This window comes from Gastrolobium bilobum, unplaced genomic scaffold (genome assembly GCF_033153095.1).
Source record: "Gastrolobium bilobum isolate Gb01-03AN ecotype WA unplaced genomic scaffold, APGP_CSIRO_Gbil_v1 utg3201, whole genome shotgun sequence".
Classification (NCBI taxonomy): domain Eukaryota; kingdom Viridiplantae; phylum Streptophyta; class Magnoliopsida; order Fabales; family Fabaceae; genus Gastrolobium; species Gastrolobium bilobum.
This window is the reverse complement of record NW_026899181.1, coordinates 8,516-77,331: the sequence shown is the minus strand read 5'-3', so window position 1 is coordinate 77,331 and position 68,816 is coordinate 8,516. Positions and strand designations below refer to the sequence as shown.

The following is a 68,816-nucleotide window of genomic DNA, read 5'->3' as shown; positions in this document are numbered from 1 at the left end:
TGCTCTCCATTAAAAGCTATCAAGGTTGTTTTGCAAGGTTTGAGGTCCTCCTCATCCAGATTCATCTTTTTGAAAGCATCCCACAGTATGATGTCGGCACTGCTCCCTGTATCAACGACAATCTTCTTAAACCGGTAATTTACCAAGGTTCCAGCAATGACTAATCCATCTACGTGTCCCGGTAACACACCATGCATGTCTTCTTTTGTGAAATACAAGAGATGAGGGTCTGGTTTGCTTAGGTCTTCCTTGAATTTAGGACGGTCCCGAATAGAGAGGAACTCATTCAAATACTTTCTTCTGGCACTTACAGTGTCTCCTCCTCCTCCAAGGGTTCCACTTATTACATTGCAATCAAATTCCGCTTCTGGAAACTCGTCATGGTTGGAATCATTTTTTTGATTCCTTTCATCCTTGTTTTTCTTTTTAGGAACCGGGCTTTTACTTTTATTTCTGTTTTTCGACTTCCTTTTTTTTATTTTTGGAACCCTGGATTTTGATCACGTACTGGCGTAATCTTCAATCTCTAACAAATTTCTCCACTGCATCTCGGAGATCCCAACATTGATCGGTAGTGTGACCCGGACCATCGTGGATAGCACAGTACTTAGACTTGTCCAGACCTCCTCTGTCAAATATGGGCCGGGGTCTTTCTACTTTCTTCATCTCCGTCATTGCCACTTCCCTCCAGATTTGAGAGCGTGGTGCGTTCAACGGTGTGTACTTCTCATATCTTCCAACTTTATCTCGGCCATCCGGGATTCTGGCTCTTGAGTCTTTTTTCTTATTGTCATCTCTTTCTTTTCCTTTCGGGGCCAGGCTTCTCTTTCTCAGGCTCATTCTTTTACCCTCTTCAAATTGCGCATTTGCAATCTCCATTTGCTCGAGTTCGAGGTACTTCTTAGAACGGGTTCTGAATTCTTCCAACGTCCTCATCGGGTCCTTATAAACCGACTTGGCTAGCCTGGATGCACCATCCAAACTAGCCATAATGAGATGTACGTGAACATTCTCTTGTAAACCCGGCACCTGCAATGCAGCGTCCTTGAACCGATTGAGGTATCTTTGGAGGGTTTCTCCAGGTTGTTGTCGTATCTTTCCAAGTGAGAACTCAGAGTTCGGATGTTTCTTTCTTGTCGCAAAATTTAAGAGGAATTTCTCCCCAAATTCCTCAAAAGACCCAATGGAGTTGGCAGGTAAGGTAGAGAACCAAGCCTGCGCAGCCCCAGTCAGGGTTATGGCAAATATCCGAGATATAAGAGGCTCATCTGTCCCTCGGATGTACATGTCTGTATCAAAAGCGTCGATATGGACTTGTGGGTCTTGACTTCCATCATATTTCGGTAGTTGCGCCGAATCAAAGTCTTATGGGAAGGGTGCATTTAAAATCTCCCCAGTGAAAGGTCTGTTATTATACTGCCCCCTGCTGTATTTCCTCCTGTAGGCACCAGATTCCACCTGTCCTCTAATGATCTGTACATCCCGGTTGGGGCGGGTTTCATCTTGGTGTCTCTGCCCATTTGCTTCTATTGAAGTGTTTTGATTCATGGCTTGTGCCGCAGTGTTTTGGCCATCTGCTATCTGGTTTTCCAGGTTCGGGTTCGTTGCGTTCACCGGATTGAGCCTTTCACGGTTTTCCACTTCAGCAACCTGGTTATGAAGAACCAAGTTGCGACTTCCTTCCCGACCATTGGCATGCTGGCCTTCATTTTCTGTTGCCCCTGGTCCAGTTAGCTCCGTTAAGCGTTGTTCCAGGTCTCGCATTCCCTTTTTATTTTCCTCTCGTATTGCCTGGAAATCTTGTTGCCGTTGAAGGTTATTACGAGTTTCCATCTCTGTAATTCGCTGCATAATCGCAACAAATGCATTTTGAGCCAACCGAGTATCTGGATCGGCTGATTGGGCAATACGCGCAGCAAGATCGCCAGGATGCTGGGGAGGGTTGTTTCTTACTGGAGCCATAATTAGAGTCGCGCCCCTATCATGACGCGCTGGAGTGGAAGCGGTGTCCGAGACATCCTCACTGACATGTGCATGATCATAGTCCACATCGTTTCCTAGCTTGTGTTGAGGCTGCTTTACCTTTTCCAGAACTGGATCCAGCGGTTGATTCTGGTTTTGGGGTGGCTGCTGGCTACTGCTCCTTGTTTGGATTGCCATCCTTCGTCAGATTGGTGGGAACTTCAAATTCAGAGAAGAATGTCCCCACAGATGACGCCAATGTTCTGTCCTTGGGACAGAGATGTCTAGCCCAATAGGCTGGTATGTTTCTCTTGGATCTAGTGCCCTCTCCAAGGTATCTATGAAGGAGATACCCTTGAGACAAGCAGATCACTGTGCACAAAATACTATAACAGCGTTAGCCAATGGGGTGTGTGTGCGCGTCTAGTGATAGCATAACAGTAAGAGAAAGAGCGTAACGTACCTTTAGGATTAGTGTGAATGGGTAACATACCTTGTATTTATAGAGGTTACCTGTGGGTAGTGTGAATGGGCCTCTAGTGCCTCTGATAAGGGCCCAGGCCTACTTGCTATGCTGTCGTATTAGGATTAGTATCCTTGATGGATATCTATCCATGATCATTACTGATTCATATCTTGGATTGCCCCTTGTTGGGCCTATCACTTAATGGGCCCCTTATGTGGGTCCATAACACCGTACAAAGATGGAGCAATGGTGATAAAAGAAGAGATAGAAAAAGAGAATCATAACCATTCAAAGGTGAATCAATTAATATAAGGAAATAAATAAATAAAATGACATTAGTTTGGGATGACCGAAGATAAACTTATCTTGCCGGAGAAATGTTTTTCTCATATATATATATATATATATATATATATATATATATATATATATATATATATAGATGCATGATCCTTTGAAACTAGTGTCAAATTTGAAATTTGACATCTCATCTGAGAGCCATTAGATCAAAGAAGATCAACGACTCTGATTTATAAATATATGACACTATTGATCTTTTTTGATCTAATGACTCTCAGATGATGTGTCAAATTTTAAATTTGATACTGTTGTCAAAGGATCATACCTCATATATATATGAGAATGGCTCTACTTACCACCAAAAAAGTTTACCACTCTTACAACTAATTTAATCACCGTTGATTTCCGTCATTCTAACAGTTATAATCTATTAAAAATTAATAACATTTATTGTGTCACATTTATTAATTAATTATTAATTTTCAATAAATTATAATCATTAGATTGACGAAAATTATCGGTAATTAAATTAGTCGTAAGAATGATAAATTTTTTTAGTGGTAAGTATATCCTATCCCTATATATATATATATATATAAGAAAATACTTTTATGTGGTGTGACCGTAAAAGGTGCAATAATTTAATATGAAAGTTGATTTTAAATTTTTTTAAAAAACTCATTAATAAATAATAAAATAGAACGAAAAACTGAAAGGAAGTGACGAGAGTGACATAAATTTTTTTTAAACAATATTATATATGGCATTAGTGTAAAGCGTCATTTCACTTGGGCACATTATTTTTTTCAAAAAGCCTTCAGTTTGGCTCACAGTTCGTGTGATCATCGCCTAACTGAAAAACAGCTCACCCTGAGTTTGGAGGGGTAATCTGGTCATTTCAAAAAGTGGACCCCGTGTTTGGTGGCAACCGGGGTTTATCGGTTCACACAACGGATCATACAAAGCGCCAACACGTAATAAATCGACGCGCTCCTCGAAGGCGAGGGAAGGGCACGCTCTGTCCGCAGCTCGCGAAATTCACGCGCCCTCCTCAACCTCCTTCTCCCGTGTGTTTGTCAAATTGGGAATTCGACGCATGTGATTGAGATTGCCAACGTCAGTAAAATCAACGGCCCTTGTTCGATGACTTACCAATCATTACCTAGTCTTACTTTTTATTATTATATTATTATGAAAATTAAAATTAAAAAAAAATCATTTGTATATTACAGGATATAATATTATATTTATATTTTTCATACTTACTCTACTAACTTATTTTTTGGACTAATAAATTAAAATTTTAATTAATATTTATTATATTTTTCTTCTCGAAATTCTAATATAATGGTACGGAAAATGAGTAACTAGAGTAAGTTTAAAAAAATATAAGTATAATACCTTATCCTTTATATACATCCGATTTATATTAGTTTTTTTCCATTAATTTTTTTATTAACTATCCCTTCAAACACATTTTTTGAGATATAAAAGATAAAAAACAATAAATAATATTTTAAAAAAATTGTACTAAACATTTTTTTCTCATTGAATATTTTTATTTTTGATTTATTTTTTGGTACTACAAATTGTTTAATATTTTTTGTGGGGTTGATTTCTATCACTGATATCTTAGGTGGGAAATGGGAATGGACTTACGTGGAACTTAGTGAGAGGGAATATTGACCTAAAAAGGTTCGCCACGTACAAGCATGCAACAAAAATTTAAAGCTGGCCAATAGTTGGAGTCGTAAACGTCAAAAATTATAAGAAACTTACAGTTTTATACAAAATAATTAAGATAATAATCTTGTGTATATATGCCACGATGTTTTTTTTAAACATTTAACAATATTCAAAGTTAGCATAATGTAAATTTGATGACCCTAATTATTCATTTCAGCAGTCAGATTTTCGAAATTTTCATAATTTGGGCCGAAAAAGGATTTGTATATGTATAAAATTAATCTTGAGTAGAGCGATATGACAATGTTTTAGCTCTATTTTCAAAAAAAAATTTGATTGATTTGAGTTTGCAACTAATGCTAGATAATTGTTATATCGCTCGACTTGAAATAAATTCTATACTTGTACAGATATCTTTTCTTGTCCGGAGTATAAGAATATCTAAAAAATCTGATTCGTCTTAAATAAATAATTAGAATTATGAAATAAAAAAAATGTAATTCGTATGGGATGTGGGAAAAACAAACTTAAAAGTATGGAATATGAGTAGGGTATATCTATAAATTAATTAGTGATGGGTCAATTGTAAAAGTTAAAATAAAAGTTAATTTTGGGCAGGATCCTTTGACACCGATGTCAAACTTTAAAAATTTGACATCAAATCCTAACTGTTGATTTTCGTCAATCAACGGTTATTATTTATTAGGAATTAATAGTTAATTAATAAGTTTGATTCTCAATAAATGATAACCATTGATTGACGAAAATCAACGATTATGATTTGGTGTTAAATTTTAAAGTTTGACACCGGTGTCAAAGGAACCTATCTCAATTTAAAAATATAATTAATGTTATTTTAATCCTTTTTTAATAAAAATGTCAAATTGATCCTAATGTCACAAGTTTCGTGATTGTCTATTGAAAATTAATTTTGTGTTTATATATAAAGTTTACAAAATTAATTTTGAATAGATTTCATTTTAACAAAATAAATTTTGGTTAAAAGCGATTTGACTGGATTAACTAATGTTCGAAAATATTTATTTTAAAAAATAATTTTGACATATGAATGTTAATCAGATATTATTAATAAAAATATTTTATGATCCATGATTATACAAAAGGATATGATTTTTTGTATATAAATATTATTAGAATAGTGATATAATATTAAGTTAAAAGGATATTTTATCAAACCACACACAAATTGATTTTGCCTCAATAATACCAGAAAAGTTCATGTATCAATTAATATTTTAGATTCACGAACCTCAAACAAAATAGAGCATAAATGGATCACGATCACTTAGAATGGTTTTCACTTTTCATTCGCAGTGAAGGGTCTTTTGTTTCTCTCCTCAATCCGTTTTATTTTATTTTATTGGTTAAACATATTTTTTTGAATGATTTCGTTCTATATTATACTGTTTGGATATATATTGAATTTATGAATATTATAGAATTACTAGTGTTGTTGATTGTTCATTCTGTTTGGATAAATTTTTATTGTCTTATTTTTTTAAACAGGCCAAATCAGCCTTTCATTTTTTGTAAATAAGCCAGACCACATGTCGATAATTATATTCATAACAGGTAACAAGTTTGATTAGGCCAACACATTTAAACACAAATTTAATCTTTTAAGACCAAAACTTGACTCGGCTCAACCTGTTAACACTCCTGTAGAGAATCAAAGTGATGCAAGTATATATTTGAAAGAGCAAAATATTATTTATTTTAAAAATTAAGATAATTAAATAAACATTTTGTATTTATAAATTAAATGTGTGAAAAGTATTTGTCATTTTAAATGACATAAAGAGATAGACACAAAATAATATTTTTTATTTAAAATTTAAATAAAAAAATCACCCACTTTTTTCCCATGATTTTCATTCTTTGTGTCTATCTCTCTCCTAAAATAACATAACTTATGTCATTTAAAATGACAAACATCAAACCGTTAAATCGATACATATATCAAATTTGAATATAATGTCCTTGATTTGTGTGTCTCTTTCAATAAAAACTTATTTTATTGATTTGTTTATTGTGTTAGCGAACCAAATAGCGTAGAAAACACATAATTATTAACTTAATGACTATTTTGAGTTTTTAAATATAAAGGAGGGTCTATTACAACTTGGCACAAGAACCTATTACGTGTGATTAGTAGTGAAAGTGATTTTTTTTGGAGGAGGCTCGGGCACTTGCTTTTCTATGAATCCGTATTTATATGTGAAAATGGTCTTCAGTTTTTCAACAATTTTTATTTTTATAATGTGAGAATTTTTAGAAATAACTGAATTGGAAGATAAATGTTTTAATTTTTTTTTGGTTACTTTTTTTTTTTTGGATAACAATTTTTTTTTTTTATTTGAGGTAATATTTACTTATCAAATTATTGGTTTCTATTTTTATAAAATTATTGACGTCTTGTTTAAAAAAAATTGTATTTCATAATCAAAATAAAATTGGAAGTTGGATTCTTCAAAAGAAAATCAGCCATAAAACACGCCCGGGAAAATACACTTCAAAAAGCAGAATTTTGTTCCTTAAGTTATATACAATGATAGACCTAGACATAGGTCGGTCCAAATTTAGACCTAACTTAACCAAGACGTACGGTAGTTAAAACAAGAGTAAATATTTTTTTTTTCCTAACAAAAAAACATGGTCTCCACTTTAGTCCCTTATAAAAATAAAAAAATAAATTAGTCAGTTAGTCCCTAACAAATTCAAAGTAGACCTATTTAGTCGAAATCATGGTCCCTCACAATTCAAAAAAAACCCATATTAGTCCCTCAAAATGACTAAAATGGGTCCACTTTGAATTTGTTAGAGACTAATTGACTAATTTATTTTTGTAAGGGACTAAAGTGGGGACCGTATTTTTTGTTAGGGACCCAAAAGAGTATTTACTCTTAAAACAATGCCAATGGATAACCCCTAAAAAACTTAATTATATTTTTAATTTAACTTTGTATCAAATCATTTACATATAATATTTAACTATGAAATTAGTCATTTAACCGGCTGAAAGAGTCAAACGCTTGTGAGGATACAGAAGCAACTCACTTCAAAGAGATAATTAGGATCACTATAAAAAAAAGTACAAATATATCTTGTCATCATATTATAAATAAACAATCCAAATATTCCGGACACACTCTAACATATGTATAAACAAGAAGCATTATCGTTGATTTTTATAGTTAACAATTGAGTGTTTCTTATAAATAAAGCTACGTCTACAAAATGCATGTAACTTAAGTAGTAAAGTAAAATCACTAATAAAAGGAGGAGTTTTTATTAGATGAGTCTTCCACTTATGTACCAAAGAGCAAAGAGAGAAAACTGAAAGAAAATTACTGGAAGGAGAAAAACGCTTTGAGAATTTAAAAAGGAGTGCGGCTTTAAAAAGGTACTTGGTTTTGTTCATGTTAAAAAAGCTCATTTGACTTAGGGAAGAAGAGAAAAGTTAGTGGGATTTGAGAAGATTCTTGCATATCCTCGTTTGGTCTTATGCATGGTGTAAGAGCCACACTCAAGATTTATAGACTAATTTCTTAATCAACCATCTTGATAATTATTGAATAAATGCATGGTTGGCAAGCAATGTTAAATATCCATTACTATTGACTAAGGCTAGCTTCAAGTTTATTTTTCTGTTGTTGCAAAAAGGGTTTTTTATAGTCAATAAAGATAATTTATAAAGTGCAATTCCACGACCAAACCCTTTCTTTGGCCAATGGTTTGGCCCAAGAAGAATGCATTTTCCACTCAACCATTCTGCTAGGTTCCACCACATGTATACCCGTGAAATAAATAAATAAATTTCTGAGTGTTTGTACTCGCACTTTATCCGCACAATATATACAATAAGATATTCTTACACTATTATAAAAATAAGAAGTTTTATATTTATTTTTAATTATTAATTCACTTGTAAGAGCAATTACACATTAATAAGATTAATAGTTGATCCGACCAAATACAGTATAGGCTGACCAATGTGTACTGGTCCAAATTACACACGGTTGATGAAGAATGCCTTTGGGATGATCTGCTTTCTGGGCTTGAGGTAGTAGTTGATGATGTGAAGACCCTAATTTTCCTTTGGTGCGATGATTCAAACTGGGGATACCTGCGATGATACTCTGACGCTCAAGTCAGTATCAATTGCAGGAGTATGTGTATTCTTCATGAATTAGATAGTCATACCTGGGCATATACCCCCTGTTTATATAATGGTTGTGATGTCGCCTTGTGAAGGCGGTATGGCCTCTGATTGGCCGTTTTTGGGCTACAGGTTCTGCCAGTGCCGTAATAGCCCTATCTCTTAATGCCAGGCTACTTTGATAGAGTAGTGGCAAGCTGGTGTTATCCTTCGTCTATTTGTTCGATAGCGCGGTGGACCTTTGTTAGTTCCTGTGTTGGCTTCCTTATTTCTGAAGTTATGTTAAAGGGCAGTTTTGTGTATGATGGTGTCATCGCGCCATGCCTAGGCGCGATGTGTGTCATCGCGCCTCATACTGGGTTTTAAGGATTTTGGGTCTTGTCCTTATGTACGTGGGCTTTTAATGGGCCTATCATACTTTATCCAGATCAATAGCTAAGATTAATAGTATAACTTATACAACCAAAATTATATTCATAAATAATTAAAAAACGAATTTAAAATATCAGAAGACAAGTTAAGAATGACATGTATCATTTTACAAAGGAAAATATATTAAGAGAATTAACTATTTTCAAAATAAGATATTCTAATTTAATATATATTGAGATAAATAATTAGTTACAAGTTGATTCACATAGACCCCGGCCAATCAAAATATTCTTTTGCGATGTTAATATGGTCCCATTCCTTTTCATATGGGGTTTGTATGAGACAACACAGACATAATGTTTCTAAGGTAGCGTTTGATACAAGTATTAGAACGGGATCATATAATATAACATACGAGTTTTATTCTAATTTCATGTATTTCAAAAATAGAATAGAACATGACATGAAAATATAAAAATAGGGTTCATTTATTCTGCAGTCAATGTAGATAAGTTATCTACACTGAGCCTAAAATGACGTCGTTTTAGGACGAAAATAAATGTATTTTTGTAATTATAATTTATTTTAGGGTTATAATAGTTTTCTCAATATAATTTTTTAATTTTTCAACCTAAAACGACTTCGTTTTGGGAGTGAATGTAGATAACTTATCTACATTTACTGTAGAAATATTAAAGCCATAAAAATAATACATTTTGGTTCCATTACAAGAGATGGAACCAAAGAGAACATAACAAAATGTTCTATTTTCGTTCTATCTGCGCAGCTAAAGAAACTTAATTTTTTTTTTTTTTTTTTTAAAGAGAGGCAAGTGAAGGGGGTGCTTGTTTACTAGTAAATTAATGGCAATGTGCTTGAGAAGATATTGCTTCACAAAAGTTATAATCTTTTTAGACCCAAAAATATAGAACTGAACGGTACTATGATAAATATGAAGTACAATATGTTTGGTCCAGGCAGATCGTGAATGTTCATCCGATGGGTGATGAGTTATTGTGAGATTTGTATGTTCACGAGTATCTATGAGAGATACACCGTAAGGGTATATTGATCACTGTGCACTAAAGGGTAAACGACATAGCCAAGATGTGGGTGTTTGCACGATGGAGACAGAAGTAAAGATGAGCCTAAAGGGTAAACGACATAGCCAAGATGTGGGTGTTTGCACGATGGAGACAGAAGTAAAGATGAGCCAAAAGTGTGTACCTGTTGATATTGACCCTTATTTATAGCAAGTTACCTGGTTGGGCCTCCACCTTGTATGTTATGAGGTTGTTATGTGGCTTTATCTTATTGTTGGGATTAGATCCCTGATATCTCTGTCCATATTTGATATACTCCTTATCTATGTTATTTTGTTAGTATATGGGCATAATATCTAGGTCCATAACAGTTGCCCCCAGCACTGTAGTTTGAGGGTTCAGGTTGCTACGGTGTAAAGGTTTATTGTGAACCTTGGCCAGGTCGGGTTATGCCTTGAGAGCCGTGTTTTCCATTCGTCTTGCGATGAGCTCGACTTGTGAAGAGGGAACCCGAGTTGATAAATCGGCAGTTCAGAACCTCAGACCACTAAGGTGTGATGCTCTTTACAGACCTCGGTTGGGCCATCTTGTTCTCTGAATTTTGTACTCGCGATATATTTTTCTCTTGAAAGTGGCATGCACATTGGATGACTGAGTTATGGGTTTGGATACTACAAGTCAGTTTTGACACTTGAGGGGTTTGTCTGACCCGGGTTCTAGCATATCTCGTTTGCAACACAGCTTCATCGTTCTAGTCGAGCTTCCCCATAGCTTGGGGTGATTTGGTGAATTCCTGTCATAGGCTGACATCAAAGCATACCAAATTGTTGCGTCAATCTCACTTTTTGTCTCCCTATTGGCTGCTCCGGCAGTTATACTTTCCACATGCCATGCTTTGATTGACGGTTCTTGTATTGAGGGTGCAAGTCGTCTTCCTGTTTTGCATACAATCATGATTAACTTCTCTGCAATAAATGCCTCGTACCGCATGAAGTTATGTCTTCGTCCTTGGCTTTTCGTCTTCACGCACAAACGACGGTTACCTATTGCGCACTTTTTCGTGTTCTCATTTAACTTCTTTTATTCCAAAGTGACTTTGGTTCTGCAAGTGTTCTGCTTCCTCAAGGTTTCTTGCATTTCAACCCTCAAGATTTCACGAGAGTGTTCTTGCTCCACCTTCTTCGTTCATTTCTTACCTCTTCCACCAAACAGATAGCCTAAACACTTTTCCTTCTATCTTTTATTTTAGTATTTTCAGTTCTATGTTCTTCTTTTCGCATTAGCTTTCGTGGTTTCCTGCATGTGGGTGAGCATTGTTGGTCTCTTCTAACATTTCCTTAGAGGATTTTATCCCTTATGTTTCCTTAGGGGGTTTTATCCCTTAGTGAATCCTTCCCTTTGAATGAAAAATCTTTCGATAAATTGCTTAGGAGGTAGTTCTGGTGGGTAAAGTAGATGAGTAACAATCGTCGGGGTTTCGGTGTGACCCTTGGCCGATACAACGACGACCAAAAACCAGCTAGGAAAGACGACTGAGTCAAGAGATTTCCCCAAAGAGCTCGTTTTTGGTTATTTAACATTGATTGTACGGAGGAAGAGAAGCGACAAGTACTTCTTCAAGGTTATCGCAGTGGGGGAAGCAAGAGGCTGTTGGTTTCTTTCGTATATGGACAAAGGTGCACCGTAGCCTCAATTCAGGGCCGGGTTATGCATGGCTCTAACCCTAAAGTGATTGAATCCTCTGGCTAAGATCAAGCCTTGTCTTCTACCCATTCTGACCTGGTAACCCAGAAGGGGTCAGATCCCTTTTTTTGCGGTGAAAAAAGAGGATGTTGAGATTAGGGACTGTCCTTTGGCTGATTCATCGCAGGCTACTTCGTCCTCCTCCCCTGGTGATGAGAGACATGCATGGAGGCTAGGTTCTTGGGAGATTCTGATTCCTGGATCCCATTTAATTGGGGACTCGACTCACCCTATTGAGATTTTAGACGATTCCTCTTCCTCGTCCGATCCCAACTTTGATCCTTTAGAGCTCGACTTGGATTCAAGGGGCTAAGACGCATCTAGTTCTTGTGCTAACTCCGAGTCTTTTTGTTCCGAGTTGTTGATGGCTGAGCCCTTGGCTCAAGTTCAAGATGAATACTCTTAGGTATTGTTAGAGGTTCTCAATCTCAGGTCTTGTATGTCAACATAAAAAATTGTTGAACTTCTTGTAAGAAATACAGTTGGGGTGGGTTTTATCCCTACCAGAGATGACGAGCTGCTGTATGTGGGCCCAGTCGAGGACAAGCCTCACTTTTTATTTTTCTATCGAGATTTATAACCAAGGTGGAAATTCAGTTCCCCTTTATCGAGTTCTAGATGGCGGTGTTGAAGCATCTCCAAATCCGGCTTCGACCCAACTGCGTCCCAATTCCTGGACTTTTGTTCGAGGTTTCGAGCTGGTGTGCACATATCTCGGCATATCAAGCACCTTATCCCTCTTCTTTTTTTATCTATTCGAGTTGTACACATCTCGGACAGGGTCAAAGGCAAAGAAAAGGAAATGATGGGTCACCATCGGTGATGTGGTTTCCCTTAAGATCTTTCGTGTGTTTTTGCAATCCTTCAAGAAGTTTAAAGATCAATATTATAAAATGTCAATTCATCTGGGTTGTTATAACACCTCACAATTTTAAATTAAATATTAAAATATTAAATGAGAATTAAAAGGAAGGATTAGTGAAAATCCTGAAAGTTAGGCCAAAATACAAAGAAAGGGCAAAACGGTAATTAGCTAACACATAACCCTAGGAAGATAAAAATTGAGTAGAAGGTCTCAGATGATAAAAATAACCCTGGAAATGGATTCAGAACGAAAAATTGAGTGGTTAGGCGAGTTTCAAAAAATTCAGTAAATAGTGTTTTTACCAGGTAAAAATATCGCGATACCGTTGCACCGTAAAGCGTGCCGATTGAGTTTTGAGCTCTAGGTTTTAAATATGGGTTATAAATGGTTTATAGAACTAGGGAATATGATTTCTGATAAAATTTGGTGGAAATAAGTAAGTTTGGGAAAGCGTACCAACGGCGCGCGCAACAGCTTAAATTTTAAGTAGGGGTGTAAATGGGCCAGGCTGGCCCAGCCCAGCCTACGGCCCAGCCTACATTAAGCCCAGCCTAGGCCCAGCCTTTCAGAAAAGTAGAGTAGGCTTAAGCTTATAAAAAGGCTTTTTTAATAAATAGGCCATAGGCCAATTTTGTCAAGCCCGGCCTACGGCCTTGTAGGCTGGCCTATTTAATTTATTAAAATAAAATAATAAAATAATATTTATTTTATGTGACAAAGACACAAAGTACCAAATACCAATATCTCTTACTTTTTGTGCTATTTTATTTTACGAAAGGAAAACTTGTCTAATGTCTCCAAATTTTACATGCTGTTGCAGCTTAATACCATGGAGCAATGGGTACCTTGCTGGATTATGATGTTACTGATGAAGATCTTTCAATAATGCTCTTCTTTCCCTAGTCTTGATGGTGGTTTAAAGATTTTTAGATGAATGACATTCTCTTGTAGACTTTGTTTCAGCATCCAGTAATTGTATTTTTTTTATTTTTCCCATTTCTTTGACTCTATTCCTCTATGATATATATTCTAGAGCTGAGGTATTATGTTGACTCTTTCTTGTTTGTCATTTTTTTCTTATGAGAAGTACTAGTGCATGCATGAATGGAACTTTCTTTGCTCTATACAATTATTTTTTTTTGCTTAGTATATATAGTGGGAGGCCTACAAGGCCTGTAGGCCATGTCAGGCTTTCTTATTTTTGAAAATGGGCCGGGCTTGACCTACAAATAAAGCCTTTAATAGGCCAGTAGGCCAGATAGGCTGAATTTTTTTTGACGTAGGCTTGGGCCAGAATGGCCAAAGCCCAGCCCAGCCCATTTACACCCCTAGCTTAAAATAACATTTTCTCCGAATGACCGGAAAACTCCGGATTCATCTGATCAAGGGTAACTAAAGGGCAATGGTTAATGTTAAAAATTATAGTTTCTAAGTAGGTTGTGAATTTATGGACGTTTAGTGAAATCGGAGGAAAATTCAAGTGAATTTGAAATCGCGTAAGGTGGCGGTGGGGCCCACGTCACTTAAGCCAACTAAAGCCACATGTGCATGACTATTCATCACCATCTTCACACTCTCTTCTCTCTCCAAAAAACCGTGAACCCCCTTTGTGCCATTCCACCTTCATTTTTCAATCTTTCCTAACTTGATCATTTCTTCACCAAATCCATTCATTCTTGTCTTGAAACTTGATGGGAATCACCTTCTAAAGCCATTGGTATTACTTTTAAGCCTTGAAACCCTCTCATTGGTGAGTTCTAGGAAAAAATCAGCCACGAATTGCTTGAGAAATTTTGTGTTCTTGGAGTTGTTTGGAGCTCCAATGGTTGGGTATGTTTAGGAGGAGCCTTGTTCCAAGATTTTGAGTAAGTTTCCTTGTATTTCAATGGTTTATTCTTGTGATTGAAATTATGAACCCTAAAGAGGGCTTGGTTGATTGATGGGTTTAGAGAGCTCAAATGGAAAATGTTTGTACATGAATGTATCTTAGAATGATGTGTAGTAACCATAAATGCAATAAAAATTATTGATTAAAAATGTGAATTTTTAACTTAGGAAAATTTGATGGGGTCATGACTTTGAGTTTTCAAAATGTGTTAGGATTGGATTAGTGAGTTGTTGTATGATTGTATGATGATATAATAGGATTGTATGAGGTGTGGAATAGTTAGAATCGATTGGAAATTCCTTGGAGTGCACCATGTTGAATTTCGGCCATTGGACAAAAAGAGGGGAAATGATGTTATGGAAATTGCTTGATGATGTATGAGGTGTGGAATAGTTGGTAGTGTTGAGTGTTTAATTGGACATAGAGCGAAATATTAGGCAAAACGACATTTAAAAGGCGTAAAATGAAAAGTGGCACTTGAATTGGCCTTTTGGTAACCTAAGGATGCCTAATAAAATGAGAAAGAAAATTTAGAAAAATAAAATGCAAAATTGCACATGTTTGGCCGAACCTACAAGGGTGTAGGGGAGGTTTTTGACGTTTTTCGTATTCTGCTAGAATTGACGTGTACTGATGATTCGTACATAGTTGTTGTAGGTTGTCGTATGTTGATTTGAACCCCGAACTGTGAGTCGGTGGATTGCCCTTGGTCCTGGACCAAGTGGGATTGAGGTAAGTGATTAGAACAATGCTTGAATACTTGGTAACTTGGATGTGTTCGTATGAGTTTTAAGTAATTGAGAATGTCCTCTGTGTAGGCATTTCTGTTGAGTAACGAGCTCAGAGAATATACTGCTTTGGAGCTAAGTGGAGAGGCTTATTAAGATAACCTCTTGGTACTGGGGCTTGATCCCCTTGTGTGTTCCACCATGCCCGTTGAGGGTGATGGTAGGAAATGTATGTAAGTAATGTAGAACAGCATGATCATGCATTTAGTATGTATGTGGTACATAGGTACCGAATCTCTGGCTAGTAGACAGTTTTGCCTTCGGGCGTTTCGGACTTCCGCTGGATAGGTCTCCGAGAGGGAGTTTCAGTTGACCTAGGGTCGTGGTGTGTGTTCCGGATAAGAGCACACTAGGAAGTCTCAGGTGTATGTGGATGGGAAGGGTGCCTTGGTTGGATGTTCTAGGAACACGCCTTGGTTAGACCCATAGGCTTATATGCCAAGCCATTAGGCAAGACGTTGCGTGGAATTGGTAGCTACAATTCCAGCCTCGTCGTATTTTGTATCCCTATGTTCCCCAGTTTCTCTAAATCTCTTGCTATATCCCATTTTTCAAGATGTTGTTTTATATTATTTATATGCATCGAAGTGAGCCATTGGGCGGAGTTTTCTCCGGAACCTTTGGGTTACTGAGATATATTCGTATATCTCACCCCGTCTTGGGGGCTTTATTTCAGGAGGTAGCAGTGGTACAGGAGCGGCGGACAAGAAGCCCGTAGGATGAGTCGTTGGAGGACTTTATGCTTTTTGCATTTTGATGGCCATTGGGCCTAGGCTAGACTTAGGGCATGAACATTGTATATGTTGTTAGGATGAGTTTTATGTCATATTTGTTCATGCTATTTTTGCCTAAGTCTAGGTATATGTAGTTTATGGCATTTGGAGATTTATGAATTATGTTGTAATTTGGATAATTGTAAGTATTGTAAATTGGATCTTGTGTAATTGAAGCATATATAATATGTTGAAAGGGCAATAGGCCTATTTTAGGATTGTGATTATTTGTATGATTAGTAAATGCATGAAAATGGACTTTGATGATTGAAACGTATTGAGTATTAATAAAGTAAGCAATGTGATACATATTATATAAGTAAAATAAACTGTGATGGGTTGTAAGTTCCCCAAGGTATTATTGGTCCTTGTGTGTGCCACCCAATGATTATTAGGTACATTTGAGGTCCTAGATCACATTAGCAAACTTGGGGATTTTTGGTAAAAACAAAGGAAACTTTGGCGAAATTTCTAGAAATTGGCATAATTTAGGCGAACTTCGGGAGAGCATATCTCCCTCCACAGAGGTCCGATAGGAACGTGCCATATGCCATTTTAAAGCTTGAGATGTCCTCTATCTTTTGGTAGCTCACTGCACATGTGGCAGTTCCGGACCGGTTTTGAGAAATTAATTCCTGCTTCTTTTATTAGTCAAATGAAGTGTATGATATTTCATATTGAATATTGAGGTGTATAGTTTGTTGTATAAAAATTTGAGAGCAATTGGTTGAGTGAATTTTCTGCAGTAATTCGTGAAGTGAGGGATGTTGGAGCTGTTTTGGGGTTGGTTGGCAGTTTTGCTTGTCCAACTTCAAACGGCGATATCCGGAGAAAACGAGCTCTAAATAACTGTGTGATAGCTTCCTAGAAAGCTAATTGAGTGTAGAATAACATATCAAAAGATGGGAGGCTTGTAGAATGCGGTTTGTCCGCAGAAAAATAAAGACTGAACCATGTTCGGATAGGTAGAAAACGTAAAATTGAGAAATTAGCTAAGTGGGTTTATGGGAACCCCTTAGTGACTTGTAGTAACTAAAATAAGTTATGAAAGTAGTCTAAATAAGTATTCCGCAAATAGTTACAGTTACGGTCACAGCTTTTAATTATTACGCTTTTTATTGTTTTAAATGCTCGCGTAATAAACGGAAAAAGTTTACTCGTATTTTATAAATGAATTGCTGTGATTGTAACTGCGCTTAATATCATAATTATTGTTAAAAATACCAGTGTACAACGGGCTGTTACAGTTGTCAACCCTAGTTTGTGGCTGGGGAGAATGAGGAGGGTAGGTTATTGACCAGGTTCCCTCTATATTGGTCCTGGAAACATTATCTTAAGAGGCCAAAGAAGTATCGAACCTTTGAAGAGTCGTTCTTTGATAGAGAGCGGATATTTTCAGTACTTTAACGAAATATGTAGAAAATCATACAATTTTTGACTTGAGTCGGATTGTAAACAAATTTGGGACTGATTTGGATGTTGAGTTCGGTATGTTGCCTCTGCTTGAGCCAGGTTTACTAATATTTATATATCATGATTTTCTCTTTTTGCGGTATACATGACGGGCCCTGCACACTTAAGGTTCTTCAAGAAGGACTCTGACAAGGGGAAATCGACTACGACCGACCCTCTTGAGGAGAAACAGAAGAAGTGGAGGCTTGAAATTCAAGGGGGCTTATCCATCGGGGTCATGATTGCTCAATATATTTCTCCACCTCTGTCTTTTAGTAAAAAATTTGGGGATGTCGTATTCCTTGAACCCAGAGAACTCTGGAAGAAAATAGTTTTAGTCGATCTTCACGTCGTAGTGATCCCACCTCTCCAGTTGATCGAGAGCTCCCCACTTAAAGCTGACATGTTAGCTACGTTAGACTAAATGGAGGAGGAGCCCCTGAAATTAGCCTATTTGATCCAATGATTTTAGAAGCTTAATTTGAGTTATGAGTCATCCAATTCTTCAAGCTCAGAACTTTCTCTCAGAGTGGACTAGCTTTCTACATCTCTGAGCTCCCTTGGAAAGAAGAAGACTAAGTTGGAGGTGAAAACTAAGGATCTCAGTGACAAACTTTCCAAAGCTGAAGAAGACTTGAGGTCTTCGGTTACCTCGTCTGAAGCCGCTTTGAAGGGGAAAAAAGATTAGCCTAAGCAGCTTTAGGCTGATTTTGAAGAAGATAAGGCTTAATTCGAGAGAGTGACTGGCGAATCATTTGCCAAGTCTATTAATCAAGCTTGGGTGCTCAATCCGGGCCTTATTACTGATGGGATGGATGTTAGTTATTTTGCAAAGAACAGTTCCATTGTTCTCGGAACTCAATCGCTGGCGGAGATCCCAGTCGAAGCCAAGGTAGATACCCATGGAGAGCATATTCTAATAGTAATTACGACTTGAAAAGTCGGAATGCTAACTTCCATTGTAATTTTCTTGAACATTTGGGGACTTCGGTCCCCTTTTGATTTTGCAAAGACATTGCCGGAATTGAATTTGGACTTTAGATTTTCTGGTTGTACTTTTGTTAACTTGTGTTGTTTGTTATTTTATCTCGTTTATCATTGTTTAATTTGATTAGTTATTTTTGTAACATTGGATTCAACTTTTGTGTCGAAATCTATATTTTCCCTCTATGAAAGTCAAGGTATTAGCTAGGCCTTTGTTGAGATCCGTCGAATATGGGGGCTTGACTTTTTTTTGAAGTCCCTACACTTGCTTAGTTCTTTATGGACCCAATTTTGCGCTTCGAGGTCTTTTTCACAAATCGAATGAAATTTATAAATTCATCCTTCACTAATAATGATAGAAATTACATAAAGAGTTGCGTCCTAGTGAAGGACTTATAATTATATCCCAATATACGCTAAGAGAACAAGAAAATAATGACTAGGCTTTCAATGCATTTATGGGCCTGTCTTATTTGCAAGAAAACAAAACTCCTAACTACGAAGGTCGTCATCGAGCTTTGAATCTCGGCCACCTTTTCCTAACTATAGTAAGTCTTCAACTTGTCCGCATTCCAAGTCTTCTTGATGGGATTTTTCAAGAGTGTCTCCAAAGTGTAAACGCCCTTGCCCAGTCTTTCCTTGACTCAGTATGGACCTTCCTAGTTTTCGGCGAGCTTTCTATCTTTGGCATTCTTGTTACTGACATCAACTCTTCTTAACACTAGGTCACATACCTCGAAAGACCTCGGCATGACCTTCTTGTCGAAGCATGCCGCGACGAAGCATTTGGCTGTCAGATCTCTTTACTTAGCGTTCTTTCGCTGTTCATCTAACAAGTCGAGCTCTACAGACAACACCTCGCTATTCTCCTCTTCGCTCCTTTCCAACCTTTGCATCCTTCGTCAAGATGGTTTGCCAATCTCGGTCGGTATCATGGATTCACATCCATACGTGAGTTTGAAAGGGGGTCTCCCCTGTAGCGGTTTGAGTGCTTGTCATGTATCCCTAAAGGACAAGGTGAAGTTTTTGCACCTAATTTCCTTTTGTATCGAAAAGCTATTTCTTGAGACCATCCACTATCACTTTGTTTACGGCCTCGGCCTATCATTAGACTGCGGATGCTGCACGGAGGCAAAATGATGCTTTACCTTGAAGTCAGCCATAAGTTCTTAGACCTTTTTATCGACAAATCGCGCGTCGTTAACAATGGTAATTGACCCTCTACCGAGGTGAAGGGTCCTAGAATTTCCATGCCCCACTTATAGAATGGCCAGGATACCGTGATAGTATTCAGCTCCTTAGGAGAAGCGTGGTAGACATGTGTGTGTCTTTGGCATTGATGAACCTCTTAACATGCTCTTTTGAGTCGGCCTCTATAGTTGGCCAGTAATATCCAGCTCTCAATGCCTTTTGAGCTAAAGACTTATCCCCTATATGGTGGCTATTAAATCCTTCGTGGATCTCGGTCAAGACATACTCTGCTTCAATTGGGCTCAAACATTTGAGCGTTGGCTTTTTTCCTGGTACTTCCCTTCTACTTGTGAAGTGATGAGCTGGGAATCATTGAGTATCTTCACCTTTTTTCCTTCATGCTCTTTCACCTGCAACAACCCAGCAATAAAGGCTTCATACTCAGCCTGATTTTTAGATGTCGAGAATCGGAGGTGGAGAGAATGCTTCCTCTGGACTTTCGATTATAACTCCTACACCATTGCCCTTGGTGTTGGAGGATCCATCCACATAGATTGTCCACATGTTTTCTATGGGCTTTGAATCACCATTAAGGGGAGTTAATTCCCTTATGAAGTCGTCCAAAGCCTGTGACTTGATTACATGTCGAGGTTTCTAGGATATGTCAAACTTTGATAGCTCTATGGCCCAATTTATCATTCTTTCAGCCAAATCTGGCTTATATAAAACTTGTCTAATCAGTTGGTGCATTCTTAAAACTACAGGGTGCCCGTAAAAATAAGGACAAAACCTTCTTGTCGTGGGGAGCAAAGCAAAAACAACCTTCTCCAACTTCTGGTATCTTAGCTCTGATCCTTGAAGAATGTGGCCCAATAAATATACCGATGAGCTTCCAACTTGCTATCTTTTAAGAGCCAAAATGAGCATGAAACTGATATAAAAATAACCAAAAGATATGAGAATTTTATTTAAAGTGGTATTTTACCCTCAGTAATATTCTCACAATAAACTCTCGTGTTTTGTAGAAATTTTTCTGATTGGAGAGCTCAATAAAGTTACAAGAAGCAACAAGCCGCACACCATAACACTACAAGCGCCAAGTCTTCAACAAATATAGCGCTTTAAGCGCCAACTTTCCTAGTATGAGGCGGTGCCAAAGGCGCTATGGTCATTATATTAAATAACGCTACAAGCACTAATGCTTCCTGTATGAAGGCTCCATAAGAACCAATATTTCCTATATCATGGTGCCACTAGCACCAGATCCACTGTGATGTCCGCACCAAAAGCGCCATGGTCACGACCCAATTAAAATTTTGAGCCTTGCTGATAAGTACCTGTTTTAAGATTTGATTGGGATTTTACAAAGGAAAGTTTCCCTTCAATATAAAAAGGAAGATTTTGGTAAACAAATGAGGATTATTCAGCGCATTACAAAGAAACCAGTGAATTCGAAGAAAGAGTAGGAGGGATCGAAAAAGGGATTGGCGGGAGATCAAAATTATGGAGATCGATCATCAGTCCTTCCTCAATGATTTATTCTATGTTTTTCTTCTCTTTCATTGCTTCATTTAAGCCAGCTATGTCTAGTTAACCAACTAATTCTTAGATGATGAATTATTTAAAACAATAGATATAGAGATTTATTGAATTGAATTTAATCAGTTAAGATGGATCAGAGGTGAAATTAACCCTAACTACGTTTTTCATTATTGATTTTAAATCCACATTTTTAATTATTTGAACTTTTTTCTTTGCTTTTGGTTATTCCTTGGAATTTGTTCTTTGTTTTATTTAATTGGATTTTCATTAATTAAAAATTGCTCGCCCCCTCCTATCTTTGATTTGTCCAAATTAAGTGAAATAGTAAAAATATGTTTAGAGTCCCTAATCCTCGTGAGAACTATAACATTTCTCATCATTTTATTATTTGTACGATCGGTATACTTGTCGTGTCCATAATATATACCGATGATTGACCTTTGTTTGTCTCTCTTATGAGGGCGGCATTTATAGATTTTTCCCCCACGGAGAGGTTGAGTACTAAGTCTCTCTGGGTTTTGGTTTTGACAGAATGGGTAGAGTTATTGGACACTTCTTTATCTCCTCAAAGCTATCTTGCAATCCTCTCCCCATCCGAACTCAGCTTCTTTTTTCAAGAGTTTGAAGAAGGGGAGTGATCTCTCGACAGACCTCGGTAGGAATCTTGTTAAAGCGGCTAGACACCTTGTGAGTTGCTATATCTTCTTCTTGTTTTGAGGTTCCTTCATTTCCAACACGGACTTCCATTTGTCAGGGTTGACTTCCATTCCCGTATTCGTGAGCACAAAACCAAGAAATCTACTTGTTGGTATTATAAAATCGCACTTGGCGGGATTCAACTTAATGCATCGTGCTCTCAGTTACTCAAACCTTTCCTTAAGGTCGGCCATATGGCCATCTGGCCGCAGTTATTTCACTATCATATCATCAATATAGACTTCCACGTTTATGCCAATTTGCTTTTTGAAAACTCAGTTCATCATCCTCTGATAAGTTGCTCCTGCGTTCTTGAGTTCAAAAGGCATTACATTGTAACAGTAATTTCTCTTCTCAGAGATGAAGGCGGTCTTCTCATGATCACTGGGGTGTAACAGAACTTGGTTGTAGCCAGAGTACGCATCCATAAATGAAAGGAGCTAGAAACCCGAGGATTTGTCTACCAGTTGATCTGTGTTGGGCATGGGGTACAGATCCTTCGGGAAGATCTTATTGAGGTCGGTATAGTCAACACAGATCCCCCACTTTCTGCTGCGCTTCTTGACCATCTCCACTTTTCGCTGTTTATAGTTGTCTACAACCTGGTATAATGTATTTCTCTTATGAAACCATCTTTTGACAGCTCGTAAGTAAGATCATTGAGCGCCTGACATCGGTCAGGCCCAATCTTCCTTTTCTTCTTGGAGACCGGCTTCTCCCCTAGGAACATGAGACCTTGTGGCAACAAAAATTTAGGTCTATTCCTGGTATTTCAGACGCCTTCCATGAAAAGAAATCTCAATTCTCTTTTAAAAAGGATAAAATACGGTCATTCGTGCTGGGGTCCATGTTCTTATTGATCTTGATCAAGTTTTCAGTTTTTTCTTTGATGACTATGTTTTCCAATCCTCCTTCGGGTTTCGACTTGAGAGTTTTTTCCTATTCTCTCATACTCAGCTTGACTATGTTGACCTGGTTGTGAAAAGAAAAGATGGCTATACACTCACGCAAGAGGGGGTGAATTATGTGTTACTTCTTCTTCAAGAAATAATTAAAAATATAACCCTTTTATACCAATTTCAACTACAAATGAAATTCACAGAATATTAAACTTTTCCTAACCCAAAAACAGAATTAAAACATCTTAAATAACATCCAATTCAGAGATTAAAACATCGAAATCAAAATTAAATGGGAAAGGAGAAGAAATCAATGTTTATGGCAACATTATTCAAGAAATCATGCAAAAATGAAATCAAACTGAAAACTATCAATACATATCTCTTAAACAAATTCACAACAACATATACAATGAATCAAAACGAAATCAATTGATCAATATCCTGGTTTACTCTCTAACCACTTGAGAGCTACATCCAGACTGAGGTCGATCCATTCACTATATTCTAGCTTCCAACTAATGACAGAAAAGTTGTTTTCTTTACAAGTCTATGAGCTATCACCTATAGGGTCTCTCCAATTCACCAAAATAAATTACAACAATTCATTCTTGCCAAATAGATGTAGAGCAGTCTCTCTACGTCCAATACAATAAAAAAGAACAGAAAAATATTGAGAAATGAGATAGTAATTGAGATTTTCCTCTAGAATATGCAAAAGTAGGACATTTGGGATTCAATTCTGAATTCTATGTGATATTGTGTTTTCCAAAAAACAATGTATTTATAGGTTCCCATATGAGTTAATAGCCTTTGGACATCTAAAATTTTGAATTACTTAAGCTTTACGTCACTTATGACATCAAGTAATCGATTACCTTTCGGGGAGTATTCAATTATTTCTTCAAGTTAAGCAATTATTCGATTACTGTCCATCAGGTATTCGAATACTTCTTTAAACCTAGAAAATATTTGATTACTTTGCAAAAAGTATTCGATTACTTTTATGCAGGTGATAGTTTCCTACTGTCTTTTCGAAATTTAATGCATCTAAGAGGTATCCAGTAACTTCTAAATGATTCCCAAAGACATCTAACTTATGTATGATCATGTTTCACACTGATATAACAACTCTTGATATGTGTGATCTTGTATACATGATCAAAGTGAATATGTGTAACAAGTGCATGTAGTGCATGGGTTTATGATCTAATTATGCATTCTCCAGGATAAAGCTCAATAAACTCATTCTTATAAGTTGTATGGCTCTATATCGACATTACAAAACAATAAGTACACAAGTCTTCATTTGTCTTAAATAGTCTTCATAGTTTGAGCCTTCTAGTACTTCTTTTAACTTGAAAAACTTTGACTTCAAGGTTGACTTTGCATATTTGATTATTCTCTTCAAGTTTACACTATCTGAAACTAGTTGTCATGCCTTTAATTTAGAGCATCCATGTTGAGGTATGTTGGTCTATTATAGGTACTTTGTTATCATCAAAACTTCACAAATATAGTCTTCATGACCTATGGTTCAACAGGTTGCCGCAAGGGCATATAATCTTCGTTTTGGCTGGGATCTTCTCTCCTTCTCGACTTCTTGGGGGTGAGGATGTGCCGCCCTCACTAATTTTTAGTGTTTCATTATAACACTCTCTGGACTTTTTTTATCTCCTATGATTGTGACGATCTCATTTTTGGCCCCGACCATCTTCAACGTATTATGTTTGGTGGAAACCAGCATGTCTCACTCATGTGTTGTAGGTCGACCTATGATGACATTTTAAGATGATGTAGCATCTACGACAATGAAATGGACTCGTCCATCCTGAAATGCTTCTTTTGCTCCCAGTGTGAGTTTCAAATCGATGTAACCTTTGGGAGGCGACAGCTCTCCATTAAATCCTATCAACTTGGTTACACAAGGTTTCAGGTTTTGCTCATCAAGATTCATCCTTTCAATTTTACACTTTGCTTTAGTCTTCTAGCACTATTTGAAACTAGTTGGCATGCCTTCCATTTAGAGCATCCATGTTGAGGTATGTTAGTCCATTGTAGGTGCTTTGTTATCATCAAAACTTCTCAAATGTAGTCTTCATGACCTATGGTTCAACAATCTTTCCCTTTTTGATGATGATAAACTTTTAATTGAGAAATGGGGTTAGTAACATAAGAAATCAAAATCAAACTCCCCTTACTTATATGCTCCCTCTCTCTAGGTTAGAAAAAGTCAACAATTCCTATAAAAGTCAAAATTTTCTTATTCTTTGACACATAATTAGGAAACATAAAGTAATCAAAATTTCTCAATTCCAACATATTTCTCCCCCTTTTGACAACATTAAAAAGTACAAAAGTATACCATATAGTAACAAAAATTCAACTTATAGTCAAACTAGGCTCATATGTTCAAAAGTATGAATCAAAATCATAAAAGATATGCCAAAATGACTAAAAAAATGAAATTTTTAGAATTTTCAGTATTTAAAAAATGCCACTTAATTACAAATATGACTACAATAGCATTTCAAAATTATTTTGTTCATTAATGGCATTAAGGTAGTAACTAATAATCATCAAAACTTTGTATAAATGGTATCAAAGCAACAAAATAATTTATCATAGCAATGAAGTTCATGAATTATTTCAACCATTTATAAGTGCTTAGCATCAAATCTTATGAATCAAGATATTGGATTCAACAATCCTAGTTCTACTTTTAATTTCTCAAATTGATCTCTAGAAAATGATTTAGTAAATATATCTGCTAATCAAGAATATGATTCAACAAATTCCATATTGACTTCGCCTTTAAGAACATGGTCTTCAATAAAATGATGCCTAATATTAATATGTTTTGTTCTAGAGCGCATAATAGCATTTTTTGTCAAATTAATTGCACTAGTGTTATCATATTTCATTGGAATGTGAGTGAGGGATAAACCATAGTCTTGAAGTTGTTGTTTCATCCACAAAGCTTGAGCAACACAACTTCCAGCGGCTACATATTTCGCTTCGGCGGTTGATAAAGCAACACTCACTTGTTTTTTACTATCCCAAGAGACTAGAGCATTCTCAAACAAATGACAAGTACCACTTGTACTTTTCCTATCCAACATGCAACCGGCGAAATCGAAATTGAAATAAACAATTAAAGTAGGTAGGAATCTTTTAGGATACCACAAACAATGTGTAGTGCCTCTTAAATATCTCATAATCCTTTAAACGACATTTAAATGAGATTCTCTAAGACAAGATTGATATCTAGCACATAAGCAAACACAAAACATAATATCCAGTCTACTCGTGATCAAATCTAATAAAGAGCCAATCATGCCTCGATACTTTTTACCTCAACCGACTTACCATCTTCATCCTTGTGAATTGAGATTGAAGTGCTCATTGGAGTGTCTATCGGTTTGGCTTGATCCATCCCAAAGCGCTTGGGTAACTCTTTGTAATACTTCCCTTGTTTGATGAATATGCCTTCTTTCTCTTGTTTTATTTGCAATCCAAGAAAATAGTTGAGCTCTCCCATCATAGACATCTCAAACTCATTTTTCATCATTTTTGCAAACTCTTCACAAAGAAACTCATTAATAAAAACCAAAAATAATATCATCAATATAAATTTGCACAAGTAAAGTATGAACATTCTTTCTTTTAATGAACAATGTAGTATCTATTTTATCTCTACAAAAATTATTATCAAGTAGAAATTTGCTAAATCTTTCATACTAAGCTTTTGGAGCTTATTTTAAACCATATAAAGCTTTTTTCAATCAAAAAACATGATTAGGAAAGTCAAACCTCTCAAAATTATGTGGTTGATGAACAACATATACCTCCTCTTGAATAAAATAATTTAATAATTCAGATTTGACATCCATTTGATATAGCTTGAAATCATATATAGTAGCATATGCAAGTTGCAATCTAATAACTTCAAGTCTTGTAACGGCTAAATAGGTTTCATCATAGCCAATTCCTTCTTCTTGATTGTAACCTTTAGCTACTAGTCTTGCCTTTGTAAGTTGCCTTTTGGAGGCTATGAACATAAAAGAGGGGAAATTAAAATTTTTGTGCGGAAGAAGCAAACTTTTCCCACCCTCAATCATGTTCAACTCATGAATCATGCAATAGACATGCTAGGGGTTTAAAGTTGATACCTTTATTCGGATAATAATTCCTTATCAGATGTGTTCTTGATCAATTCTTTAGACTTGAAGAACATAAGTCATTCGATGGAAATCCGCACCACCTTGTTTCTTGTAAGAGAAGAACACTTCTTCGAATGCCCAATATCCTTCAATGGAGGTTGCTAGACTCAAGAGAAGAATAGAGATTGGGTGGTGCCTTTGGTTTTTCCAAGAGAGAGATAGCCGCCATACTGATGTGTGTGCTGGCTAAGGTTTCAATGGATAAAATTAGAGAAGAAAAGATACAAAACTAAGGAAGAAGAGGGGCTATATAGATATATGGCGCATCATTAACCTAAGACTAGGTTAAATCAGCTCCATCATCAAATCCCAATCTTATTGGGTAATTTCTTTAATTTTATCCAATCAATCTAATTGATTGGTTTCCCCAATCTCAGTCAGATAATTTAATTAATTGGTTTCCTTAATTTTATCCAATCAATCCAATTGATTCGTTTCCCAAATTTCAGCAAATTAATTTAATTAATTGGTTTTCTTAATTTTGGTCAATCAATCCAATTGATTTGTTTCCCCAATTTCAGCCAATTAATTTAAATAATTGGTTTCCTTAATTTTGGTCAATCAATTCAATTAATTTGTTTATAATCAATCTAATCCTACCCTTTAATACGTATTTACTATATTAATACATGTTTTAGAAATACGAGGTGTTATAAAAATCAATTACAACAATTCACTTTTGCCAAACAGATGTAGAGTAGTCTCTCCACATCTAGTACAATCAAAAAGATCAGAAAAAGATTGAGAAATAAGAGAGTAATTAAGCTTTTCCTCTAGGATATGCAAAAGTAGGCCAATTGAGTTTCAATTCTGAATTCAATGTGATTTCATGTTTTCCAGTGTTCATTCATATTCAGAAACCCTAAAACAATGTATTTATAGGTTCCCAGATGAGTTAAAAGTCGTTGGACATCTAAAATTTCGAATTACTTAAGCTTTAAGTCACTTATGACAACAAATAATCGATTACTTTTCGGGGAGTATTGGATTACTTCTTCAAGTTAATCAAGTATTTGATTATTGTTCATCAGGTATTGGAATACTTCTTCAAACCCAGTAAGTATTTGATTACTTTGCAAAAAGTATTTGACTACTTTTATGAAAATGACAGTTTCTTGTTGTCTTTTCAAAATTTAATGCATCTAAGTAATTTTCAGTGACTTCTAAGTGATTCCTAGTGATATCTAACACATGTATGGTCATGTTCCACACTCATATAACAACTCTTGATGTGTGTGTGATCTTGTATGGATAATCAAAGTGAATATGTGTCACTGGTGCATGAGTTTATGGTATAATTAGGCATTTTCCAAGATAAAGCTCAATAAATACATTCCCACAATTTCTAAGACTCTATAAAGACATTACGGTAAGTACATGAGTCTTCATTGTCTTAAATAGTCTTCATAGTTTGAGCCTTCTAGTACTTCTTTAAACTTGAAAACTTTGACTTCAAGGTTGACTTTGCATATTTGAGTATTCCTTTCAAGTTTACACTTCGCTTTAGTCTTCTAGTACTATTTGAAACTAGTTGCCATGCCTTCCATTTAGAGCATCCATGTTGAGGTATGTTGGTCTATTATAGGCACTTTGTTCTCATCAAAACTTCACAAATATAGTCTTCATGACCTATGGTTCAACAGGTTGCCGTAAGGGCATATAATCTTCGTTTTGGCTGGGATCTTTTCTCCTTTTCAACTTCTTGGGGGTGAGGATGTGCTGCCCTTAATAACAATCTGGACTTTTTTTATCTCCTCTGATTGTGACGACCTTATTTTTGGCCCCGGCCATCTTCAACATACGATGTTTGGTGGAAACCAGCATGTCTTACTCATGTATTGTAGGTCGACCTATGATGACATTATAAGATGAGGTAGCATCTACGATAATGAAATGGACTCGTCCAGCCCAAAATGCTTCCTTTGTTCCCAGTGTGAGTTTCAAGTTGATGTAACTTTTGGGAGGTGATAGCTCTCCATTAAATCCTAGCAGCTTGGTTACATAAGGTTTTGGGTTTTACTCATCAAGATTCATTCTCTAGAAAGCACTCCAGAATAATGTGTCGGCTGAACTCCCTGGGTCAAAGAATATCCTCTTAACTTGGCAGTTAACCATCACCCTGGTGACTACGAGCCCATTAGTGTGAATGGGGACCACGTTCTCTAAATCTCTCACCGATATGACTTCTTGAACACACTCATCACATTGCAAACAAATTCAGGCTCTCGAAATTCATCATCTTTGGCCTCGATTTTCTTCCCTTTTCCTTTGTAGTCTCGATCGTTATCCCTTCTCATGTTGTCCTTATTAGGGCTTGCACTCCTGCTATGGCTTCGATGTTTGCGGCTTCCATTCCTTCTGCCTCAAGTATGGATATGGTACTGTTTTAACTTTCCTTTCTTGATGTGCTTTTCTGTGGCATCTCAAAGGTCCAAGCACTCATTCGTGGTGTGCCCGTGGCTATCATGTAATACACAGTACTTCAAACGATCTAGCCGGCCTTTAATCCTGATAATCCTCGATCTTTCGACATTCCTGAGCTCTTTTTGAGCAATCTCTCTCCATATCCAAGCTCTAGAAACATTCAAGGGAGTGTAACTATCAAACTTGGCTCTTGAGAAGCGCTCCTCTAGCGCTCTAAAGCGAGATTCAATCGCCTTCATGGACCCTTGCCGATCCCTATCTTTGTTTCTTTTATCTTGGTTCTGACGACGAGGGCTCCGGCCCCTTGCCTCCCTTCTAGTAACTGTATAAGCTATTGCCATTTCTTCCACGTCCAAGTATTTGTCTGACCTCCTTCTAAATTCCTCCAAGTCATTGATCGGATTTTTGTATATGGATTTGGCCAGAAGAGATTCTTCATCCAACTCGACAATAATCAAGTGTAGATGTACGCTCTCAGATAAGTTTCGTACCTTAAGAGCAGCTTTTTTGAAGTGATCCAAATAACTACACAACATTTCTCCTTCCTTTTAAGGGATTGCACCCACTGTGTATGCTGGCATGTGATGAGCCTTACTTATGGCAAAGTTAAGCCTAAAGGTTCGAGTAAAGTCCTCAAACAAATAGATTGAGACCCTAGGCAACCTGGTGAACTAGGTCATGGCCGGCCCATGAGAGTGAAAGCAAAAATTCGGGCAACGATGGGTATATCCACTCCTTTAACAAACATCTTGGTTTTGAAAGCCTCTAAGTGAGCTTCTGGGTCCTGAATGTCATCATACTTTGACATATCTGACTTCTTGTGTCCAGGTGGGAATGTTGAACTCATGACCCTATCTGTGCATGGGTTGTTTTTTTGCTCGCCTCCATTATGTCGCGGTTGAGAATTCTCATTTCGCTTGGGCCATTATCATTACCCCGACCATTTCCTCCACCTCAGCCATTGTCATGTGCTCCATCCTAGCCATTGTGGTGAGCTCCATTCTGCCTATTACGTCATCTTCTCCACCTCGACCATTATTGTTTTCCCCGTTCTATGCCTCATGGCCATTCCAGCTACGATTTTCGACATCACTGTGCTGATTGTACAAGTTTTGGTCTGTTAATCTGTTCTCTTATGCCTCCATCCTCTGGATGTCCAACTGATGTTGCGCTAGGAACCTATTTTCCATCCCTTCCATTCTTCGCAAGATGGCATTGAGTTTCGTTTGAGCAATTCGGTTGTCCTAACCGAGTTGTGCTTCCTGTTGGGGGCAACGGGGTTGATTCACCACCTAGTTATTCGAGTTTCTAGCTGACGCAGAATTTGACTCCGCATTGCTCATATGAACTTCTTCTGCCCCCTAATTGTGGCAGCGCTGAGGCTAGTCATTAGTGGGTTGCCGCTGCAGTGGTAGTGGAATGTTGTTTGCTGCACCGCGAGTGTGTATCATTGCAAATGAGAATCAAAATTTGTCGTTCCCCACAGATGGTGCTAATGTTCGGTCCAAGCATACCAGGAATGTTCACCCGATGGATGATGCGTTATTGTGGGATCTGTACGCTCACAGGTATCTATGACAGAGATACCGTAAGGGTGTATTGATCACTGTGCACTAAACGGTAAGCAACATAGCCAAGACGTGAGTGTGTGCATAGTGATAACAGAAGTAAAGATGAGCCAAAAGTGTGTACCTATTGATAGTGACATTTATTTATAGTAAGTTACCTGGTTAGACCTCCACCTTGTCTATTATATGGTTGTTGTGAGGCCTTATCCTATTATTGGGATTAGATTCCTGGTATCTCTGTCCATCACTGATATACTCCTTATCTATGTGTTATTTTTTTATGATAGGGGTTAATATCTATGTCCATGACACAATACTTTTGGTTCATCATCTTTATATATGCCATTGTTGACTATATATATATAAAAAAAAAAACAAGTGGATTCTCAAAATAGGTCGTGTCATTATCAGTGCTACTTGCATTCAAAATAGATCTATATACTATACCAAAAAAATAGATCTATATATATCCTTCAACATTAAACACATCAATTCATGACCAATGTCAGGTGTTATAAAAAAATAATTTTAGGATTTAAGGGTTAGTGTGGTTTACGAAGGAGACAATCATAGATGGTGATATATTACTGTGCACATAGAGGAAAGCTAATGGGGATGGTGTATGTGTAGAGTGAAATATGGAAGGCTATAGTTTCGAAGAATGCGCTTAATTATGTAATGAGATCTTTTGTTTATAGAGAGATTTATTTTTTAATGGATACAACGCATAATCTATAAGAACCTGTGGAGCCAATTACGTGGGTCCAAAACAATAATATTCACATCTTACATTTTAAATTAGAATTTTAGTATAAAACTAAGGTTGCAGTACGTCTCAATTTATACGTAAATAAAAAATAAAAAATTAACGTCTGCATCATAAAAGTGTCGATGTAATCTTTACATGATCTTATAGAGATTTTGTTGTTTGATTAAGTATTCGATAACTTATCTGTCCTACAATTAGAATTTAGCAACATATGGATTTAGGCAGTACAATTAGCAGACACTTTAAAGTGCACATGATAGTATTTTAAAAAATATTTTCTCTGTTTTTAATTTAGGAAATAAAAATAATGAATATTTTTTTATAAAACCAGTTTGTTTATTTTTTCAAACAATAAATCGGTAGTCCAAAAATTAAAATTAAAAAAAGAAACAACTTTTTTTTTGTAAATAATTGTCATACCCTTAATGCTGCAACAAATGTTAGAGAGATTTACATTTAAGTGACTTGAACCTTTTATTTATAAAGGAAGGTGGTTTCTTGGGGAATAATACGTGTGAGATTTGTTTCTTTTTTATTAGGGATTCACTATCAATATTAAAAGATTTTGTCCCTACATTCCCCATTACATAGATATCCTTATTCAAATAGTACTTGTTTTAAAAGGAAATACCACTATCATAGTGGGTCATATAATCAATTATGTAGGCCTTGTGATATGTTGAATTTATGTTAATGGGCTGGGTTTAAGGGTTCAAAATCAGGCCAAAACAATATCAATTTTGTTAATTAATTGACTTTTCCAAAATCTTCATTTTCTCAAAATATTGATGCCCAACACTAGAGCGACTACGACTCTTTCTTTGCCTTCAAATTTTTTTATGATCTAAAGTTTGAATGGTAAAAAAGATAATTATGGGGAGGTCTCTTCCTTAATGCCAATTGTGGTAATGATTAAGAAATTAGTTTTACAATAATATTTAGTTGAAGACGAAAAATATTTTTTATGAACTTAAGAAACAAACTAATTGTTTAAATGCAGTATTTTAGTTTAGAGCTCCAGGCTTGAATTGCATGTGCTATGCGCAAATAATTTTAAGAGTAAAACATCTTTTGTATTCTTAACAAAAAAAAACGGTCTCTATTTTCGTTCTTTATAAAAAAAATATTTATATTAATCTTTTTTTGGAACTAAATTGAGTCTTTATTGATTTTATAAAGAACCGTATTATCAAAGAATTGGAATTGTATAAAGACCAAAAGTTAATTTTTTTTTTTTTTGTAAGAGATGAAAGTGGAGACCGTATTGTTTTGTTAGGGACCTAAAAGATGCTTTGATCTAATTTTAATGTGACGCTGCATAAATTAAAAAAAATAAAGAGTAAACATTTAATTCACGTGGCATTAAAATAATCGTGGTGTGCATAGTCTGCGAGATTTAAAAATATATTGATGTCATTTTCTATTGTTGATTAAATTGATGATTAAGCTAACGTTATTTTTTTGTAGAGGATGAATTGATATTAATTTCTTTATAGGATTGAATTGATGTTACTCTTTATCTTTTAGGTACTAAACTAAGTCATTTATCTTTTAAAGACTAAATTAAATTTATGTTAATCTATTCAAAAACCAAAATAGTAGTTTACTCAAAAAAAAAACTTAATAATAAATAAATAGATTCACATAAGTATAAAATGTTATATATAAAGCACACTTATCTTTTGTGCACCATCAAAGATATAACAAATATCTATTAGTAAGATTAAATTGCCTGGACTCAAAAGATCTTAGTTTCAATGATAATCTTTCGTTGCTAGTCATCAATAAATATTGTTGCAAACTTTCGTTGAGGCTTATTACATGCTGAATTTAAGTGCAAAATAACTTACTATATCCTTAAGCTTTTATAAAGAAAAACAAAAGATAGCAGCAAATCATAAAAAATGAGAGTTATGTCAAAGATGTGTAAGTCGTATAATCTTAAGATAATTATATATAACATGCTTAAATGATTCGAGTGACCATTTTATCTGGCATGGTTTTGTCATATAAAATCGATTTTATGATTAAAACTACTCCATTTCCAACATCAAACATAAAATCTTACAAACATTGTAATTGTTTTTTCCTCTAACATGCTTATCTCTTTCATTACTTAATTAAACTGATTTCCCTCATTTATCTTTTTCTTTTTTGTTAAACATTTCCCTCGTTCTCTTGAAACAATATCAGAACAACTTCTGCACTTGTTTCATAAGAGGATTGTGATTAAGATAATTTAAGGATTACCGATATTACCTAAAAAAAAAAAGGATTCCCGATATTTATGGAAGAGTTTATATATAGGATTTACCTGAGGGGGAAGAGTTTTGATTGGACTCAAATTGTTTAATGGACATGATTCGTATTATTATGAATGGTGATTGGTTTGGCTCTTATTTTTTAAAACCTGTTAGACCTATTATGTAAGTCGAGAGCAACACTTTTGAAGGCCCGTTTGCATAGGTTTTTTTAGTCAAAAGCTTTTATTTTTTAGAAAAAAAGTACAGTCTAATTGGATATCTGCTTTAAAAAAGAAGTAGAAGTCATAGAAAAAGTCAAAAACCTATTCTTTTTTAAATTAAAAATTTTAACTTTTAAAAAAAACATAAGTCTAAAGTCAAATATTTTTTTTTTAAACCCAAATATTTTTTTAAAATTTAAATTTCTATAACTTTTATAAAAAATACTTCTAAAATAAACAAAGCATAAAAAACACTTTTTTGATAAGCCTATCCAAACAGGCCATCGCCTTAAGCAATGGAAGTCACCTAAAAGTAACTTGTGTGTGGGGTTTACACACCTCGAGAGCTGGTGATAAAAGAAATACAATTTAGATTTATATAAACCTTTTTTTAACTAATATATATATATATATATATATATATATATATATATATATATATATATATATATATATATATATATAGGGGAGGGATCTTTTGACTCTAGAGTAAGACTTACAAGTCTTACTCCTCATCTCAACCATTGATTTCCGTCCATCTAACGGTTATCTACACCAATTAATTAATTATTAATATATATATATATATATAGGTAGGATTCTTTGATACAGGTGTCAAATTTGAAATTTGACATTTCATCTGAGAGCCATTAGATCAAAAAAAATCAACGACTCTGATTTGTAAACATATGATACCATTGATCTTTTTTGATCTAATGGTTTTCAGATGAGGTGTCAAACTTCAAATTTGACATTAGTGTTAAAGGATCCTACCTCATATATATATATATATATATATATATATATATATATATATATATATATATATATATATAGGGGAGGGATCTTTTGACTCTAGAGTAAGACTTACAAGTCTTACTCCTCATCTCAACCATTGATTTCCGTCCATCTAATGATTATTATTTATTTGAAATTAATAATTAATTAATTGGTGTAGATAACCGTTAGATGGACGGAAATCAATGGTTGAGATGAGGAATAAGATAAGACTTGTAAATGTTACTCTAGAGTCAAAAGATCTCTCCCCATATATATATATATATATATATAAGGTAGGATTCTTTGATACAGGTGTCAAATTTGAAATTTGACACTTCATCTGAGAGCCATTAGATCAAAAAAAATCAACGACTCTGATTTGTAAACATATGATACCATTGATCTTTTTTGATCTAATGGTTTTCAGATGAGGTGTCAAACTTCAAATTTGACATTAGTGTTAAAGGATCATACCTCATATATATATATAGGGCAAGATACTTTGATACCGGTGTTAAATTTTGAAATTTGACACCAAATTTTATCCGTTGATTTTCGTTAATCAACGGTTATTATTTATTGAGAATTAATATTAATTAATAAGTTTGATTCTCAATAAATGATAACTGTTGATTGACAAAAATCAAAGGTTAGAGTTTGGTGTCAAAGGATCCTATCTCATATATATATATATATATATATATATATATATATATATATGGAAAAAGTATTTCTAGAGCCACTTTAGATAAGGTTATCTACAACAACCCCTTTTTATCTAAGTATGACCAGTCATACTTAGTTATAACAATAAAGCTGTTCTTTTTTTCTCTCCTCAGACACTGTCGGCGGCTGACATGGCGGAGAGAGAAAATGCATATATATATATATATATATATATATATATATATATATATATATATATATATATATAAGGAAAAATATTTCTATAGTCACTTTAGATAAGCTTGCCTACAGCTATTCCTTTTTAACTAAGTATGACCAGTCATACTTTAAAATTGCATTTTCTCTCTCCGCCATGTCAGCCGCCGACAGTGTCTAGGGAGAGAGAAAAAAAGAATAACTTTATTGTTATAACTAAGTATGACCGGTCATAGTTAGTTAAAAAGGAATTGCGGTAGATAACATTATCTAAAGTGGCTGTAGAAATGTGTTTTTTTCCTTAAAGAAATGCTTTTTTCTTTATATATGAGGTAGGATCCTTTGACACCTCATCTGAAAGTCATTAGATCAAAAAAGATCAATGGTGTCACATGCTTACAAATCAGAATCGTTGATCTTTTTTGATCTAATGGCTCTCAGATGAGGTGTCAAATTTCAAATTTGACAGTATGTCAAAGGATCCTACCTCTATATATATAGATATATATATATATATATATATATATATATATATATATATGGTTTGGTGTCAAATTTTAAAGTTTGACACCACTATCAAAGGATCTTATATATGGAAAATATAATTATTATGTCGTAGGAATGAGTTTTTGGTCCTGCAATCATTTTTTAACTATATACTTCCGGAAGTATATAGTTAACATATTAAATTTGCTAACATGGAGGAGAGAAAAAAAAATTCATATTTTAACTATGTACTTTCAGAATTATATAGTTAAAAATCGTTACAAGATATCTGTAACGGGACATCCATCGCACCCCATATATATGGAAATATTAACTTCATGTGATAGGAGACAACAAATCTCTCCTTCACAATTAAAAAGGTGTGAGGTCAACTTTAATTTTTTTTTCTTTCCTTGTACAGTGAGACCCACATAAGTTTATGAGTGCAACATAAAATATCTTGTCTCTTATTACATAAGAAAATAAAATCACATATATATAAACCTTTTCAGAAGTTTGACAAAACTAAGGATCTGTTTGTTTGACTGTGTTTTATTTTTTTTCTTCTAAAAACTGTTTTATGGAATAGTTAATGAAATGAGCATTTTTTATGCATTTTTCTTTTGAAAGTTAAAAGTCAAATTGAAAATAAAAATAACCTAGACATATTCTTTAAATTTGATTCTAAAAATTAAAAAAAAAGTTATAATTTTTAGAACTATTTTTATAAAACAGACATTACAAAACAGATTTTTTTATTTTGAAAATTACAAAACTGATTTTAAGAACTGAAATCAAACAAGCGCTTAAATCATTTTTTAACAAAAGACATAAAGTTAACATAACTTTAATTGCGTATGCTATTTATTATGAAATATATAAAGAAAGTAAAGCATCTCATTCAATATCAACACATAGTGAGAAGTTGCAACTTCCAAGTGTCACAGATCCATAAACAATCAAATAAATATGAACAAGAGAAAATGATGGACCATGGGATCCAATGATCGATTTCGTCGTTGATGAGTTATGCATGTTATACCTTTATGCTCATAATCATTTTTTCCTCCACATAGAGCACAACATAAAATTTTTAAAGAAAACAACAAATTGACCCTTGACATAAAATTATGATTATATAATTTCATCTTTAGTGGGATATGATTCTTTTATCATAAAAATATTTATGAGCATTTACTCCCAAAACGTCGTCGTTTTGGGATAGAAATATTAAAAAAATATAATTCTAAAAATTATAATAATTCTAAAATAAATTAAAATTATAAAAATACCATAATTTTTCGTCCCAAAACGACGTCATATTAGTCTTACTGCAGATAACTTATCTGCAGTAACTGCAGAAAAAGCGAACCCTTCTTTTATATACTTTCTTTTATGAGTTAATTTTGATGAGGAGTGGATCCATGTTAAAATTTCATGATACTTGATCACGTAAAATTTTTGTATCTATCTCTTTATTCACATGCATTAAATATGTGAGATTCAATTATCATTAATGAAGAAAGGGATATATATAAAAAATTTATATGACCAAATTATTACGAAATTTTAACATGAGAGCAAGTGATTGAGTTCAGTAATTCTTCATATAATATTATTCACTCTAGAGATATAGTAATATGGAGACGACAAAATTGTTTCAAGTACCGACAGAACCAGAAGCACCCCCCTTGTTTCAAACAGGAGAATCAATTTCCTTTCTTGATTTAAAGAGCTATATAATTCTGAGATTTTTTGAATTAAACAAATAATAAATGCAATCCCCTCCTGCCCTTTTCTCTTTTTTGTGATTATGAAGTAGTCCAATTTGCTTTTCTTGGGCAATTTTATTTTAATTCTTCAAGTATGAGCAGTTAGTCATGGAATATATTCACTTTTTATGTACCTATGGAAAGAAGTAGTTAGGGGGAAATCCCCTTATATTCTGGTTTGCAAGTTATTGTCCATTGGTATGTTTTGGATTATGTTCCAATTCAAATATCCTATTTCCTATTTCCTAATTTGATATTCAAGTATGATGAGTGTACATCAATGATAAGTTTCATATTTGAGGGGGAGATTATTGAGTTATTTAAGTGTGATGATTCTCAAATTAGTTTGTAATGAGCTAAGTGAAGTGTATATAAGTGGGGGAATCTACGAATCCAATGCCTTAAGGTTTTGGATTGAGACCTGCTGTTGGACTCACTTGATTATTTGATCCACTTAGTCCATTGGTGGTGATCTCATGCCACGGGCTCCTCCTGGACTCGCCTGATAGTGGTATCAGAGTAGGGTTGGGCTCGAGCTAGCCAGGTGTTTGTCTAGGAGGTGGATTGAGTACTTGTGCATGGGTACTCGGTTGAGGGAGAACATATCAATATTGAGTTTCACACTTGAGGGAAGATTGTTGGGACATTCAAGTACGATGAGTCTGTGGTTGGCAATAGGTTAAGAGAAGTCCATATGAGTGGAAAAATCTATGAATCCAATATCTTAAGATTTTGAGTTGAGATATGGTGTCGAACATAATTACTACAATTGGTGTAGCTTAGATCCGTCTTACACCTACATGTATAGGATTTGGCCTCGTTGCAATCACCAAAAAAAAAAAAAAAAAAAGCGGACAAAAAAGGTTCTGCACGTTTTTGAATCTTATCCTGCTTCTTCCCTTTCAAATCATTGTCTATGTAAATTTTCACTTATTAATATTTCATTATTAAAATTTTGAATAGCTCATGTGAATTAAGATGAAATTGTTGAGATATATAGTCTCACGTTGGTTGTATGAGCAACTAATGTGGAATTTATAAGGACTTGGACACTCTCACCCTTTGAGCTAGCTTTTGGAGTGGTGTATCTCAAGGTTCTTTACATGGTATCAGAGCTTGAGTGACTATAAGGTCACAAGTTCGATCCTCACCGCCCCCACTTTAAAATGAAATTAAAATAAAAAGCACAAAAAGATAAACCAAAAATTGGGTCTGTGCAATATCCACGCTTCTAGCCCAATAGGCTCTCATGTGAAGGAGCGTGTTGAGATATATAGTCCCACATTAGTTGTATGTGCAATTAATATGGAGTTTATAAGGTCTTGGGTATTTCCACTCTTTGAACTAGCTTTTAAGTGGTGTATCCCAAAATTCTTTAGAGAAATATACTATACATATTTTTCGAAGACTGGCATTAGCAGATTTTCTTAATATTAGTATTATGTCATTAATTAGCATAAGTACTATCGAAATAAATCATTTGTATCATTTAACATGGTAAGATTCTGTGAGACGATTTCAGTTATTTATAGATGAATTAATGATTATTCTTTCCTCATTCCATAGAATTTTCTTTTATCATTGTCGATTTGTCTATAGGCAATTGAGAATCATCTCACATGAAGTCACGTGACATGATACACTAGTCCATTCCCAATATATAATTTATCAATTTAATAGTCATTAATGGTCTTCATATCAGTGTTATTAAAATCGAACTGACCCGGTCGGGTCGATTCGTGAACCGGTAAATCGGTCATATAACTGATCCGATTCAAACAACGAACCGACCATGCATCAGAACCGGTGCAACCCGGTCCGACCCGGCCGGTTTTCATGAAAACCGGTGACCCGACCCGGTCCAAAAAAAATTCAAAATTTGTTTCAAAAAACAAAATCATAATGGACATATTTAAATATATTTTTTCTTATTAACTTACATAAATTATGTACCTACAACACTAATATTATCTTAATTATGCACTATGCAGAAAATTTCGATTTGATTTATAGTTAGAGATGTCATTTTCTGAACCTAAAGTCCCGTATCACGATTATATTTTTGTTTGATCTTTTATTGTATAATAATATGTGTGATTTATTCTTTTTTATATTAAAATATTTGAATTTTTTGTCATTTTTGCTTAGATATTTGAGTGTGTTTATAATTTTTTAATATAAATTATAAAATTGCATATAATTACCAGGTCATGCGGTTGAACCAGTAACCCACTGGTTAAACCAGTGACCCAGTACCTCGACCAGGTCAATGACCGGGCTGGTTTTAATAACATTGCTCCATATTGTCTCGTGTCATGCATTCATTCTTGTAGTTGATTTTCCATGTGTCTAATGGCAAATTTTAATTTTGATTAACACTTTTGAGAGCTATCTCTTGAGAAAGCAAGTTAGAGAGAAAGTGGAGGTGCTTCCGTTGAAAACAATCCAATCTACCATACATGGCCAATAATCAGGTACAAATTTTGTTTCATTCTAATTTGGTTGGTGTGTCTTGAGTTTATATATATATATGGCACAAATTTTGTTTCATTCTAATTTGGTTGGTGTCTTGAGTTTATATATATATATATATATATAGGCTCACATTGATCCACTTAATCTTGACCATTGATCCACAGTGTAAGTTACACTCAATCTTGACCATTGATCCACTTATATCTAATGGCTCACATTACTAAAAAATTAGAGCCCTTAAATATAAATGAGATTAACAGACAAGATTAAGAGTGTAACTTACACTGGTGTAAAATGATCCTTACCCATATATATATATGACTACATTATCTAGATACTACACATGATTATCAAAGCCCCATCATTATATTCAAGACCCATGTTGTATAATCTTGAGAATTACATAAACTTATCGTGCACTACAACAAAAACGCCATTTGTTATCAGTATGTTCTGGCAAATTCAAAGCTGCTTCTAAATTACTAATTTCTGGAGTACTAACTTGTGGCCAAGTATTGAACTTTGGAGTTCTTCAGCCTATAAAAGTTGTTTACAAATAAGATGTCTTTTTAAAAAATAAAATAAAATAAAACTATAATTAATTTTACCTAAGTGGGACAATGTTAAATTTTGCTTATGTGAGCTAATAATTGATTGTTATTTCTAGTCTATGAAGATTGGGCTGATTATATAATCTGGTTAATAGACATGCATGTTAGGCTCGATGTCTATATTGTTTTCTTGTTCTTATTATGAAGGGTGCACACCTTGTATATTTAGCCTGTGTAGTTGGGTTGGATAGGGTAGGCCTATATATAATGGTTAGCCTTTCAGTGTTTTTGCCTAAAAATGGTCTTAATGGATGACCCTATTAGATGTTATAAAAACACACCTAGGTCTCGCTCCACTTCAAAGAGAATACACGTATTTTTTATCTGGCATGCTCTATAAACAACCACCTAACTAGAGAGAATGATCTAGTGGAGAAGCTTCCATAACTGGAGACATCTCAAATATCCGCAGTTAGGATTTGTCTAGACTAAACTTTCTAAAAAGTTTAAGTTGTTAAAAGTATTAAGGATGATTTTATATCTCTAAAGAACTATCACGCACCATGATATGCTCATAAAATACTATTGAAACTAGAGTAGTCATAATGTACAAGCAAAAAGTTAAGACCACCTTGCGATTCATCTACAAACTTGAATCATAATATGTATGTTCCCAAAATGAATGGTACATTATAGAATTCTCTTGTAATTAAACGCAAAAAATAATTGGAATGTATATTGACTCAAAAAAGGAGAGAACTCATGCATGTTGATATAGACTGAAAATTACATTGTTGGGATATTTTTGTGTTAAGAGATTTCGATATTCTCCAATTTTAGACACACGTTCACCAACTTAAGAAACTGGGCCTGCCATGTGGTTTTTATTGTGTACAGATTTATGAGTGGGTCATTGCAGACATAGTAAGAGAAAAATGATGGGTAGTGGGTACAAATGGCCTAACGAATTAAAGTGATTTGACAGATAAAAAAAGGAGTTAAAGTGGGTATCCAACATTCATTTTTGTTGTTGTTGAGATATATTTATGGGGTATGTTTTTCTCATGTTACATGAGATAACATACCCCTCCTACTCATACATCAAAAGTCGTGCTAGCTTTTATTTATTTTTTTACTTTTTTTTTAAAGAGTAGGTCTCACATATTTTGAGTCTATGGCATGAGATAGCAAGTCTCATGCAACATGAGACTTGTATTTCCCTATATTTATATATTACTTTTGAAATTTGTTCTGGTGAATGTTAAAGGTCTCCAACTTTTTATCTTGCAATTCAAACAATCACTTTTAATCATTTTCTGAGCACCCTTTTAAATTAAAAACTTGCTCAACTTTAAAAGGAAAGAAGCAAAATAAAATAAAATAGAAGAACTAAAGAAGTGGATATATAGATGATTGGAATGAACAGCTAAAAATTTAATTAACCATCATTTGTTTTTTTACCATAACGTTATAAACCATTCTTATATTTTTGTTTATGAGAACAAAATGCTACAATGTAAGGTAAAACTAAAAAGGAAAAAATAGTATCTTCCATTTTCTTTCCCCATAGTTCTTTGCTTTTGAAGGGGAAATTGAGAATCAAAATTACAACTTATGCAAACATCAGTGACATGTTTTCCTTTTACCGACAGTTATAGCTCAAATAGCCATATTTGCCTATGAACATGTTTAAAATAGTTGTACATAAAAAATAAAATAAAAAAGAGAGAGAGAGGTTAAAACTGGAGATGTGTGCAAGCCCATATATATAGCCCCAAAATAAATATTGGGTTGGACTCAAAGTTTATTAGTTGTTACCGGATTGGACAAAAGATCATAGTTCCAACTGAATCAATCCCATAAATTCGTTAGATGAAGTAATATTTTTTAGTTGACCTATCAATCTAATTTTTTCGTTCTTCAAATAAATTCTGGACTGGGCTAAATTTTATAGACAGCTTTTTTCCTGTCGGCCCAATCTTACAAAAGTGCTTGCTCAAATGGACAAACTTATTTAACAGTAGTTATTACTCATGACTAAAGTTGTCAAAATTGAAGTCATTAATAAGAGATTTTGGTAGTTTCTATTAGGTTATGTATTCAACTTTTATTTGTATTCAAAAAAGAAGTTGTCAAAATAAAGCAGTACATCTCATTATTGAAGCCATTAGGTTTGGTCTAGTGGTAGAGGCTTGGGTATAGTTTGTATTAGATTACGTCTTCAATTTTTACTTGTATCAAAAAAAAAAAGTTGTTAAAATAGGTCAGCCCATCTCATTAGATGACAGCCTTTGTAAATTAGGGTTGAAAAGTTTGCAAGGTCGAATGACCTGTAATTATAAGATTTGCACGGGCTACAGCCAACCCATATGCAATTTAAAATCACAATTAATTTTTTTTTTTGAATTTAATGCCATCAAAATTATTTTAATAAATAACATTTAACACTTTATAAAATATTTATAAATTTTTCATAATTCAAATTTTATAAATGAAATAATATTTGCACACAAATATACAAGTGAAAATACAACCAAAATTCTAATTAATTTCTCAATAATCCTTGAATAGTTTGATTTTATATCAAAACCATTATAGTCCTTGCTTTTTTATATTTATTATTAAGTAGTACTTACAATGAAAAATTTTAAATTTTTAAATTTTTAGTAATATTTTGTTCATGTTTAATTTTAATATGGCCAAGTCATATGAATCTCAATCATTTAATAAGAGACAATTAATTTGAATATTTCTACTTTTTCGTTTTATAAGTTTTGTCAATAAAATTGTAACCATTGATTTTGTTATTGAAAGGTTAAGATTCATCACACAATATGATAATGTTAAATATTAGATATGAGATTATCTCTCTCTCTCTGTCTCTCTCTCTCTCTCTATATATATATATATATATATATATATATGTAGACACACACTCACACACACTAAGAAAAGCTAAGAAAAAAAAAAGAATCAATCGATACCCTAACTCGAGGAGTGGTTGAGGAGTCCGCAAGCAAAAGTAAGAGTAATCCAAGAAGAGGTTATGAGAAGACAAAACTATCATCCATATTCGGGCAATCAAGCAGGAGGTTCGCTAGGTAAACGACGCAACAATTGGCCTCCCTCGGCGTATGAATAAAGTGAACTTGACAGTTACAATTGATCATTGCTCGAATCTGAGTCACCAAAAATGTCTCACGAGCTTTCTCACCATACCAAGTGAGCAACGCGACAACAGAGCTTGAATCGCTTTCAATAATAAGTTTCTTGACACCCTTACTCCAAGCTAACTAGAGTCCTTTAAGAACACCCCAAAGTTTTGCATTTCATGCTAAACAAGTACCAATTTCTATAAGAAAATTCACCTCTCTAGCCTCTACTTGAGTCTCGCAACTCCCCACCAAAAGTAGCGACCCTCATATTACCCCTAGAAGCTCCATCTATATTTAATTTAATAAATTCTTTCGGAGGAGGAAACAAAAAAAATAGCATGTTGGATCGTAAGAAATGTGTCCTTTACAAACACATCGCACACTTGTTGTACATTATCAATCACAACAAGATGTAAGTGAAGAAAAGGGGGTACTGGTTGTCCATGTGCAATTGAATCACGTCATTGCCATATCATCCAACAACCAACAACAAAAAATGTAGCCTATAGGATCGTACCTTTACTTTCCACTTTATGATTCCAGTTCCATTGTAGCCATTCAAGCATATCAGCCCCGAAGAAGATTTCCCTTTTTGAAGGAGGCAGAATAGCAGCCCATATCTCTTTGATGATGAGACAATCCCTAACAACATGTAATAAGGTTTCTGCATGTTCATTGTAGATGGGGCATCGAGGATCCCCATGGGACCAGTAAGAACTCCATGCTTTAGTAGGTAATCTGTTATGGGCTAACTTCCATTGAAAAAATTTCATGCACTGATGAGGACCTTTCCAACCCAACAGTTTTCTCCAGAATGCATATGGCAAGTGGGCATCATCTGTCGTGGCCCCTAATAGAGATGTATAATAATTTTTTACCGTGACCCCAGCCATATTTTCAAGTCTTCCAACCCGATGATCCGATCCATCCTCCAAAGCAGGAGGCAAGTAACTCCGAATTTGCAGTATAGTATTTTCAGGTAACCAAGTCTGCAGTAGCTCAATTTTCCAATTACCGTTGTCATCCAAATAATCATACACACATTTGTGAACTTCTTCTTCCGAGTCTGGATTAATGATTCCGTTAATCAAGGGTTGAAGTCTCATCGCCCATCTATCCCTCCAGAAGGAAACCAAAGTACCATCTCCAGTCTCCTAGATGACCTTGCTTTTCAAAAATAGCCAAACCCGACAGAGAGCAATGAGAGGATCTATTCCTATAAGACTTATCCCTTCGTGCAATATTAATTATTAATTACTAATTATTAGGCAAATGATGTTTTTTTAACATCTCAAACTGTTGAATTGAAATTTGGATGAATCAAGCAATGTAGATTCATATTTTAGTACACATTTATCTCTTTTATATTATTTAAATTTTGATATAAGTGCCTTTTAAGTATTAAATTTATAGTTAATTTTATTATAAATATCATATAAAAAGAATAAAAAAATTATAAATAGATAAAAAAAATTGACTTAAAATATTTTAAAATAATAATTTAAATAAATAAAATTCTTATTATATCTTTAATATATATATATATATATATATATTTATTTATATCCATAGAATTATATATATAAAGTATATTTTCATTATTATATTATATTTTATAATTATAATTATAAAAATTAACCCGCATATAAGCCCTAACCCAACCTATTATAAGGCTTTGAAGGTTAGGGTTAGAAAAGTACTTACCACAAAGTGAGCTTAGTGAATTAAGACCAAATATAGAATTTTTATATATCTAGTTTAGTTTGACACCTTTACTAGCTATTTTAGGCAAAAATAAATAAATATTATTTTTTATAAAAAAAAAATTACGGAAACAAGACCATTTATAGACACCTGGTTATCTATGCACATGTTTGAATTTTCATATATCTAGTTTTAACTAAAAAATGTTATAAACAAGAGTACAAGACCATTTATAGAGACCTGTTTATCTTTCAAATTAAAATTTTAAAATTTATGATTCAGTCTTCTATTTTTGAGCAATATTTTGGTGTCTTTTTTATTTACATTCATATATACAATATAATACTTACATGTAAGATGTATAAATAGAGAAGAGACGAATAAAAAAAATTTCGCTGAGAGTCTTTACTTTAATTTGCTAGATTTTATTCAAGTGGTGCTCTCATGCGATTCACGTTTCCATGTTTAGAAAAGCAACTAATTATCAATTATAAGTCCCTACTTCTGCCATAATGATGTTGGATGAGACATATCACCAAAAGCTAAAATGTAAAGAAGAAAAGAAAGAAAGAAAGTTAATTGCATGTCACAAAAAACAAATTAAAAGCCTTATATATAACAACATACACTGCAACCATGTGTTTATACGTATGATTGGAACTTAATAACAAATCTCAGTCTAAGAAACCGAGTGTTATCTGTGTATGTTTACGTGAAGATGGAGACACCATTATTGATAAAAAAAAGTTTACTTTAGAGCATGACTACTTGCCAGTGAAAAGCTTCAAGGATGTGAAATTGATTTTCTGGACAGAGACGGTGAAAATATGGAGCATAGCATGCCCAGTGGCACTGTGCTCACTGTTTCAGTTCCTCACAGTCTCTTCAACTTCAGTTTATGCTGGTCATCTTGGAGACATTGAGCTCTCTTCTTTCTCTGTTTACCATGGTGTCATTGGTTCCATCTATTTTTACTTGCTGGTTAGCACCTCTCTCATTTATCCAAAACTTGGTCTTTTCTCTTTATTTCTTATCACAGAATAATGGAGTTACCAAATTCAAAATAAGTAATTTTACTGTCTTTATGCCCAAAGTACAACTAACATTTGACATGAAGGGTAAAAACTCACTCCACATGAAATCCCGAATTCTTGAGGGTAGGAGTAAAGAGATTTTCTGTAGTTTTACCCTTATAGTTTTGCAATAAGACTGTTCTTTGGATTTGAACTAGTGTACTTTGGGTCATCAAAATTCAAAAGCACCTTTACCACAGCTCACCCTCTTAAACCCACTTTCCATGAAATCCCAATTTATTAGGGTAGATAGATGAGGAAAATACTTGTATAAATCCTTAGTCATGCATTATTTACAAAGAGATACTATTTTCTAGACTCGAATTTGTAACCTTTCTATCATACAGGAATAGCATTGCCTCTTGCATGAAGGAATATAAATGTAGTTTTTTTTTCATATGTGAATTGGTGTTGTTTTTATCTGATCTAACTTTTATGTACAAAATTGCAGTTTGGTATGTCAAGTGCACTAGCCACACTTTGTGGGCAAGCTTTTGGTGCAGGGAAAATTCAATCTACTTGTATATATGTTCAAAGGTCATGGATTGTACTAGTTGTCACTTGTATAATCCTCTTGCCTATTTATATATATGCCACACCAATCTTACATTTGCTTGGCCAAGAAAAAGAAATAGCTGATCTTGCTCGCAAATATTCAATACAAGCAATTCCCTATATGTTTTCCTTTGCTATCAATTTTCCCATCCAGAGGTTTCTTCAGGCTCAGAGCAAGGTTAAAGTTATCATGTGCATATCATTTGTGTCTTTGCTCATACACAATGGGTTTCTTTACATCTTCATATATGTACTTGGTTGGGGTACAACTGGCTTAGCCATGGCAAATAATATCAACAGGGTGGGGTTTTGTTGTGGCTCTTGTTATATATGCTGTTGGTTGGTGCAAAGAAGGGTGGACAGGGTTTTCTTGGATGGCGTTTAAGGATTTGTGGGCTTTTACTAAGTTAAGTCTTGCATCATCTGTGATGACTTGCTTAGAGCAATGGTATGTTATTTGCATTATGCTCCTTGCTGGTCGACTAGACAATCTTGTTATTGCTGTTGGTTCCTATTCCATTTGGTGAGATAAACAATCTGGTCTCATTTGCAACTTTTTAGCTTCGTTGAGTATAGGAATAGATCATTCTATGTCTCATTTTAATATGATCATGTTATATGAAGAATCTCGTTTATTCATTGTTCTAGACCCTTTATGCAGGTCCCACATCTTCTATAAAAAATAGTCTAATATAAGTGATAAGCTTAAGAGATACCACCTATCATCTTATCTCCCAACAGTCTATATTAGCAAATTATCCTATATGTACATTGACTACACATGAATGAATGCCTTTTGGTGCTCCCTAGTGTCTACAACATGAACATAAACCACACATTAATCCCGAACCAAATTATTTTAATACGAATTTATTTGAATTCAGTGAGTTCTACAACCTCTTTGATCAAAGATGGGTTTTCATCCCTTTAATTTTCTTATTTTGTATTCAATTCTCGATATTTACTAATAGAAATATTTTAGTGCTGCAAGGGAGTCCCAACAGGAGTCCCAACAGCATCGAGTGTTGCTACCTCCCTAGGACACACTCACATAACTTCTTTTTTTTTTAGATAAATGTCACAACCCCTCTTGCAGCACTCATACAATTATGCTAAGTGGCATAATTTCATTACGCTAGGCAATTCTGTTACCATAAAATTTCGGAAAGCTATAACTTTTTTACTCAAGAATCCAAATCAAAAGATTTTTTTTATGTCACATAACTTTTCGAGATCTATGCAATGACACATTATTTAGCATATTTTATCTCTTACAAATATAATTCGACTTTGTAACAATAATACAACAAATGTAACAACTTGTAATACATCTAAGATACAAAATACAAAGTAATAAATCTAAGATACAACTAGGGTGTTCACAGTCTAGATTGATCTAATCCCTTCGCTTGATCTGTAATCATCAATTCAATATAGATTTTTTTTTCAAATATGTTTCAATCCAATCCAATTTCCCTGTGCTTGATCTGTAATCATCAATTCAATATAGATTTTTTTTTCAAATATGTTCCAATTCAATCCAATTTTATTCGATTTGGACTGAATCAGTTTTTACTTTTTTGAAAAGTCTAAAATTAGTATTATGATTATTGTACAAATAATATATATATATATATATATATATATATATATATATATATATTATGAAAAATGTTACAACCATATCTTAACTAAATTGATATAAATTTATACTTAGAACCTATTTTTATTTACAACTTTTTATATAACCGTAAATGAGTTTAATTTGTAAAAACAATAACCGTTGATTAACAAAAATCAACGGTTAAGATATAGTTGTAAAAAGTTATAAACAAAAATAAATTATAAATATAATCTTCATATTTTACATTTATCGACAGTATAAAATTTGTATAATGATTTTTGTGCAATCTAAAAGAATATGTAAACAATAATCTAATTTTCAATATAATACACAAAAAGTTGAATTACCATCTTTTACCTCACACAAAATTGCCTTATTTTCATCCTATAGAGGAGTTACTATAGGATAATAACTCATGCAATAAAAATGTTATTGGTTAATAGAGTCTTAATTTAAAATTTTGCTATATGATTTTTGAATTATGATTGAGAAAAAAACCCAATTAAGTAGGAGATAAGGTTGAGAAATCTCATTAAATTGATTTAAATTGAATCAATTTTCACCTGCGAAACCAAAAATCGATAAATTAACACTCCAACGTATAACACATTCCCGTCAAAAGCTTTGCATCACTACACTGGGGCAAATGTAACAACTTGTAATACATCTAAGATACAAAGTATCAACACATTCCCGTCAAAAGCTTCTAACGAATAAATACTACCAAAACACTAATCGAAATTCCAGTATTCTTTAAAAGACAAAATGCATGGAACGATTCTTAAATCGCTGAAATTACCAGTACATCCATCATGGATAGCAATCTACTCAGCCACTTTTTTCTTCTTAGGCAACCTGTATCCACCGGTTACACAAGCATGATCACGCTCAAATGGTTCGAGGGTGACTTGCTCCTCAGGTTTAAATTGATCTGCCTTCAGCTTGTTGACTTCACTAGCAAAAACTGACTCCGCAGGGACTGTTGAGTCTATGCAGTTAGCCTAACAAATAAATTCGGTGAGCAAGATTTAGCACATCAACTGTAATAACCTGGCTACAAGCCATTACTTTACAACTTGACTTACCTTTTACAAAAAGGAAGAATGAATAAATAAATTTAAACTTCTAATGAAAATTTACCCTTTTTCCAAACATACGGCGAAAAGTAATATAAACCAAAAGAAGTCTCATAAAAACATGATTAGATATCCGAACAAACCTTGATTGAAATAACAAAATGACCCCCTTCTTTGAGATAATATGAAGCATTGAGCCCTAGAATCCTTGCCTGCAATGATCACCAAAATAGCATAAACGAAACTGATCCTTAAATTAATTGAAGTTTAAACCTACTAGTTGGTTGACAGTGTGTACAGGACATTTTTCTTCCAAGGGAGTACATTTGTAGCAATTGTAGAAAAGAAATCCACAAACACAAGAATTGAGCAATGCATATTCCATATTACATCCAATAAAGAAAGGAAAATAAAAGTTTTATTTCCTATTGATACAGGATAGGGAAACACAACAACATAGCAGGTAACTCATTGCTCAATAACGGTCATCAATTTGAAAAGTAAAGTAATAAAACAATATACATAAAGGAAAGAAATTGATGTGCATCAGAAACTCGGGTCTGCATCATCCAAGATGTCTTGAAGGGGAATCCGAGTAACTCATCATATGCACAGATTATCCGATATGGAACAGAGTATACATTCAAGTGAAAAAAAAAAGTAATATACAAAGAAAATAAGCATTGAATTGAAAAATATAAAAGTTTAAAGAAACTAAAAACAAAACATCACAGATGAACTTTATACATAGCTGAAAGTTGAGAATATTTTTTAATCAAGTTATATAATATATATTACAAAAATTGCGGTGCTACAATCAAATGGCAACAGTAACTACAAAAGGAGATAGGCATGGAAACTATATACACTAGACAGCGCATCAAGATGACTGCAAGATATTTGAAACATTATATAAATAGGAAAGAAGAAATAGCAGAATAGCGCCAGTTAAGTTGAAAATAAAAACAGTCAAATGTAAAAGCCAAGGAACAACAAAAGCATGCCTTGATACTGAAGAGCTAAAAGAAAAAAAAATGAAAAATCAAATGAACAATACATATACAGCAATACAGATTGGAGCACATCAATGTTTTGGAGCAATAGCAAAAATGGGCTTCAAAGACATGGGCCTGCACCATCTTCAAAAGGTATCATGTATAACTATTTTTAAGATGGATTTGAAAGAAACTTAAACAAGACCTGATCAGGCTGAGCAACATCAGAAAATATCACATCTACCATGCCAACCAACATCCTGTACTTGGCTGGATGTCTAGCATCTTCAATAATGGGTATAATATTAGTCCGCTTCTTAGCCATGTTAACCAAGTCACGGCCACTTCTATGAGAGAACTCTACCGCATAGACAACTCCTGTCTACATAAAGAGAACAGCATAGTCTATTTAGCCATTTAAATCATACATGTAAAGATGATGCACAATTGAATTAGTACTTACTGGGCCAACAATGTCAGACACATGACTGACAGTTGTTCCAGAAGCGGCTCCAAGGTAAAGGACTCTGGCTCCAGGTTTCTTTATTATACAAAAGAAATACAAAAAAAAAATATAGATGTCAAGATACTGCAGTTGGAGCTAAATACCAAGGCACGGCTAGACAAAAGAAATACAAAAAAAAATGTAGATGTCAATATACTGCAGTTAAAGCTAAATACCAAGGCACGGCCAAATATTATGAGACAATGAAACTTCTTACAATCCAAATATTATCAACACCACCAAGGATGGCAGCAGCCAACTTGGAGCGAAAAGGGTTCCAAATCCTGTACTCATCTTTTGCACCTTCCTCATTCTGCAGAATGAAACAGAATATAAATTATAAATAAAACAAAAAAGAACTATAAATTAACAAAGTAATTGCAAAAAAATGCAAGACTTCTGGCAAGCTTTGATCATTCATCACAGAATTTGATATTATTATTGTCATAAATCATGATTGAAGATCTAGACCATTAGAAAATAAAATTTATTTCAACTAGAGAAAACATTAATAGATCGTATAACATGTACCATACAAAATGAGAGATTCAATACAGCCAAACAATAGGCTACACGTACAAATCTAAATAAAAACCAACCGAGCCAAAAACACAACTTCATTACTATTTATTTTCAAGCATGCTTAAACATAACGGAGCCTTTTAATACGTACTAAAAGATAATAATGATTAAACTAACAAAACATAAAAATGAGAGAAATAACCTGCACAGTTATCCTTTTCTCATTGTAAACAGCTTCACCAGGAACCAGATTTTTAGTAACAAGGGCATCTTCTTTACCCTTGGCAATGAAGATACCTTCATGTCTATGAGGCTCGACCACAACCCTGCTCCCTCCCTTCATTCCACCCCTGCCACCTCCACGACCACCCCTGCCTCCTCTAGGAGCGCCCCTCCCTCCTCCTCTACCACCACCTCGAGCTTTGAATGGGGTACCTCTATCTCCTCCTCTTCCTCCACCACCTCTCCCTCTACCTCTATCACCCCTGCCCCTGAAACCCCCACCAGCACCACCACGACCTGCACAAATACAAACATGGTTATAAAACAAAAAACAAAAGACGCAGCTATGCCACCACATTTATCTACCAAAAAAAAGTGAAATTTTCAAACACTGCACAAGGTTTGAGAAAAACTTGTAAAAATCATTTTTTTGAACATCTAAAGATCTACAACTTTGAAGATATTCAAATCCATTAAATCATTCCTAAGATACTCATACTTGTAAATCCTCCTGCATCACACACCCACTCCCAATTTTGTTCGCAACACACGAACCTTAATTTATAAAATTTCCAAAAAAAAATTCTGGTTCAGGCTTTCTTAATCTCTGTCTGTTTATTGGACCGACTTATACTATCTTCAATTTTTTATTCTTTGGTACATTTTGTTTATCTTTAGTGTGTAATTTCTTAAATGAAAAGAAGCACGCTATTAACAATGGAGAGGACGAAGAAGATTCAAACAACAACAGAACTTTATTGCATATTCAGAAAAAAAAGATAGTGAATCCATTTTTCACCAACTGCTTTAGAAACCCATATTACAAAATAAAAAAAGGGCAGAGAGAATAGAAGAAAAAATTTCAAATTCCAGCAACTTTGTCACTCAAATTTTCCTCAAAAAATCAAAAGATTGAGCGCCATATACTGAAACATGACAGATAAATTTCTTCGATTTACCTCGAGGAGGAGCCATTTCGAATCTTCTAGAGCTTGCAAAGTGCGAACCGTCACAGAGGGTTGCAACGTTTTATAGAAATGCTACGAATTAAAGGGTAGAGAAATGAGCATTTTATAGGTAAAAACTAGGGTTTAGGATTAGGGTTTTTCGAAATATCAGCAGCGAGTACAATAACTGGTCTGGGAAGTTATCCATTAACCCGAGACCAAACAAAAAAAAGCCCAATAGACAATGGATCAGCAGAGTAAGGACGAGATCCACAGCACTTGTAGTTGTATTGTTATTATCATTATTTAATGAAAATTGGGCCATGGACACTGCCGATAAAAACAAACGATACATATTAAGGTATTGGTGCATTAAAAAAAATTTTATTAATCTCATGTTAAAGGAGATAAGTTATCTCATATCATAGAGATATATTTGTGGGCTCCACCACTTGAAAAATAAAAAGAAAAGAAAAATGTGGCACAATTATCGAAGGATGTGTAGAAGAAAAAGTTATCACATGTAACATAAGAGTAGTTTTTCCCTTAAAAAAAATGTTAGGGAAGTTTGAGAACTCCATATGTTTTATTCCAAAATTATTGAACTTTTATATCTTTTTTTAATTATTATTTTTTGGTTTCCCAAGGTATCCTCCAGCCGACAGCCGAAGACCGAAGACTAATTATTTCGAGGCGGGAAATCACATTAAGTGGGTAAACCTCTCCGAACAAAGCATTTTTCATACGCACGGCCAGGTATCTAACCCGCATGCTTAAGGAACCCATGTTATCTACCAACTTGTGCTGGGCTTTGTTGGTTCTTTTTAATTATTTATCTCTCATGACATTCTTTCCATCCAAGTTCATTATTAATGACAATAAATATTGGGCTAGATTGTCTATTTTGCCCCAATTGACATGTAAAATGCAGATTAGAAAAGTGATTAAAAAAGAAAAGTGCAAGAAGATAAGTGACAAAATATTAAATCATTCGAATGAACAAGCTAACGAGATATATGACTAATGCAAATAAAAGATTTTTTTTCAACATGCGCTATAATTTGTTGCCCAAGAAAAAAGTTTGAATGTTGTGGAGGAAAAATAGAATTAAGATGAACATCATTATGTTTTTGGACATTTTTATGATTTACTTAATTTGGGACTAAACAGTGTAAAGTTCTTACTTATTTTTTGTAAAATATAGACTTATGTGTTATCGGTGCTCTATTTCTATTATTTTAATAAAAGCAACATTGCCTAAGTCCCATATTACTTTATCATTTATAGACTACCAACCCTGAGAGAAGGCCCATAGTCGGGAACAACCAACCCTCACCACTAAAGTAGCATCATCAGCGTCTATGCTCATGTATTTCCCGTTCAAGAATTTTACCCATGGAGAATCTACTTCATCATGGAACATCCACGCCAACTTTGAGAGGAACGCATCATTCATTAGTTTTAGGCACTTCAAGCCCAACCCACCAAACTCCTTAGGTAAAGTTAAAGTATCACATCCAATCGCATGATGCCGACGTGATGTCTCTGTTTCTCCCCAAATAAATCTCCGCAGAATCTTTTCAATGTCCTCACATATGGTCACAGGGAGCTTGCCATGCTGCATATTTAGTAAGTAATCTAGGATAAAACAGATTGGGATAGTGTAATTCTACCTGCTTATGATAACGTTTGTTGCTGCCAACCACCCATTTTCGATTTAATATTGTCTATAATATGCTCATAGTGTTGTTTAGTTGCGCAACCACGAATCATCCAAGCACCCAAGTACCTCCCAACATTACGCATCCATTTGAAGCCGCGTACGCCTCTCAATAATATCTCTAACTAGCTTCTCTGGCGTGTTTTTGGAGAAGAAAACACTAGTCTTTTGGATACTCAATTTCAAACCTGATATCTCCTCAGACAGGTTAATGCATTTCAACACCGTATCCATCTGGTAAATCGATGCTTCCACAAATAGCATAAGGTTGTCAGCAAACATAAGGTGTGAGTTAGGGGACCAAATCTACCTACCTCGATAGGATACCAAAGACTCGCAGTTGTATTAATTATATGACTCAGTTTCTCCATTGCCAACACAAATAGGTAATGCGACAATGGATCACCTTGTCAAACACCCCTAGATGGATTAAAATCTTCCGTCTGACCACCATTCACAGCACATTGATTGAGGAAAAGCTAACTATAGCCATAAGAATCTAGAAACGTGCTCCAGAAGATGGATTTCCTAAAAGATATTTTTTAAGAAATTCCAATTCACCTAGTCATAAGCTTTCTTCAAATCCACCTTGATTGCCATAAAAGGACGCTTGTTGTGCATCTTGTGTATATTGTGAATTAACTCTTACGTAATTATGATATTATCATGAATCTGTCTCTTTAGAACAAAACTCACTTGGCAAGGAGATATGGGCCGCTTTATGATGGGTTTGAGCCTATAAACTAGGAGCTTGCTAAGTAAACTTGTATAGAACCGAGCAAAGAAAGATTGTTCAAAATTAACTCATCATAGAAAGGTATGTTTGCTTCATTATTATACCAGTAAAGTGGAATTGAGATGTCGGATGGGCTTAGGCTGCTGCCAATCCTCACATATATTAGAGCATATATGATCTTTTAACATGTCCTAGTTTCTTTGAAAGAAGATGGTTGGGTACATATCCCTCCCCAGTGCCTTATAAGATCCTATATTAAATAAGCAGTGTCTGATTTCTAAAGCAGAGGGAGGCCGAGCAAGCATATTAGATCGATTACACAAGAACAGGCCACATGCTTCCCAAAGAGACCCATCTTTTGTTGATAACATCTTCCTGGAACAGATTATTAAAGAATGAGCATGATAACTCCCGAAGCCGTTGAGGATCATCTCCCCAACTATTAGTGCCACTTCTGCCTAGATTTATGAAACCATAGTCGTTCCTCTATATCAAGAACCATATTAAGCTCCTCTTGAAAATCTTCCTTTAACTGGCGTAAAAGCGCAGATTCATGTTGTAAAAGTTGAGCTGCAACCCCTTAAGCCTATTCAGCAACTTCGTCTTCTTAAGGAAGATGTTATCGTAGACCTTCTTATTCCACTGTCGCAAGGGTTGAAAGAGATCCCCCAACATTTGGTTAATTTGTAGGTCCTATTTTCATACTATTTCCATAATAAGCTAAGGAAATTATGAGTGGTTCAGACAATCTATCATAAACCAAAATGGTCTAAGCACCCAACTACTCGGCTGACTAGCAATACAAAGAAGCATTGGGTGATGATCAGAGCAGGTATATACCAGATTACTAACATCCATCCACTGAAATTCTAATCTTCAGGCTACATTACATACTCGATCAAGTTTTTTGTAAACACCAGGGAGGTTAGGCCATTTAGGTCTTTTTCACGTGTAGAAAACACAAGAGCTCGACAAGCCATCCAAACTCCAGCCCTCCAACCGAGCTTTAAATATGTAACATTTCGCAGGGTCCTGAGGGTTACCTCTCTTCTTCTCGAAAATACTTGCTATCTCATTAAAGTCCCTCGCCACTAACTAGGGCTCATCCGTTTTTCGTTGTTACAGATCCTCCCAAAGGGATTATAGAATGTGCTTCTTAGGACTAGCATAAACTGAAGTCAAATCATACTTTCGCATGTTGAACCATAGGTTATAAGGCTAAGGCATTGAAGTTTTGATGATAACAAATAACCAACTATCTCAACATGGATGAACAACATTAAAGGTAGTGCAACAAATCCCAAATGAAGTTATAAGATTAAAGAAAAATGCAAAATTGAAGGAAATACTCAAATTGACAAAGTCAACTACAAAGTCAACTACAAAGTCAAAGTTCTAAGCTATTCAAAGACTCTAAATACACAAAGCTTGAAGACAAGGGAAGACAAGACTCTAATTGACACTTTCTGTTTGTAATATTAGTTTTGAGTCTTAGAAATGTTGAGATTGAGTTTATTGAGCTATATTTCTTAAGGTTTGTATTTGAAAGTCATAAACTCATGCATTGATGAACACATATACTTGATTTATGCATACAAGCCTCATACACATGAAACACTGTTAAATTGATATTAAAACATTCAATCATGTCTTAGAAGTCATTAGAAATCATTTGGATCAAAAATGGCAAAAATAGGCTTGTTGTCATTGTTTATATCAAGATATTGCATTGTTCATATCGGGATATTGTACTGTTCGTATCCGGATATTGCACTATTCATATCTAAATATTAGCGCGACAAATATTCGGATATTGATCTGGAAACACGTGATTATTAAAATTGAGAAGTTCAACGACTATAAACGGTCATCTAACTCATTAGATTCATCTATAAACATGTTATAAGGGTTCCTAATCATGTTTTTATAGAGAAACACATCAAATTACCAAAATTCAAGAATTAAACCCTTGTTTGACTTATTTTTGCATATCTTGAGATAGAGGTCTATAATCTTAGTTTCTTCTTTTTTTTCTTTTAAAATCTTTTGTAATGGTGAATATAAAGAGGCTTCTCTATATCTGTTTGAACATGTTTTGTTGTTGTAATTTGATTGGACATAATTGGAGTGATCCTAAGGGGTTTACGTTGAGTGTGATCAAGGTTTGATCATTGATTTTGTAAAATTTCAATTGTAAATTAATTTTTCAAGTACCAGTTGGAAGCTTGATGATAGTGGAACGATCGACCTCATTTTGGATGTAGCTCTCGAGTGGTTAGAGAGTGAACTAGATAAATTTGATGTTTTCTCTTCCTTTCCCTTATCTTTTTTTATTACTGCTACTATATCTCTATTATTGGATGTTATTTGGTATGTTTTAAGTCTATTTTTGTGTTGGGGAAGGTTAGAATTTTGATATATCTCATTCTTGGTTGATTTCTTGAAAAAGGGTTTTGTTTTCTTAGTTTATTACATTATAAGTAACACACAATTCATCCCTCGCTTGTGTGATTGTTTAGTCATTCTTTTCTTTACAATTGACCTCAGAGCTTAGGTTCTCTACCATAGGTTTAACCACCTAGAGATAAATATCTATAGGAGTGACTTTCTCGAACAATGATTTCCCTTAAGAAGATAGTTCAACTAATAGGCCACCCTTTTTAATAGAAAAAATTATCCTTATTGAAAATGTAGGATGCAAATATTCTTAGAATCGGTAGAGTTTGGGGTTTAGAGTAGTATTGAAGAGGGTTATGAATTTTCTACCATTTTAGATGAAAATAACCATAGGGTTCCCAAGAAAGTTAAAGATTATAGTGACTTAGAGATTAAAAAAGGTCAATGGAATGCAAAAACTGAAAATCTCCTAACAAATGCTCTAAGGAGAATAAGAAAGGGTATTTTTATTTAATTGTATTTGTATAATGATTTTTATATATTAAAGTTTGAAGGTTAGTTTATGGGATTAACATTTCTCCAACAAGAGATAAATTTATCTTCTACATTACGAAAAAAATACAGGGCTTTTTAGTAAAATTTATGATACAAGAAAAAGTAAAATTTTCAAAATACCCTTTTTTTCCTAAACCCTAAAACTATGCAATTTTGCGGTTTCAGGAGATAATTTTATCTCTTGTGCTTAATTGTATTTACTTAATTTAAAAACGAATTTACTTTCAAAGAGTTTTCTAAATCAAAGATAATTTATTTATAATTAATCAAAAATTTTCTTTCTCCCCTCTATATTTGGGTCACATCTCACAAATTTTTGTTTATAATAAATGCATGCACTTTTAATCTTTTGATTTCAATTTCAAGTTAGTTTATTGTATTTATTTTAATTTTAATTTTATTTCTTTTTCTAGTACATAATTTTCTTTCTTTTAATTTTATGTTTTTTTTATATTCATTTGGTTTAATTTCAAGGCAAATATTAAAGTGACATGTCATAGAACATGAAACCCCTTTTAGAAGATGAGTTGTGATTCTGAACGACAACATGAATTGACCACTCATTTGTTCCATAGGCTTGGTTTCATTCTTTTCAATGGTTACATAAACTTTGTTTCTCATTTTTGCATTTGTTTGTCCTATTTTCTTAGGTTCAAAATTGTAATAGTTGCAGATTTGCCATATACATAATGGCATTTTTCAATCCCATCAAAATATTAGATTTTTTCAAATCTTCAAAATGTTTCTTTTACTTTTATTATGGGCTTGGTTCTCTTTTACTCTACAAACAAAAGAATTCATTGAGTCCGTAAACAAGAGAAAATTTTTGTTGATGTTATAGACTTAGTGTTACACCCACTAAATTTATCAGTGTTATTAAATCTGGATATATAAATATATATATATATATATGTGTGTGTGTGTGTGAACATATAAATTTAATTATATTCTTTATATTAAAAATGAGTTAAACAATGTTCACTAAATAAGCTTAAAAATTACTCAATCACACTTTTACAAGTTCATTAAACACAAATAAAAGACAATCCACGCTATTACTATGTCAAATTAAATTGCAATTCAGAATCTTCATAAGCATACCTCTCAATGACATTCAAAATGTCAAATATTGTGAACTCATATTTTTTAAATTCATCTACATTGAAATGACATGTCACATGCTCTTAATTTATTGTTTCGCAAATTGCTTCGGTATTGGAAGCTGAAATTTGAGGTCATTATAGAAGAGTATACTACTAGCAAATAAAATTATAAAAAAATTAAAATGAGTTCTACATTTTTTTATGACAAGATGAAACAATTTTGGTTTTTTTTCCTATAAAAATGCATGACCCAACTGGGTCACTAGTTTTGACTGATTTTGGCCGAGTTTTGATTGATTTGACCGGGTTCAATGCATGACTTGTCTGATACTTGACTTGAATCGGTCCGACGACTGGTTCGTCTGGTTCTGGATCGACACGGCGAGGTCGGGCTGGGTTTCATATCACTAAAATTTATAAAAGTATAATTTACCTAACTATATTGTTTTATCTATTTCTTTATTTTCAATATTAGAGTTTATATATATTTAATTTTGGTAAGAGGGTAAATACTTAAGTACTAAAATTTTACTCTAGTAACACTATAAAGGGTGAATATATAAAATATATATATATATATAAACAAAAATAGCGGTGCATATCATAGCGGAAAAAACAATTCTTATCCCTCAAAAAATAATAAAGATGTGTGATTAACCTTAAGTTTATCATGTTTTTAGAGCTAAATAATATAGGAAATACATGGTCAATTTCATGAGAACGTAAGTTTTGTAGTGAAAAAGCATGAAAGTTGAAATTTGAGCTAACATAATGTGATCTTGCTTGTTTTGAAGGTGAATTGACACAAAATAGTGCAAAAATGAAGTAAGGGGCGTAGATGAGAAGATGGAAGATCAAAAGAAGTCCAGTTGAAGCACTTCACAAGCAAGTTAAAGATTGGTGGAGCGCGCTTTAGCACCCTACATTGCGTTAATGAAGCAAAGATGGCCAAATTTCCTAGAAAAATGAGCTGAAACATTCTATAGCGCGTCAAAGCGCGCTCTGGTGAATAATTCTTCCCTTTGAAGAGCGCGCTAAAACGCGCTTCAGCATGCTAAAGTGTGCTAGTGTTCTGAAATTTTTCTTCGAAGAGCACGCTAAAGCGTGCCCAGGAAAAGAATTTAGGTTATTTAGCGTGCTAGTGAGCACTAAAGCGCGCTCTGCGATCCAGATCCATGCCCAAATTTTTAAATCACTTAGGGCACAAACCAATTGCCTATAAAAGGGGATTTTATGCACTAATAGTAGAGATTTTGATAATTTTGAAGAGAAAATCCTACTTTGGCGATAGAGAGTGTAACAGCCCGTTACGTACTGGTATTGTTAACATTAATTATGATATTAAGCGCAGTTACAATCAGTCACAACAATTCATTTATAAAAATATGAATAAACTTTTTCCGATTATTACGCGAGCATTTAAAACAATAAAACGCGTAATAATTAAAAGCTGTGACTATAACTGTTAACTCTTGCGGAATATTTATTTTATCTATTTTTACATCACATTTTACTTAGTATAAGTTACTAAGGGGTTCCCATAAACCAACTTAGCCAATTTCCAAACTTTACGTTTTTACCTATTCGCACATGGTTCACTCCTAATTGCCCTTGATGAAACTTCTTACACTTATCACAGCGAGGATTGGAATTTCTGTCACTAAACCCACTTCTCTGACCACCTCCTATCTTGAACTGCCCCTGGGGCTGCCTTACCTGCAACCCCCTACCTCTGTTGTTATTATGATGAAAGCCACCCCTATTATTATTATTACCTGGAGGACCAGATGTCCTCGAAGAACCAGCTTTTGGATAGCGATTGTAAACACTTTTAACCCGTTTACACTGAGTCACAAGATCTACAAAGTTTCTCACAGCAGTATTAGACATCCTCTTTGCAATTTTTTCATTCAAATCTCTCTGAAATTTGGCAGATAAAAACTCAGGAGTCAGTAGCACACCCCTATAATTTGCAATTTTACCAGATCATTGAACTTAGCCACATAGGCATCAACTGTCATGGTACCCTGTACCAATTTCTCAAACTCTCCCTGTTTAGCCTCCCGAACATCTCGGGGAAAATATTCTTCATGAAACAGTCTCTTAAACAATGCCCATGTAATCTCTTCCCCTTGAATAATGAAAGGTTGTGATGCAGTATACCACCACTCGTGTGCATCACCCTCGAGCATATAAGCAGAATATGACAACCTTTGCGGGTCCTGACACCCCATAACTTGAAATATTTTATCCATACCTCTCAACCATGTAGTCACTACCTTCGGGTCCCTTGACCCCTGAAATGATGGCGGTTTGTGTTTCCGGAAAGAAAGAAGTCTCTTCTCATTCGTAACAACATATACCTGCCTAGTAACCCCAGAAGACTGAGCAGCAACAGAAGGATCCACAGAAGGCTCTGGGATGTAAGTAGGATCAGTAGTGTGGTGACTAGCCTCGCCAGACTGACGACTAGCACCACTCCCCTCCTGCTGAGGAGTAACAGATGGCGTACGGGTAGCAGTCTCCGTAGCCGTGTGTGGAGGAGAATCATCCCTCCTGTTCCGAGCCCTGTCTGCCCTTATTTCAGTCATAAAGGCATGCATCATGTCCTGATTATTTTTCATCAGGGTCTCGGTCATATTTCTATTTGCAGCAGTCTCTTCCTGCAGAGCATTAAGAACTGCAGTAATAGAATCTGGTGCGACTAGATGACCTGCACCTCTAGCTCCACGGCGACCTCGTGCCCTGCTCATGATATATGTACATGTAACACAAAGGAATGAGCTGATCAGACCCACACTGAGGAATCACATATACATTAATCATAAATAGTTCACAGATAGCTATACAACACAAGATACAATATTACTTTATTAGAGTTCCCTTACAAAACTGCTCTGATACCATAAAATGTAATAGCCCGTTACGTACCGGTATTGTTAACATTAATTATGATATTAAGCGCAGTTACAATCACAGCAATTCATTTATAAAAATACGAATAAATTTTTTCCGATTATTACGCGAGCATTTAAAATAATAAAACGCGTAATAATTAAAAGCTGTGACTATAACTGTTAACTCTTGCGGAATATTTATTTTATCTATTTTTAAATCACACTTTACTTATTATAAGTTACTAAGGGGTTCCCATAAACCCACTTAGCCAATTTCCAAACTTTACGTTTTTACCTATTCGCACATGGTTCACTCCTAAATTTTCTGCGAACATACCGTTCGCAACCAAACCTTCTTCTTAGATTATATCTTTGTCTTACTTAATTCCCTTTTCAACAAGCTATCACACGCTCAATTCGGAGCTCATTTTCTCCGGTTATCGTCGTTTGAAGTTGGATAAGCAAAATAGCCAACCAACCTCAAAAACAGCTCTAAACCTCTCTCACTCCACGAATTACTGTACTCAATCCACTCATTCAATTGCTCTAAAAGTTTTACACCATAAACTAGACACCTCAATCTTCGATTTGATTTATCATATACTTAATTTGACTGAGAAACGAAGCGGGAATTAATTTCCCAAAACTGGACCAGAACTGCCACAGGTGCAATGGGCACATGAGCAGTCTGCGTTCCTCCAATTTTTCCAGGTCGAAGACCAACCCATATTTTTCCCAAATTTTGATACAAGGTAGAGGACATCTCAACCTTCAAAATGGCGTATGGTACGTCCCTATTGGACCTCTATGGAGGGAAATATGCTCTCCCGAAGTTCGCCTAAAATCTACCAATTCTACAGAAAATTCGCTAGAGTTTCCTTTGTTCTTCCAATAATCCCAAATTTGTACAAGATCATTTAAGCCTCAAAGGTACCTAATAATCACATGATAATACAGTAATAATCCAATGGGTGGCACACACAAGGACCAACAACGCCTTGGGGCACTTACAACCCAATCCAGTTTATAGTTATTAGACATATAGCTCATATTAATCATTCTTAAGTAGTTGCAACCACTAACATCTTTTTCATGCATATTTTCATCATACATATAATTATAACCTAAAATAGGCCTAAGGCCCTTCCATCATAAATAGACATGCATCAAATACGATTACAATATTGCTTTACAACTTACAACTCCAAATGAAACTTAATTACAATCTTCCAATATTACAACATAATACAAATGGTAAATAAACTACATGGCATGACCACTAGACTTAGGTAAAATGACATGAACAAGATGCTAATGAAGCTCCTACCAAAATACAAATGAGATGTTTATGCCCTAAGTCTAGCCTAGGCCACATGGCCAACAAAATGCAAAAAGCTAAAACTCCACTGAATCACTCTGCGGGCCTCTTGCCCGCTGCTCCCGCTCCACTGCTACCTCCTGAAATAAATGCCCCGAGACGGGGTGAGATATACGAATATATCTCACTAACCCAGAGGTTCTGGAGAAAACTCCGCCCAATGGTTCACTTCGATGCATATGAATAGAATACAACAACCAATTTTTAAAACGGGATATAGCAAGGGTTTTAGAGAAATGAGGAATACAAAGATACAAACTACGAAGATACGGGATGGTAACCCCAATTCCACGTATGCCCTGGGCATATATAAGCCTATGGGTATCATCCAAGGTGCGTTCAAAGAAACCACAACCATGATGCCCCAACCATCCAAAACGCCAAAGACATTCCTAGTGTGCTCCTACCCGGATCACACACCATGACCCACGGTCAACTGGAACTCCCTCCTGGAGACCTATCTAGTGGAAGTCCGAAACTGCCCGAAGGCTAATAAAATTTTCTACTGGCCAGAGACTCGGTACATAAGTACCCATTGTAATAATGCATGCATGCTCATGTGTTCTATACTACTCATACACACTTCCTACCTGTAACACCCCAAATTCTAACAATTTATAATAGCATAAATAAATTCAATAATTTTATAAATAACAGCAGAAGTTCAAAATAATCGAATTTGGGAAGTGTTACCGCCGCACCTGTACAGGGACAAGTGCAAGGCTAACTCTATTACATTAAAATAAGACCAAAAAATAAAGTTTAAATAAAGAAAATATGTCTTATGCATTTATTTAAATCTCATAAATTTCTAAACTTAGAAACTAGCTGAAATATCCGAGTCGTGATCCTCACTGTCCACAGTTAGCCCCATCCTTTGCAACATGCTTCACTGAAAATCTGCTCCCTCGCAGCCGCAGGATCATTGCAGTCAAACAAACACAAAAGTCAGCAAAGCTGGTAATCCTAATCAAAATACAATTAATGTAATTAATAACAAATTAAATCAAATATCAAATAGTGTTCAAATCAATTCCACATTAATCAAATCAAATATCAATATAATAATCAAAATTCCATTATATAATATTTATCGTTATTAAGTTCATTTAATGTATTTGGTAATTATCAACTTACATGTTTAGCACAACATTAATCATAATATGATAATATTCACAACTCAATGACATTCTTCATAATCAAATCAAATAACAAATTTCATTAATAATAATGTTTAAGTTCATTATATTTAGTGGGAAGAGAACCATGGTAGACCCGGGAAACCCTGCCAGTCTACCCTGTGACCCGGGAACCCCTGCCAGTCACAAACAAATCACATTGGCCATAATCAATTCACATCTTCTTAGTGTGCACACCTCTTCCCAAAGTTGCTACTAGTATCCCGGGAAATCCTGCCAGACACTACTTTGGGAAGAACGGATACAATCTTTTTCACATCAGTTTCACATCGGAGGCATAAAGCCCAAAAGTTGTGTTCATCACCTTGGGAGGTACCATCCCAAAGCTATCTTCCCACCGTTAATTTATTACAAACACACACAATCAGGAAAGATTCAATCATAATTATTTATTCTTTAAGTATTATCATCTCTAAATGAGCTACTCAAGGGCATTATAATTTTCCAAAGTATCATAATTCAAACAACTATTATCATAAATTTTTGAATTTATATAACAATTCAATTCTTCAACATTCATCACAGTAAAATCCAAATCCGATCATCATAATAACTTTCCAATTTATTCAAGGATATGATAATTCAAATCTTCAACAGTCATCACAGTAAAATCCAAATCCGATCATCATCATAACTTTCCAATTTATTCAAGGATATGATAATTCAAATCTTCAACATTCATCACAGTAAAATCCAAATCTGATCCTCATCATAACTTTCCAATTTATTCAAGGATATAATAATTCAAATCTTCAACTTTCATCATAGAAAAATCCAAATCCAATCATCGTCATTCAAATAATCTCATCACATCAATTATCATAGTTATTAATAATATAAATATTTAAATTCAATCATTAAAACACATATTTGGAAAGTTTTTCTTAAAGAGTAGTATAATTCCATAATTTTCATAATTATTCAATAAGATCCATATATTGCACATGAATTAAATCTTATATCATACGTTGCACATAATCATAATTTCTGAAATAATAAAAATTTTCCAAAAATATTCTAATTATCATATGTAGTAATTTAAATTTAAAAAAAACAAATACCTACATATATAGAAATGTTCATACCAAACTATTAAGAACATCTACGGATTACATATAAGGATTATGCCCAAATTTCATATAATAGAGATAACCTAAACACCTAGGGATTAGGATTACATCCAAGTTTTATATAAAAGAAATAACCTACGAATAGGATTACATATACCAAAATTCATATCAATATAATCTATGACTCTCTAGGGATTAGGATTACATATATCGAACATATAACTACCTAAAGATTAGGACACTTCCAATAAAATTTCATACACAACAAATCTACAACCACCTAGAGATTAAGATTACATATATCAAAATTCATATCAATATAACCTATGACTCTCTAGGGATTAGGATTACCTGGTCTCCGTTTTCGCTAACTTCTAGAAGAAAAGAGTAATTTGGGGCAGAGAACCGGTTGGTAACCAGAAGAATATAAAATAAATTAAACTAAGTTTTTTTAACTAAGAAGAGAGAATAGTAGAGGAGAAATGTTGAAGAGTGAATTGGTTTGGTTAGGCTAGACCTCTATTTATAGTTGAAGTTTTGGGCTCAGATATGGGTTTCGTGCATTTATTTCCTTTTTCTTTATTGATGTATCTGGCTCAGATATTGGCTTCATACACTATTTTATTATTAATTTCTTATGGCTCAGATTACAGCTAACTTATTTGCTAACTCAAGGCTGACTCATTATTGACTCATCATATCTAATCAAATTACCAATCAACATTACCAATCAAACATTACCAATCGAACATTATCAATCAATTAATAATCCAATTAATTATAATTTATCATCTAATAGATATATATATATATATATAATTATATATTATCACATAAATCAAATAATATTACTATTATTATCTTACCTTTTATTATTTTAACTATTATTAACTCATTAATTAAAAATATTAAATACCAATATTATTAATTACAAAAATACTAAATATCATTATTATCCAAAAATATTTATTATTATAATATTATTATTATTATTTTATTAAAAGAAAATATGGGGTATTACACTACCCTTGCCATCAACTGGCAAGGTGGAACAGAATAAGGGAACAAGCCCCAGTACCAAGAGGTTACCTTAAATATTGTTTTCATAAGCTCCGCAGCAGCTTATCCCTCAACTTGGTACACAACAGAATGCCTATACAGAGGACATTACCAATCACTCATAGTTCAAACAATACATGTTAATTTGCAATTATACATGCATTGAACCAATTACTTACCTCAATCCACTTGGTCCAGGACCTAGGGCAACTCCCAGATTCAAGGTTCAGGATCCAAGTCAACGTACGGCAACCTAAACAATCACGTACATCCATCAGTACGCGTCAAATAGCATCAAAGCGCAAAATCACGAAATCACCTCACCCACACTTGGTAGGTTCGGCCATCCTAGGCTTATTTTCAAATTTATTTTCCTAAATTTTCTTTCTCATTTTATTACGCCTCAATAGGTTGCCAAGAGGCCAGTTCAAGTGCCGTTTCGCCATTTTCGCGTCGAATTACATCAGAACGCGAAAACCGCAAAATTCCTCCCCACCCCCTTGGTGGTTCGGCCAAACATGTGTTAATTGGAGATTTATTTTTCTAAATTTTATTTCTCATTTTATAACGCTTCCTTAGGTTGCTTAGAGACTAGTTCAATCGTCGTTTTTCTGTTTTACGACATTTACGCATCGTTTTGCGAAATATTTCACTCTCGGTTCTTTATGCCAACTAAGCCACTTATTATTTTTGCATTGATTCTTCCACTTGCCAACCACTACACAACCCATCTAATTACCTTTTTAACATATAATTCATCACTCAAACAATTTCCAACAACATCCATTCCATAATTTTCCTTTAAAGGCCAAGTTGCAACCTATGGCAATTCGAGGATTTCCATTCACTTTTAATCACTTCACACCTCACACAACCACATTATATCATCATATAATCATACCACAATTCATCAAACAATGCCTCAACACAAAATTTCAAAGTCCCAAAATCATGACCTCAATCCCACTAAGTTAAAAATCATCACATTTCACCTAAAATTTTCATTGCATTTCTAGCATTAATACTTCATTCTAAGGCATTATCATCTAATAGACATTTTTTCATTTGAGCTCTCTAACACAACACATCATAAAATCCCT

At 34.3% G+C, this 68,816-nt stretch overlaps 2 protein-coding genes, 1 non-coding gene and 1 pseudogene across 3 annotated transcripts; 1 reads left to right on the top strand and 3 right to left on the bottom strand.

Moving 5' to 3' along the window:
• Positions 1-519: 519 nt before the first annotated feature.
• On the bottom strand, positions 520-1,287 carry LOC133288006 (uncharacterized). The gene has a single exon (XM_061485700.1). It carries the CDS (start codon positions 1,285-1,287, stop codon positions 520-522), a length of 768 nt encoding a protein of 255 aa, XP_061341684.1.
• Positions 1,288-30,196: 28,909 nt separating this feature from the next.
• Positions 30,197-48,238, top strand: LOC133288005 (protein DETOXIFICATION 35-like; annotated as a pseudogene).
• A 1,668-nt stretch (positions 48,239-49,906) lies between these two features.
• LOC133288007 (rRNA 2'-O-methyltransferase fibrillarin 2-like) lies at positions 49,907-53,743 on the bottom strand. The gene is made up of 7 exons (XM_061485701.1): positions 53,615-53,743; positions 52,636-52,952; positions 52,129-52,224; positions 51,870-51,947; positions 51,612-51,788; positions 50,555-50,623; positions 49,907-50,336 (listed from the first exon to the last, which is right to left on the bottom strand). Exons 1-7 carry the CDS (start codon positions 53,628-53,630, stop codon positions 50,160-50,162), a joined length of 930 nt encoding a protein of 309 aa, XP_061341685.1. The 5' UTR covers positions 53,631-53,743; the 3' UTR covers positions 49,907-50,159.
• Positions 50,954-51,024, bottom strand: LOC133288008 (small nucleolar RNA snoR60). The gene has a single exon (XR_009748320.1). It is a non-coding gene; the product is annotated as a small nucleolar RNA snoR60 (small nucleolar RNA).
• Positions 53,744-68,816: the final 15,073 nt, after the last annotated feature.

Bases quoted from the DNA above. Each gene is read 5' to 3' on its own strand.
- LOC133288006 (XM_061485700.1), bottom strand. From the start codon at position 1,287: ATGTACATCCGAGGGACAGATGAGCCTCTTATATCTCGGATATTTGCC.
- LOC133288007 (XM_061485701.1), bottom strand. The intron at 51,789-51,869 runs GTAAGTACTAAT...CTCTTTATGTAG, and splicing joins TGTCTGACATTGTTGGCCCA to ACAGGAGTTGTCTATGCGGT. The intron at 50,624-51,611 runs GTCTTGTTTAAG...TGATCATTGCAG, and splicing joins ATGTTGCTCAGCCTGATCAG to GCAAGGATTCTAGGGCTCAA.